Genomic DNA, 68,061 nt, shown 5'->3' with positions numbered 1-68,061 from the left:
TGCCAACTAGGCCATCTCTTTGGAGGGCAGTTTGGCAAGATCCATGCACTTCAGATGCAAGTCTCGCTCGACGCGGGCTTGTTTGCAGCAGCAAGATCAAAGGCCGTTTGGGTGTTGGTCACGAACAGGTGTGTCCCGGTCAGAACGAACTCACGGCCGTGCCCACTGCAGCGTTTACAGCAGCCAAGGCCTGGGAACACCCGGTGCCCATCCGCAGGGGAGTGGGTGAAAGAGCTGTGGGACATCCGCCCGTGGAATACCACGCAGCTGCGAAGATGGGTCCCTTCCCCGGACACAGCATGAGGGCCCTGGAGGGATGATGCTGAGCGAAGTGAGCCCGGCAGGGAAAGACGAACAGCACAGGATCTCACATGCGGAATCCAGGGAACAAAATAAAGTGATGAACAAAACAGGTCCAGAGACAGACTGAGGGATCTCAGAGGGAAGGGGGTGGGGCAGGACAGGTCAACCGAGGGGCATATGTGCATAGACGCGTAACCCACGGACACAGACAGGAGTGGGGTGAGGGCCTGGGGTGGGGCAGAGGCCGGCGGGAGGGGCAAAGGGAAAATGGGCCACACCTGTAACGCTCTCAATTAAAGGAGGGAGCAGGTGTGTGCACTGAGCCCTGCGTCCTTCACAGCGCCCCCTGTCGGCACAGGGGGGCGCGTCCGCCCGCGAGGCACGAACACCCAGCGCGCCCCCTGCTGGGGGGCAGGGGCTGGACGGGGGCTGAAGGGCGCCCTGCGCTCTCCGCCTTCGCAGAGGGACCCGCGGCAGGTCCCACGCTGCAGCCTGGCCCTGAAGGCGGGTCCCTCCCGCCCCCCGGCGGAGCTGGTGACCCACCTGCGACTCGGTCTCCTCCCGGGCCAGCAGCGCCCTCGGGGGGGGGCCGGGAGCCACGGTCAGGTTAACGGATCAGCGCCGTTGACGCAGGAACCCCCGGCCCGAAGGTGTAGACGCGACCTCCGCCGCCTTGACCTTGAGTCCCGGCCCAGCTGCGGGCTGTTTCACGCGCGGACTGGAGAGGGCGAGGCAAGCCCCTGAATGCCCCAAACACGCACGTTTTCCTGGGAAACGGGACGGTTCGCGGTTTCCAAGGGAGGCTTTGGGCCCTGGGCTCCGGGGAGCCTCGAGGGGAGCGGGGGCTAAACAAGGGGTTTGGTCAGTGACGAGAGAGGAAGGCGGGGAACCGGCGGGGACACGCTCACCCGCGGCTCGGCTCCGGCAGGTCCCGCCAGCAGCCGCGTGGGGGCGCCTTTGGGGGCTCCGGGCCCCGCCCATTGGCTGCCGCGGCGCGGGGCGGGGCGGGGCCGCCCGGGGAGCGCGGGGCAGCTGCTCCCGCACGTGCGCGGCCCCGGGTGAGCGCGGCCCTCCCCCGGCGGCCCTGCCGCAAGGTGCGCGGCGCGGGCCCCGCTGGCCGGGGTCTCACCCGCATCTGTTTATCTACGGTCGTCACTTTCTCCCCCCCCCTGGGGACCTTCCTTCATCGCTTTTCAGAGCGCGGGGGGCGGGAGGGAAACGTGATGGGAGAGAAACACGGACGCGAGGGCGACACGTCCATTGGTTGCCTCCTGCGCTCGCCCCGACGGGGCCGGGGATCGAACCTGCAGCTAAGGTACGTGCCCTTGGCCGGAATCGAACCCAGGACCCTGCAGTGCAAGGGCCGACGCCCTAACCACTGAGCCACACCAGCCAGGGCCATTACTGTTACTTTTTTTTTTTTCCTCCAAAATTTGACTTAACTTTATTTCCCCTACAGTTAATAATTTCTCGGCATTGAATTTTAAAGCAACAAAGTAAAATAAAATCCCCCAAATGACAAGGTATCAGAAATCCAGATTTAGTTACAATTTACTTGTGCAAATGTTCAGCCATTTTATTGGTCTGCAAAAGAACCATCATCTGGGTCAAAAATGAATTTCTATAAATCAAAGAATATTCTACACTCTGGAAAAGAAAGTCAGCAGTAACATTCGCACGGAATATTGTAAATGACACTTTTCTTCATAAAAGGTACATACTGTTCTGCACTTTTCCACCAAAAGCAGTGGTGTAAGTTATGCTTGTTTGTATAAAAAAAGTTATATCCTGTGGCAGGAAAAACACTTTCTTTCACTTTTACTAAACTGGAGAAGGTGTTCAAGTCTATATAAAGTTGCCTATAAGCTGGAAAGTGAACATACTCAATCTCCATTTATATTTTAGTGCATTTTTGACAACTGTCACATCTTTTAAGAAAACCCAAATAGCATCAAAGAGCGTTTCAGCAAATGCTTACGGGATTAAAACCATACGGAGCAGAAGACGAAATCATCGCGACAGACGAGACTGTTATAAAACGAGAGGACTCCAGGCAAAGTTTACAAATCCTTTGTCATTTTGAAGAGTCACAGACAGTGACCTTTGGACACCTGTCCACTTCAACGGTTCCTTCCTTCATCTTTTACAACATGTAAACGTAAGTGCTGAGATACAAACTCCATCCTAGTAACCTCAGTGCTGAATACAAACTCCATCCCAGTAACCTCAGTGCTGAATACAAACTCCATCCCAGAAAGCAACATTCTGCGCAGTTGCCATGATTTCCAAAGGATATAAATTCACCCCTTGAATGAACAACCTATGAGATCTGTTCTGTCAAGTTCCTGGTGAAAACAGCTGCCAACAGCAGCAATAATAGGTCAACATAAAAAACACACAAAACTATTTCAATCAAGTAGTTACTCAGAGGTTCATCTGTGAAACAGCAGCTTCCTCTTAGAGCAACAGAAAATGTGCATTTGATGAAACATTCTTTGCACTGGAGAAGCACGAAAATAAATATAACAAAGTATAATTATGTTTCTCACACCTCTTTCTCAGACCTGTACTAGTTTACTGGTTCGAGAAGCTTGTATCACATTTTGTCATTTGTAATTTATATATTGCTATTTGGGTAATTTAAAAAAACGCAGGTCTTGTAAAAGAATAAAAACATTGATAAGTATGCATGTGCCAGGGACCAAATTAGAGGGTTCTTGGGTGCAATCAGTCAAATTCTCAGATTTGAAGGATAATATGTACCAAAAATAAAATAAAATAAAATAAAATAAAATCTGCTGTTAAACATTTACAGCAGTGCTCTGTCTTGCTTCACCTTACAAGTTAAAAGCAGCTGTTCTCAATAAACCAATTTTATTTTTGAAATCAGGCCTTGCCAGGAAGCTCTGTGCATGAACCGGGAATAGGGATGGTCCTCTGTGCCCTCTGTTGCTGTGAAACATGACGTGAGCTAAAGGCGAAGACTGGTTCTCAGAAGGACAACTGCTTCGGGTGAGGAACCAGGACAGTCTTCGTGAAACAGTCTTCTTAGATGTTTTCTTGCCTTTCTTAAAAACGAGCTCACGTTTAATGCAGCCACGCTTCCTCTCCTAGTCGTCTTTGACTAATTCTTCTGTCTGGGGAAAATGTTGGTGACTGAGGTCTGTGGCCGAGTGTGTCCCTGGCCTCAGGCCCTTTCCCTCTCTGTGTCCTTAGGGCCAGGTTCTGATGTAAGGGCCTCCTCCAAGTGCTTGAATGTCACGTCCTTGTTTCCAATCCCAGCATCGCGTGTTCGACCAAAACCCGGGGTGCATGAAGATCCAGCTGCGTTCCCCCAGACCTGTAACGTGGCATTTTAGACGTAAGGCAGTTCAGTACAGCGGGGACCCTGCTTCGTCTACACGGAATTCCCCGTGTGGGGTGAGAGCGTCACTTTCCCGAGTGTCTCTTGGACGGTCCCCGTCAGCGATCCTGACCATCCGGAGAAACTTGTGGGTGTCATCACCCGAATAGCCCACGACCCCCCAAAGTCACGCCAACATCACCTGCTCCGACCCCTCGTGATTCCCACGCTGCTGCTTCACCTGAAGACACGGCTCCCCCGACGCGTGTGGCTGTCGCCCGGTGCGACTGTCCCCGAAGCGGTGCCGTCGGCCGACCCCCGCCCGGTGCCGCGGTCCCACCGGGACGTCGCTCGGGCGCCTCGCCTGTACTTTCCGCAGCCAGGGGCGGGCCCCTCGGACGGCACCGAGGCCTCCCGGGCCGTCGGGCGGTGAGGGCGGGACCGCGCGGGCGCAGTGGGCACGGCCGGTGCCCGCGGACAGGGCCCCAAACGGCGGTAACGTCGGCTCCACCCGGGGCAGCGCTTCTTACATGGGGCCCGGCCCCTTCAGGGTTTCCCGCTCGGCGCCCCGGTTCCCCACTTTCCCTGCGGGGGTCTCCCCTTGTCCCGTCGCCCCCGAGAGCGCTCAGGACCTTGGAGGCGGCGGCTGCGGGCGCCCGGAGCCCAGGTCACCGTCAGCCGGGGTCGCGGGCGAGCGGCCGGGACGCGCGTCGCCGAGACAGACAGACAGACGCTCGGTGCGTCGTCACTGATTTCGGGGGGGGGGGGCGTCGGCGATGGGCCGCCGACCGAGCCGCACCCCGCCTGGGCCGCGGCCGCAGTGAACCGAGCGCCGGGCCCGGGAGCGGCCGCGCCGCTGACTCTCACGCAGAACCGCGGGCGCGCGGGGCGGCCCAGGCCGGGTGCGGGTGCAGGCGGGGGACGCCCGGGCCGGGGGGCGGGGCGCCGGGGTCGCGGGGATGGGCGCCTTCGCCCCGCCCGCGGGTAGGACCTGCGCCCCTGGCGCGACCCGCGGGCGCCGGACGGGGGACCCGGGGCCCCCGCGCCGCCGCTGCGCCCCCCGGAGGCTCGGACTCCCCGTCTGCTCCTCGGTCTCGGCGCCGGCGTCGCTCATCACGGGGCGCGGGGGGCGAGGCTGGTAAACACCCCCCGAGGGGGCTCCCCGTGGGCAGGACGTGGGCCGGACGCGGACCTGGCGATGCCTCGTCCCCCGGGCCCGCCCCCCCGGGTCGCTTCCCTGTCATTGTCCACAAGGCCCCGGTCCCTGCACCGTGAGTCTGGTGTCAGGAGATGGATTTTCAGGCCCATCCTGCTCTCTCCTCCTTCCAGGGCCTGAAAGTTCCCTCCCTCCGACCCAGCTTGGTCTTCCTGGGACCAGCCCCATCCTGAAGCTTCCAGGCCCCTCAGCCAGGAGCCATCTCAGTAGCATCCCAGAGTCACCTGTCCCTCGGGAGACGCCCAGGGTTTAGGAGCAGGGTGCCAGGAACCGGGGCCAAGACCAGACCTTTCCTCTCATCCCCCAGGCCTCTGACCAGAGATCGGTGTGTGTGTCTGTCTGTCTGTCTGTCTCGCTCTCAGCCCTGGGAACCTGAAATCGGAATCTTGCTCTGAAATATCACCCTGGTAGGACACCAGGGGGAAAGAGCTAGACCACACCCAAGGTGGGAACATTAAAAAAAAGAAGGAATTGGTTTCACCCATTCTTGGGCCTGCTCACCAAGAGCCCCCTTGAGCCAATGGGCAGGGAGCGACTCACTGGCCAACCCTATGGCCCCATAGCCTGTTCCTTCCCAGTTCCAGCTGCCCCTGGTGAAGACCCAGCGGGAAGACCGGGGGCAGTGAGTCAGCAGGTCTTGCCCCTCAGTCCCCCTTTTATCCGTTTACCTGCTTTTTCACTCTAAGTCTTCGCTTCCTCCTCTCTGTCCCGTCTCCTTTCTTGACCATCCAGAGAGGGGTCCTCGTGTCCTTAATCATGGCCCTGGATTTTGACTTTTTATTTTTTATTTTTATTTTTTTAAATATATCTTTATTGATTTCAGAGAGAGGAAAGGAGAGGGAGAGGGATAGAAATATCAATGATGAGAGAGTCATTGATCAAGCCCGCAACCCGGGCCTGTGCCCTGACCTGGAATCGAACCCCGATCGCCTGGATCCCAGGTCGATGCTCAACCACTGAGCCACGCCCGGCCGGGCAGGGGAACAGTTTTCTAGGGCGGCTAGTGCTGGGCAGCTGAGACCACAGACATGTTCTGTCTCCCAGTCCTGGAGGCCGCAGGTCCAAGGCCAAGGTGCCGCAGGTTCCATTCCTCCGAGGGCTGTGCGCACCATCCTGTTCCACAGCGGGTGCCAGTGTTTCAGGTGTTGGCTCCGCAATGCCTTCTCCCTGCCTCTACTTTTTAAATATATAAGCTTTTCTTTAACCCTCCCGTGAGAATATGCAGAGAGAGAGGAACGGAGAGAGAGAGAGACATTGATGTGAGAGAGAAATATCGATTAGTGGCCTCCCATATGCGCCCCAAGCGGGGATCGACCCCCCAACCTAGGCATGTGTCCTGACTGGGATTCGGACCCACAGCCCTTTGGTGTGCGGGCTAAATGTACCGCATCTAACACTGGATGCTTTTTCATTAGGTGTCTCTGCCAGGCAGCATCAGAGTTGGGGGGAGACGTAATTCTTTGGGGGATTATTTCCGACTCACCCGGAGTTTTGTTCACAGACCCTTGTTCTCGGGACCGTTTCAATGAGAAGGTGAGAACACATGAGTCTGGCCTCAGGAGCCTCCTGCCCTCACCCCATCACCCCAAAACCAGCAAGATGCTCACAGTACAAGGACTTAGTTACCTCAGTCAGCTGACTTGTCTTATTTGTGTATTGAATTTATCGGGGTGACCTTGGCTGAGAAATTCATGCAGGTGTCAGGTGTGCGACTGCACAGTGGTGTCGTCTGCATAACGTGCTGTGTGTTCGCCACCCCAAGTCAGGGCTCCTTCCACCGCCATTGGCCCTCCTGCCCTCTCCTGCTCCCCCCACCCCTCTGCCCTCCGTGGATTTTTTTGGTGACTTGGAACTGCTCTGAACTGGACACAGGTTTCACACAGGCCTTGCTCCCGGTAATTCTCTCACTGAGGACTGATCTCCCTGAGGCTCCGGGCCCCAGCCCCACGCCAGGCCCCCACCGGGGTTCCAGTGCAGGAGAGGAGTCCCCACCCCTTGGGGCTGTAAAATAATGGGGGGGTGTCTGAGTGAGACCGAGGCTGCTGCAGGCCCAGGTGCTCCTCTTAAAGGGCCAGGGCACAGGCTGGGGCAGACCCCCCTCTGACCCCAGGCCAGGGCAGCAGCTTGAAAGGAGCCAGGGCCCCAGGGAGGGCTGAGGCCTCTGGCATCAGGTCAAGAGCTGGGCTGGGCTGGGGCCGCGGTCTCCAGGCAGAAGTGCCGGCTGAGGCCGGGTCCCTTTGCTGAGCCCTCCCCACAGCCAGCACCCAGGCTCCACCTGAGTCTCCAGCCACCTGGCTCCCAGTGTTTGCCCCACCCTAGGGATTCCCTGAGGCCCTGGCCACCCTAGGGATTCCCTGAGGCCCTGCCCCACCCAGGTTTTGGGCGAACCCTTGCTGATTCCATCCGTGTAAATTATTTTCACACAAATGCCCTGTATTGACTTATGCTGTGGACTTCCCTAAAATCTCTCCAACCAGCAGCATCTGGCCTCCCCATGCCCTCCACCTGCAGCTCCGTGGCCCCAGGCCCGGCACTCAGGGCAGGCAGCCTTGGTTCACAGGTTGGCCTCTCCCAGGCACCTCCACGTCAGGCACAAGTCACAGCCACCTGCAGGTCACTCTGTTGCTCGTGACAGGTGGCCCGGGTAGGGCACAGGTGGCAGCTGACCTTGGCCTGCACTTCCCAAGGGGTCCCAGAGGCAGTGGACCTGGGGGACAGCTTCAGACCACAGCAAAGCACGACCCAGACAATCCACAATGGACACACTCCAGGGGCAGACTCAGCAGGACCAGGGCCTCCAGGGTGGTCACAGCCAGGCCTCACAGCTCCTCAGCCTGGCTGGGGACAGTCCTCCATGGCTAACAAAAATCATTCCTCACCTTCAACGGGGGGTGCACACAGCCCACAGGGGTGCACCTGGAATGCCCAGGTTGGGGGACCAGGGAGGCCGCAGCGCTGGGCCCTCAGGACACTCGCTACATAAGGCCACTCTGCCGAGACCAGGGCGCAGCAGCTCTACCTACCCCACAGAAGCAAACACAGGGCAACGGCCAGAACCAGGAGACAAAGAAACAGGTCCAAGTGCAAGGAGAGCACCAACCTCCCAGAAAATAACTAAACGGATGGAGACCAGCAATCGCCCGGACGCAGAGGTCAGAACACTGGTTATAAAAATGCTCAGAGATCTGAGGGGAGAGAAGAGCTTTGTGTGAACTTCAGCAAAGAGACGGGAACATAGAACAGTGAGAAATGACCAACAGTCACTGGGACGGAGGATCCCTCACGGGGACCACGGGAGAGCAGCCACAGCGCAGGACCCAGCCAGCACGGGGAAGGCGAGGGAGCAGAGCACAGTCAGAGCCGCACAAAGGAAACAGGACCAAAAACAGCCACAGAACCCGGCGGCTCCGGGACGGCGCCAAGGGAACCGGCATTCGCATCCCCTGGGCGAGGGGCTGGGCGGGAGGAGAGAGCAGGGGAGTCACACCCAATGTGGCAAAGTAACGATGGGAAACTCCCCAACCTGGTCAGGGAAACGGACGCCCAGGGCCCGGGACTGCAGAGACCCAACGGAGGAACCGCAGAGGTGCACAGCAAGACCCGGCATCGCTGAAACGCAAAGGCCAAGACAGAGCATCTCAGAAGCACCGGGACAGACGCAGTTAGTTACCTACAAAGGGCTCCCGTAAGACTGTCAGCTGTCTCTCAACAGAAACTTTTCAGGCCAAAAGAGACTGGAAAGAAATATTCAAAGTGGTGAAAAGCCAGGACCTACGACCAAGGTTGCTCTACCCAGCAAGTCCATCATTTTTAAATGAAGAACAGAAAAGGGGCTTCCCACTCAAAAAAAGCTAAAGGAGTTCACCGCCACCCCCCCAAATTACTAGAAATGTCAAAGGGTCTTCTTTAAGATGAAAAATAAAAAATATGAACAATAAAACAGCAATAAACACGAATCTATCAAAATTACTTTATGCCCGGCCGGGCGTGGCTCAGCGGTTGAGCGTCACCCTGGGATCCAGGACGTTGGGGTTCGATTCCCGGTCAGGGCACAAGCCCGGATTTCAGGCTTCATCCCCAGTCCACAGTCTGCAGGAGGCAGCCGATCAATGACTCATCATTGATGTTTCCATCTCTCTCTCTCTCCCCCCCTCCCTTCCTCTATCTGAAATCAATAAAGATATATATTTAAAATAATTACTTTAAAAGGCACACATAGACTGATAGGAAAGGAAAAAGGTGTTTCATGAAAATGGAAACAAAAGACAAACAAGGAAATCTCGGGTAGCAATACTTATAGCAGACAACATAGACTTTCAAACAAAGACCGTACAACAGGAGACAGAGAAGGACCCAGCACTTCTGCTCCTGGGCACTTGTCTGAAGAAGCCCCAACACTAGTGGGAGAGACACAGGCACCCACGTGCTCACTGCGGCATCATCTTCAGGAGCAAGATATGGAGCCACCTAAGTGTCCATCAGTAGGCTCCTGGAATTAGAAGAAGTGCTGGGCTCTGGCCACTGTGGTCAGAGCTTTGGCCCCCTGGGAAGGGTTGAGGGTTGGAGTCCTGGCGAAGGACAAGTCCGTGGGCTGCAGGTTACCCCACCCCACCCCCACCCCCACCTCCTGGCTGGGACTCCTGGGGGAGGAACCAATTCAGGGGGCTCTCTCCCAGGGATGTGTCTCAGGCTCCTCTCTCTCTCCCCACCCCTCCCTCCACTCTCCCTAAAATCAGTGGAAAATACCCTGGGGTGTGGACTGTAAGAAAAAGAACTGGGAAGATGTGCTCTGGGATGTGACTCAGCCACACAGAGGGACAGACTCTTGCCGTCGGCAACCACCCGGATGGGCCCTAAGGGTGCTGTGCTGAGTGAAATAAGTCAGACACGGAAAGACCAATGCCAGGTGAGGTCACTTACATGTGGGTCTGAAAACAAAACAAAACCATCCCACCAGCAGAACAGAAACAGGACCATGGACGCAGAGAACATTTTGACAGTTGCCAGAGGGAGCAGGGCTGGGGGACGGGGCGAGAAAGGTGAAGGGATCCCGGAGCTCAAGCTGGTGGCTTCAGTGTAGGCACCAGGGTGTCCAGTGCAGCACAGGAACAGGGTCAATAACGTAACAACTGCGTGGGATGTCACCGGGCACTGGGCTCACCAGGGCCACCACTTTGTAAGTGACGTAAATGTCTAATCACAGGGCTGCACACCTGAAACCAACGTAATATTGCACATCAACTATAATTGAACAATAAAATATAGTTTTCAGGGGAGATATTTTTATATAGATCTTGAATTCATTATGCAGATGAATTAATTTCTTAACTGTCCTTAATAAAAATGAAGATAAAAAGTCATATGACGACCTGGGAAGTCCACAAAACCTCTTCTGCTACCTTCCAGAGGATTATGTGCCAGGAAACTGCTTTGTGGGAGCAGAGCCGGCCTCTTTTTTGGGGGATACCCTGTTTGCACAGAAACTGCCGTTACTGAGTTTAGGAGAATTGACGCCCACGTTCTCAACAATGAACCTGAGTTTCTACCTCAGGAAAAATGAACCGACAGTTAGCAAAAGACAGTCCAGGTTTCCTGATAAAATGTAAACTCTCAAGAGAAAACCAGGGTTTTGGAAAACTCGGGCCCCACCACGTGCTCTACACAGCACCCCAGTTCTGAATTTTTTCCAGTGGGTTCTGCGGTAATATTAACAGACGGGAGTGTTTGGTGACATGTATTAAATGCGTCCCCACAGGAAGATCCCCCAACTCAGAGAAACAACGCACCCCTTTCAATGCCCTCGTGAGCACCAGAGCCCCTCGCAGGACAGCCCGAGGCTTTCAACACAGCCGGGCAGGACACACTCAGTCCTGTGCCAGCTTTCACTGTGCAGAGCATTTCGGGACGTGCCACTCGTGTGGTTCCAGTGGACGATCAAAGACGAGTGTCAACAACGGTCCGAAAGGTTATGAAAATGCTCCTTCTCCATGGTCCCTGAAGCTGTGCATATTTATACCCCGCAACCCAATCAGGAGATTAAATGCACAGACAAATATGAACCCTGTGGACTTCTAGTGACGGGACCAGAGCCGAGACCCGCGAGGATGTGAAACGGGAGCAGGTCCCTTCCTGTCACCTCCGAGTTTATCGGGGAAACAGTCATTTTTCATGAAAACATGATTTCTGCTAACACGTCATAGGTTATTAATGTTCAAACTGAGCTAATAATTGTTCAGAATGTTTGATGCCTGTGTGGTCAGTGTAAGAGCTGTCACCCCATAAACAGCACTAATTTGGGGTCCCCCCTCATTTGTAAGAGGGGACAGAGGTGCTGAAACCAGAAGGTGGGGGAGTCGCTGAGAACACAGGCCCTGGGCCGGGACTCGGGGAGACGGGGTGACCAGCGCGCCCCCTGCGGGAGGGTCAGGACTCGGCCCCGGGCCCCCAGGCCTGGCTCTCAGGTCTCAGCCCGAGGGCGGAGTCTGGGGCGCGGGGCTCAGGGCTGGGGAGTCCCCAGCTCCCCGGTTTCACTTCCCTTCTCCCAACCTGTGTGGGGGCCTCCTGCCCGGATACTCATGACGCGCACACACTTCTCACTCCCATTGGCTGTGCGGTTCCTGGGCCCGCCAATCAGCGTCACCGCCCGTCATGGTTATAAGGTCCCGCGGACCCGCCCGGACTCAGATCTTCCCCGAACCCCGAGGATGCGCGTCATGAGGTCCCCACCCCTCCTCCTGCTGCTCGCGGGGGCCCTGGTCCTGACCCGCACCCGGGCCGGTGAGTGCGGGGTCGGAGGGCGCGGCCTGTGCGGGGAGGAGCGCGGGACCCGGAAGCGCGTGTCCACCGGCCCCCCGTCTCCCGTGTCCCCCCCAGGCCCCCACTCCCTGAGATATTTCCACACCGTCGTGTCCCGGCCCGGCCGCGGGGAGCCCCGCTTCCTCTCCGTGGGCTACGTGGACGACACGCAGTTCGTGCGGTTCGACAGCGACGCCGCGAATCCGAGGGTGGAGCCGCGGGCGCCGTGGATGGAGCAGCCGTGGGTGGAGCAGGAGGACCCGGGGTATTGGGACCGGAACACGCAGATCTGCAAGGAAACCGCACAGAGTTTCCGAGTGGACCTGAAGACCCTGCTCGGCTACTACAACCAGAGCGAGGACGGTGAGCCCCGCGGCCGCCCCGTCACCACCCCCATCCCCACGGACGGGCGGGGTCGCCCCGAGTGTCGGGGTCCGAGCTTCACCCCGAGGCTGCGGAACCGCCCTGCCCCCCACCCGGGAGGGGCCCGCGGGGACATTGACCGGGTTTCACTTTCAGTTGAGGTTCAGTCCCCGCGGGCGGGGCCGGGGCGGGTGACGCGGAGACAGGGCGAGTGGGCGGGGCTGACCCGGGGGCGGGGTCAGGGTCTCACACCCTCCAGAACATGTTCGGCTGTGACGTGGGACTCGACGGGCGCCTCCTCCGCGGGTACACTCAGTTCGCCTTGGACGGCGCCGACTACATCGCCCTGAACGAGGACCTGAGCTCCTGGACCCTGGCCCACGGGGCGGCTCAGATCTCCCGGGGCAAGTGGGAGGCCGCCTATGATGCGGAGGGATGGAGGAACTACCTGGAGGGCGAGTGCGTGGACTCACTGCGCCGTTACCTAGAGAAGGGGAAGGAGACCCTGCTGCGCACAGGTACAGGGCCCGCGGCGCCCTCCTCTCCCTCGGGTGGGGCTCCCGCGAGGAGACGGGAAATGGGGTCCGTGTCAGACACCCCTGCTTTAGGTGCAGGGATGGAGTCCCCGGGACTTTGAGGTCAGGGGCCAGAGAGCGACCCCCGCCCTCCTCTCAGGGACTGTTAGGGTGCAGTCTCCGGGGTGCAGGGGAGACCACCCCTGAAACAGGCGCTCAGAGGTTGCCATGGACCCTGGGGTGGCTCTGGGCCCCAGGGGGCCTTTCTCTGGGGCCTGTTCCCTGCCCCACACCCCCTGTCTGAGGTCTGAGCCCCGCTGCTCTGAGTCCTTGGCCTCCCCCCAGGTCAGGACCAGAAATGCCTTTTCTGCCCCCAGAGACCTGCCTCCCTCCCGCCCTGGGCTGTGCTGCTCTGACCCTGGAAGTTCCTAAGAGACCAATAGGTCATCCCCCTGCCTCTGTCCAGGCTGGTGTCTGGGTTGTGTCCCTTCCCCCACCCCAGTGTCCTGTCCCTTCTCAGGATGGTCACCTGAGCCCTGCTGGAGGGTCCCAGGATGGAAGCAAAGTTCCTGAATCTTCTCCCCCTTCCCTCAGTCCCTCCAAAGACACACGTGACCCGCCACCCCTTCTCTGAGCATGAGGTCACCCTGAGGTGCTGGGCCCTGGGCTTCTACCCTGCGGACATCAGCCTGATCTGGCAGCGAGACGGGCAGGACCAGACCCAGGACATGGAGTTTGTGGAGACCAGGCCCGCGGGGGACGGGACCTTCCAGAAGTGGGCATCCCTGGGGGTGCCCCCTGGAGAGGAGCAGAGATACACCTGTGTTGTGCAGCACGAGGGGCTGCCGGGGCCCCGGAACCTGAGATGGGGTGAGGAGGGGACGTGGGCACAGAGCCTCTTCCCAGGGAAGCAGGGGCCTCTGGGGGCTCCAGTGGGCTCAGGGCTGAGGCCTGGGGGTCAGGGCCTCACCCTCCCTTCCCCTCTCTTCCCAGAGCCTCCCTCTCAGACCCCCTTCATCATCATGGGCGCTGTTGTTGGCCTGGTTGTCCTCGGAGCTGTGGTGGCTGGAGCTGTGATGTGGGCGAGGAGGCGCTCAGGTGGGGAAGGGGGGGTGTGAGTTTCGTGTCCCCCTGGGGTGTCAATCCAAGGAGGCGTGTGTCCTGCTTCATTCATGGGAAGCACCATCCCCAGGCCTGAGATTGCCAGTGTGAGGTCTGTGTGCTGACTTCCTGTTTAGTGAGGCAGGTGTGACACTGAGGGACACATGTGTCACCTGATGGTCCTAGTGATGGGGACCCGGCCCCAGCAGTCCCAGGTCAGAGGGCAGGTCCCTGGTGAGAACAGACCTGCAGGAGGGAGGCGGGTCCAGTCCCTGCACATGCACTTTCCTCAGGTCTCCTGACCCTGCCCTGGGTCTCTACAGACACAGGGTTCTGGAAACTTCTCTGGGCCCAGGACTAGGCTCCTTTAGGACCTCATGGCCCTGCCCCCTCCCTGGTCTCTCACAGGATGTTTTCTTCCCGCAGGTGGGAAAGGAGGGAGCTACGCTCAGGCTGCCAGTGAGTATGGAGGGGGTGCCCCCTGAGACCCTGAGACAGTTCAGATGGGAGCCCATGGGGACCCCGCCACCCCATAGTCCCTCCTTTAGCCTCCTGTCCTGGGTCCCTGACCATGTCCTGCTGTGTCCACCCCAGGCAGTGACAGCTCCCAGGGCTCTGATGTGTCTCTCTCGGCTTCTAAAGGTGAGACCCTGAATGGGGAGGGTTTGGGGCAGAGGGGACGGGGCTGGGTTATGGGGACTCTGTGCACATTGTGAGCATGAAGTGGACCTTTGAGAATGTGACCAGTTAGAGCCACTGCCCTGAACTTGTTCCTGATGGTTTCCTTCCACAGCGTGAGGCAGCTGCCTGTGGGGCCTGAGTGATGGAAGATCTGTTCAGGCTCCCACTTGGTGACTCAAGAACCTCGGATTGGGAGGCTGTCCCGGCCCTGCCCCCAGGTACCCTCCCCACACTTCCCTGTCCAGCAGAGGCGGGGCTGCCCCCCCCCCTCGATTGCACTGATCTGCAGCTTCTTACTCCTGTATTGAAATGAGACCCCTCCTGGCCTGTGTGGCTCAGTGGTTGAATGTCTCATGTCCACCAGGAGGTGTCTGGTTGATTCCCAGTCGGGCTCATGCCCAGGGTGTTGGCTGGATCCCCAGTTGGGGGCGTGCAGGACGCAGCCAATCAATGTTTCTCTCTCATCGATGTTTCTGTCTCTCCCTGTCCCTTCCTCCATGAAATCTGTACAAACATTAAAGAAATCGAAGAAATAGGCTCTGGCTATGACTTTGTTTGTTGACTTCTCGCCATGAGGGCTGATGGGTGATTAGAGGAGAGGGTCCTAAAGTCTGAGAGGAAATACAGGGGAGCACCTAGGACTTCCCAGAAGCCCTGTGTGTGCTGTGCTGAGCCTGGGCAGGGGGACGGGAGAGGCTGTGAGGACCGAGTGAGGTCGGGGCCTGTGCCCAGTGGGCGCCCAGGGACTCATGGGCTTGGACGTGGTCACTGCCCGGCTGGGTCACCTCTCTGTGGCTTTGACCTTGTGCCTTCAGGGAACCTTGTCCCACCAGGACCCATGGTCACAGGGACTCACACATCCCAGGCCCTGTCACTCGTCCTCGTGAAGCTCATCTCCAGGACTCTGGACAGTGAGGCGGGAGGGGCCTGGTCAGCCTGGACTCAGGCCTGGGTCCCCCTCAGCCCCATCTTCTGGGTGTTTGTTGTTTCTCTTTTCTGTGGAGATTCCGCCTGTGACTGTGTGTGTGAGTTTTGGTCTCGCTCTCCTGGTGGCTCCCTCCCCTCTGACAGCAACAGGGTCACTTCCCTGTCATTGTCCACAAGGCCCCACGGTCCCTGCACCGTGAGTCTGGTGTCTGGAGATGGATTTTCAGGCCCATCCTGCTCTCTCCTCGTTCCAGGGCCTGAACGTTCCTCCCTCCGACCCAGCTTGGTCTTCCTGGGACCAGCCCCCATCCTGAAGCTTCCAGGCCCCTCAGCCAGGAGCCATCTCAGTAGCATCCCAGAGTCACCTGTCCCTCGGGAGACGCCCGGGTTCTGCTGCTCTGCGCGGCAGGGGCCGGTGGGCACGCGCTGGGCTCTGACCCGCGTGGGGTCCGCCCGACCCGAGGCTCCCGGCGCCTCCCTGTGCCCGGTGCCCTGAGGACGAGGATGCGCGGGGTCCCCCGGGTCCGAGCCGAGCGCGGGGTGCCCCGGGCGGGGCTGCTCGGCTCCATCCGGAGGCTCCGCTCGGCCCCGCTCGGCCCCGGGTCCCGGGCTCCAGACGCGGCGCAGGGTTCGGCGACGCCTCAGGCTTCTGCCGGGAGCTGGGAGCAGAGCCGCGCGGGCGGCCCGACGGTGCGGTCGGCACCTCGCGGAACAAGGACCTTCCCGCCTCCGCCGGCCTCGGGCGCTCCGGCGGCGCCGCCCCGCTGGTCCCGGGCGCCCGACGCTCCGACCCTGGGCGCGGACGCAGGACCCCCCGGAGCAGAGCCTCGGGGGGACCGGCCGCGAGGCCTCGGGAAGCACTGACCGGCCGCCTCTGAGCGCGCCCCGGACCAGCCCGCAAACGCGCGGGGCTCCCGCTGGTCCGGCCGACTTTCCCCGAGAACCTCAGGCGGGGACCGCGGGGACCCACAGCCGGGGTTTCTGTTTCTAACCCAGGGACTGTCCCCCACGATCTGCAGCACCCGCCGGGGCAGCAAGGCCGGCGCCTCGCGCCCCCGCCCCCGCCGCCCGTCCCCCAGGGTCCCCCCCCAGCTTCACCGAGACTTGGCCGCAGGGCGCGGGCTCCGCTCGCCCCGACGCCCTCAGGCGCCCCGGGATCCACGGGGGTCTCCCACGGCCCCCAGGTTCACCCGGGGAGCCCTTCAGCCTCGGCACCTGAGCCCTCCCGTCCCGTCGCGTCCCCGGGGCGTCTGCGCCCGAGCCAGGCCGTCCTGTCTCCTTGAGGATTTGTTTAGGGCTCGGCCCGCGGGCTCAGCGGCTGAGCCTCACCCAGGACCCAGGAGATCGGGGTTCGATTCCCCGTCGGGGTCCCCCCCGGCCTGCGGGAGGCAGCGGGTCACTGACTCCTCACTGACGTTTCTCCCTCGCCCTTCCTCTCTGAAGTCAGTAAGGACATATTTTTAAAAGTTTATTTAAGAGAGAAACATCGGTTGCTGTTCGCCTTGTCGGTGCGTCACTGGCGGGCTCCTGTCTGCGCCCCGCCCGGGCGTCAAGCCCACAGCCTGGCGTTACCGGGACCGCGCTCCCGCCCACGGGGTCCCCAGGGCTCGGCGCGCTTGAAAGGCCCCGTGCAACTCGCGTCACCACCGGCAGGGCGCGCTGTCCTCAGCCCGACGCTGGCTTCCTCGTCGCTTCAGGAAGGGGTGTCCCCTGGGTCGTTTGGGGAGCACATCACTGGCGGGGTCTCTGGCTTCGCCGGGCCCACCTCTGAGCGCGCTGACCCCAGCCAGGCCCCCGGGCCGCGGCGCCTCCCTCGGGGGTGGGGTCACCTTACGGAGGCCTCGCCATCGATGGGCTGCGGCTGTGAAACTGGAGAGGAGATTAGAGCAAAGTCCCCGCAGAGCGGCTTCCCCGGCCTTTCTCCGGGGCCCGCAGGGGGGTGGGGCTCACCTGAAACCACTGCAGAGTAATACTGAGTATTCACTGTACACAAAAAGTTAGAAATATATACATTTTAAAAAGCTGCCCGGCCAGAAGAAAACCTGACCGCTTTGTCCCCCTGAAAGCAGGAAATAAATCTTCATGTGACAGCCCAACCCTCTGAAAGAAGCTGAATGTCCTGGGGGGAGGAACCGAGCAGGGCAGCGGGCCCTCTCCCCTCCCCGACGTGTCTGCGCCTCCTTGGACGTGTCCCTTTCCACGCCGATGGCCAGCCTACGGGAGAATACACGGCACTCAGAACGTTTCCAAATTGCATTCCTGTACGAGTTTAATGAAATTCTCCAAAAGGTGAGGCCGACGGCCCCCCAGGCGACGTTAAAGTGACCTATCCGAAGAAGTCGGAGCTGGACTTGGCCCCGGGCGGGACCCTCCCCGAGTGGTCACCGCAGCTCAGTGACTAATTCCCGTCTCACCCGTGACCTTTACTGTCTCCCAGGGGCCCGTTGGGGGCCACGCCCGACGCCACTTTCCCCGAACTGAGCTGAGCGGTTCCAGACCCGGAACGGCCCACAGAACGTGTCCCGTTTCCCCACTTCCCATCAGGGGGAAATGTCCGGGGGCCACGGGTCAATCCACCGGCCCTGCCCTGGTGGCGCCCTCAGCACCCCGGTCCTGTATGATCTTGAGGACGTCCTGGGCCTGGTCCACCTGCGGGCCCTCCAGCCTGCTCGTCATGTCCGCTGCGGAACCCGGCTTCCTCTCCCTGTGGGTACAGAAGCGGGTTCTGTTTACTTATTTATGTTGCTAGTCTTCGCCTGAGGATATCTTTTCCACTGATTTTCTCAGAGAGAGCAGAAGGGAGGGAGGGGGAGAGCGAGAGAAACATCGATGCGAGAGAGACACTGGGTGGATTCCCTCCCACACACGCCCCAACCGGGGCCGGGAACTGAACCTGCAACCCAGGTACGTGCCCTTGACCAGGAATTGAACCTATGACCACCTGGTGTGCAGGGTGACGCTCTAACCAGGTTCTTGTCCATCCTGGAAGAGTAGGCGAAATCTCTAGGACAGAGATGCACCACCCGGGAGACCCCGCTGGCCTGTCCCACGGAGAGACCGAGACCCGTGGCGATGCTCTCAGGAGCTCGGGGTGGAGTCCAAGTGCCTCGGTTCCTCCGCTTAGCGGGCGTGGTAGGCAGCCCTCCAGTGACCCTAAGGTCCTTCCCCCCTGCACAGCTCGTATGTGGTCCTCTCCCGTGCTGACCCACAGACTAGGGCAGAAGTGATGCCAGGTCACCTTCGGGGTGCAGCAAGGAAGGACTGGCTCGGCTTGGGGCTCTCTCCCCCCCTCCCACTCTCTCTGAAAAGCAGCAGAGGAAGTATCTTGGGTGAGGATTTTTCAAAAAGGAGAGAAAATGAAGAAAAGAGACAATTTATAATCAGCCCAGAGGAGCCAGGCCCACGTTCCAACGACACACAAGCGGGGCCGCGGGTTTGCTGAGCCGGGGACAGGTGGTTCTAAAGCCCCAGGAAAGGAGAGGAGAGAGTGAGCAGCCCCCCGACGCCACCCGAGGGCCGGACCCGCGGGGACTTACAGAAGGACCCTCCTGCTCGCGTCCTCGGCTGGGAGGCCTGCGAGGTCTGGCGCAGGAGCTGCGTGGCGCCGAGCCCGATGCTGTTCCCGCTCAGGCCCAGGTGCCTCAGGCCCTGGTGTCTGAGGCACAGGGAGGCCAGAGCCTGGCGGCAGGCGCAGGTCAGCAGGCACCCTCCAGCCTGCAGGGCAGACGGGCCGCAGGGGTCATCAGGCCACGTCTGGAGCCCGGCCAGGACCGTGCCCATGCCCGGGCCCACCCGCCGGCGGGAACAGGTCGCTCCCCCCAAATACGTGTTGAGTACCTACCACGCGTGGGCTTCCCTTGCGATTTGGATCATTATTCAGAGTGGGCTGAGCACCTTCTAACCCTGAGATGGCCTGAGCCACGTATCTCATTCAGAAACAGCGCTTCCCTGGCCCGGCGGCTCAGGTGGTTGGAGGGTCCACCAGTGAACACACAAAGAAGTGAAGCAACGGATCAGTGTTTCTCTCTCAAATCGATAAATTAAAAAAAAAAAACTTAAAAAAAAATTGAGCGCTCATTCAGAAAATATTTACTCGGCGCCACCTGAGTTCTGGGCACCACACCGGGCGTGTTGACAACAGTGAGGCTGTCCCCACCGCCCGTTTCCCGGGCCTCATGGTTGACGGGGGGAGGGAGGAAACCAAATAAATATATTCTGTCCACCTTCAACAACACACAGCTACATATTTCTCCAGCAAATGGGTTTATCTGGGGACAATAAAGACTTGTCATTAGGCGGGTAAAGGAGAGGTGATGCGGATCCACAGCGGAACGTTACTCGGCCATCAAACGGATAAAACGTCACCATGTGCGACACCAGGGGTGGACCTCGAGGGTACTGTGCTGAGTGAAATAAGTCAGACAGCGAAAGACAACTGTCATATGATCTCACTTACGTGTGGAACCTAAAGAACAAAACAACCGAAGACACAAAACAGAAACAGACCCACAGACACAGAGAACAGACTGATGGCTGCCGGCGGGGAGACGGGTTTGGGGCCGAGTGAAGAAGTGAAGGGGTTAAGATGTACCAATTGGTAGGTACAGTCACAGAGAATATAGTTGATAATATTGAAATAACTGTGTATGGTGGATGCTGGAAATACCGGGAGGATCACTTTGTAAGTTATATAAACAGCTAACCACTACGCTGCACACCTGAAACTAATATAAAATGATATTCAGTGTCAACTGCAATTGGAAAAAAAATTAAATTATGCAAAAAAATGGAGTGTTTACATAAGCTGGTATTCGACTCGGCCCCAGCAAAGAGGTCCTGCCATTCGGGACAGCGTGGCGGGACCTTGAGGGCATGACACTAGGTGAGTCACCAGACCCAGAAAGACAAACTGCAAGAACTTGCATTTCTAACAACGTCCTGACGATGTTCCTCGTGTGAGGGCCACACTTTCTGAACCCCCCCAGCCCTCCACCCGAACGCAGGGAAAACCCAGCAACGGGCGAAGACCTCCCCACGTTCTGTCCTGGGAGAGCTTACACAGGCTGGTCCTGGTCTCACGGAGGAAGTGGGGTGGGGGGTCACTCACTCAAGAACCTGTAGTCCGGAGTCCGAGCCCTTCATGGCCTCACAGAGCAGGGTAAGCCCCTCACCCTTCAGGCTGCTAAAACCAAGGTCCAGGCTTCTCAGGCTTTTCCTCTGGACAAGAGCGTGGGCCATCTCCTGGCAGCAGCCGGAGGTCAGGGAGCAGTTTCTCAGGCTGCAGAGAAAACACAACCACAAACCCCGCGATGGGACGTCTTTCCTGCCTCGCTTTTGTGTGTGTGTCTAACAGCTTTGGTGAGATACAACCGACGCCCCACACAAGCCACCCACTTGAAGCGCACGAGCCTTGGTTTTCATCAACAGAATGAAAAGGGAGCCCACCGTAGGGAGAACATATTCGCCAAGGACGCATCTGATATACAGAGAACTCATACAACTCAACACCAGCAAGACAAACAACCCAATTTAAAAATGGGCAGAGGACCTGAATGGACGCTTCTCCAAAGAGCACATGCAGATGCCAAGGGACATATGAAAAGATGCTCAGTGTCGCTAATCATCAGAGATGCAAATGAAAAGCACAATGAGGTGTCTCCTCACACCCGTCAGCATGGCTCCATCAACAAGTCAACAAACGACACGTGCTGGGGAGGGTGTGGGGAAGGGGACCCTGGTGCACGGCTGGTGGGAACGCAGACGGGGGCAGCCGCTGTGGAAAACAGTGTGGAGGGTCCTCAAAAATTAAAAATGGAGCTGCCCTTTGACCCAGCGATTCCACTCCTAGGAATATATCCTAAGAAACCTGAACACTAATCAGGAAGAATGTCTGCACCCCATGATCATTACTCATGATCATTGGCCGGCTCTGGACACGTGATATAAAAGGACTCATAGACCACGTGGCCTCCGTGTCCGGCTTCTTCCACGGGCCGCACTATTTTCAAGATTCAGGCACACTGGAGCACTCATCAGCACTCTGTTCCTTTTCACGACTGAATAATATTCCACCTTCTTCGTCCACCCACCGGCTGATGGACACTGGGGTTGTTTCCAGGTTTGGGCTGTTATGACTAATACGGCCGGGAACAGCTGTGTGCAGGTTCTTGTACAGACGTAGGTTTTTGTTTCTCTTGCGAGTGTACCAAGGAGTGGAGCTGCTGGCTCCTACACGGTGCCTTTTGCCTTTTCAGGAGCCACCAGACCGTTTTCCAAAGCAGCTGCACCGTTTCCCGCTTCTTTTGGGGACAGTGTCCGTGGGTTGAGGGGGTGTTTCGTAACACGTCTGCATTTCTGGATTTATGAGCCAGCAATTTCCTTTATGGATTAAGACAGTCTGAGTTTACGGTCTGTTAATAATGATAATTAAATAATTATATTATTAATAAGAAAAGCCCCCTGACACCTGAGGGAGGTTGTTTAAAGAGTTCCTGCCCTCGCCCTGGCTGGCTTAGCTCAGTGTTTAGAGCGTCGGCCCACGGACTAAAGGGTCCTGGGTTCGAGTGTGGCCAAGGGTGCGTACCTCGGTTGCAGGCTGGATCCCGGCCCTGATTGGGGAGCGTGGGGGGGCAATGAATTGATGTGTCTCTCTCACATCGATGTTTCTCTCTCTCTCCCTCCCACTCTCTCTGAGAAGCAACAGAGAAATATCCTCGGGGGAGGGTTAAAAAAAAAAAAATTCCTGCCCTGGCCAGTGTGGCTCAGTTGGTTGGCACATATCCCCGGGCACAGAGAGGTGGCTGGTCCAAGTCCGGGTCAGGGCGCATGGGCCCCAGTCCGGGCGCCTGCAGGTGGGCTGGGTCCCCGCAGGGGGCTATTGCCGTCTTGTGGACCAGCCTCCACGCCCGTGGCCGAGAGGGGGGCCCTGGGACTCACACCCGCCGCTGCAGGGGGCACCTCGCTCGGGGCCAGGCTCCCCAGAGCTCTTTTGCCACTCGGTCCCCCCGGGTGCTGCCGGCCAGGCTCAGGTGCGTCAGCCTCTTGTTAGTCCTGAGGAGGTGGACAAGGCTTCGGTAGGAGAGCAGCGTGAAGGCGCAGTCCTCCAGCCTGTGGACGGACGCGCACAGACTTTTCAAAAATCTCTCTTTTTAAACCCCTTTGCCCTCCTCTTGGGGGTTTCATTTGGATAAATCGAGTCATTTTTACTTAACGGCTCTTCGTTAAGTCATTTCTCGAAGCTACATGCTATCACGTTTATCGTAGTCTGTCATCATTACTGTATTTTATTACTTAAGACGGTATAGGTTAATATTCATAGTATTGATACGAAATAGCAATATCATTCTTTTTAACAAGCGCTCAGTGTGGGATCTTTATATCTTTTTTATCACCATTTATCCCCCCACTCCCCCCCGCCCCTCCCCGGCAATCGCCACACTGACCTGCGTCCATGAGATTCTTGTTTTATTTCTTGCCCAACCCCGCCAGCCCCAGCGCCCGCCCCCGCAGCTGTCAGCCGCTCTCTGTCTGTGAGTCTGTCTACTCGGCCTGTTGGCTCAGCTTGCTCAGTGGATCCCACACCGGCGTGAGGTCACGGGGTCCCCGCTTTCCCTGCACCACGCTCCCCGGGCCCCTCCGTGCTGGGCTCAGGGTCAGGCGCTGACAGCCGAGCAGCAGTCCCTGCGGACGCACCCGCAGCTTCACACCCGCGTGCCCTCTCCCGCCTCTGCTCGTCTTCACTGACCCGTCTCTGTGGTTGTTGCGACCACAGGCCTCAGTCTGCCCCGTGGCACGCGCGTTCCCCATCGCTGCCTCTGTGCCATCCCTGCGCTCATGGTACCGAGCCAGCAGCGGCAAGAAACACACTCCCCAGCCTCTCCCGCTGGCCCACAGGAAACAGGCCCGCGGTCCCCCGGGCGCTCTTCCACAGCATCGCCGTCCGCAGGTGGCCGTTACTTTGCAGATCCTTGGCTCATTCAAACCCACTTCCAGGGCTGACCGAGCAGTTTTCCAGCCTGGGGCACCACACAGAACGCCAGCCTCAGCACCCCGGGGAAACAGCGCCCGCAGAACCACACGCACCTTGGGAAACCTGTCGGTCTCGGCGGCCCGACCAGTGATCGGTGGAAAGCGTGCACGCTTGGAGGTCACCGGCTGCTCTCACGGGGAGCCCGGGCGCCGTTCAGCCCTCGCATTTCGGCTGCTTTTTTTATTTTTATTTTTTTAAATATGTCTTTATTGATTTCAGAGAGAGGAAGGGAGAGGGAGCGAGATGGAAACATCAGTGATGCGTCATTGATCGGCTGCCTCCTGCGTGCCCCCTGCTGGGGATCCACCCGCATCCCGGGCCTGCGCCCCGACCTGAGCCAAACCGGCCGCCTTTGGTGAACCGGGCGTCTCTCCAGCCCACTGGGCCGCCCGGCCAGGGCGCTGTAGGAGGTAACCACGTGCAGTGATGGATGTTAATGGAACTTACTGTGTGCCCTTTGGGGCGGCACGGATGGGCCTAGAGGGCTTCCTGCTCAGCGAGGCGAGTCAGACAGAGCGGCCCCGGGTCCCGGACGCTCACCTCAGTTTGCGCAGTCTGCAGTGCGGATGTTTCAGCGCCAAGGAGAGGGCCCGTGTGGCGTCAGGCTCCATCACGCTGTCGGTCACGGCCGGGGACTCCAGCCCCTCGTGCAGCGTGAACACCGAGCAGAGCTCTTCCCACCAGCGGAAACGCCGGCTGATGCCGTCTGGTCTGTGTGCAGAACGGGATCCCCAGCCGGAGGTTACACAGGAGAAAACCCCGGGCTGGCCGTCCCCACCCTGGTCACGATCGCAGGCCCCTTGATGAGCCTAGTAAGACTCCCCCATAAAAAAAAAGCCCAGGAGAGCCATCATGAGGTTTCTCGCTCATTACAGGGAGACCACGGCCTCAGGCGAGGACGCCTGCGATTTCCCGGGGAGACCACGGCCTCAGGCGAGGACGCCTGCGATTTCCCGGGGAGACCACGGCCTCAGGCGAGGACGCCTGCGTTTTCCCGGGGAGACCACGGCCGCCCCGACCCCTGGCCCTACACGCCCAGGACAGGTGGGCAAGGCCCCCGGGTAAGGTAGACGGGGAGCGAGGGAGGGTTCAGAGCGCTCACACGTCCTTGGTGACGGTCAAGGTCACGGTCAGCTCCACCTCCCGCAAGTGTGGACAGTGGGTGAGGCAGAGGGCGGACACCTGCAGTCCCCGTCCCTGCCGATGACCAGAGCGGCCCTGTGGCGCCCCGGCAGCAGCTGCCGCAGGAAGGCCTCCTCCCGGGTCTCGAGCAGGCAGAAGGGCTGCGGGACCCGGGGTGCGCGGTGGGCGGCCTGCGGCCCTGCCACGGGGCCCCCAGTTTGGGCAACTCCTCCTTATTCCCCGAGGACAGCTTGTGCCCGAGCCACCGCTCCACGGCCTTGGCGCAGGTCTCCTTGAACAGGCCGAAGAGGAAGAGCGCCACGTGCGCCAGGGGGCCCCCCTCTTCCCGGGCTCGGCCGCCAGGCGCAGCAGCCGGGCCCTGTCCAGCACCTGGAAGCCGGGGACCCTCTGCGGGAGGTGGACGGTGTACACCAGGGCGGCGAAAAACTCCTGGGAGCTCAGGAGGGTGAAGGCGTACAGGTCCTCGTGCCCCCGACCCTGCGGAGAATATTCTCGCCCAGGAGAGCGGCCGCAGCCGCCCCGTCCAGCTTGGTCAGCTCGAGGTCCGTCTTCCCAAACACCCACCGCTCCTTCCACATCCCTCTCGCCGCCAGGTAACACAGGCCGGCAGGTATCTAGGGTGACGGTTGCCGTGAAGCCGTCCGAAGGCCAGGTACAGGTGCTGGACGAAGACGGCCGTGGCGTTGGGGTGGGCGTGGGGGAGGGGGCCCCCTCCCCATCTGGCGTTTCAGGCACGAGCACACCAGCCAGCAGACCACAGGCGCTTGGCGCATGGGGAAGAGGACCGTGGTCCCCGCGGCGTCGCTCAAGGCTTCCTCCGCCTCCCCTGGCTGCTGAAGTGCCTCCTGAAGCACTGCGCTCTCTCGGAGGCGCTGAACCCCGTGACCGTCACGACGGACGGACGCCTCAGGACGGACTGGAGGACCCTCCGGGAAGAGAACCGCAGGAGGATCAGCAGCGAGGCCTCGGGGAGCATTTTGCCGCTCAGCAGACTGGCCAGGAGGACAGGCGCCAGCAGCTTCTGGCTCGTCCTCGCTCAGATCCCCGGTCGCAGCCTGAGGTTCAGCGCCAGCTCCTGGAAGCCGTCAAGGACGAGCAGTAGCTGTTCGGGCTGGGACATCACCTGGGAGACGAGACCCCGAAGCCTGGGCGACCGGCTGACACCGTTCACAGAGGCTCTGCGGCTGGGCCCAGGCCACCCCGACTTGGACGCGGAAAGCGCACCAGACCTGGTGGGGGGAGAACTTCTTTCCTGCCCACTCCGACATCAGCTTGTGGGCCAGGGTGGTTTTCCCCACCCCGGCGGCCCCCTGGAGGACGACCGTCTTGGGCGGTCGGCCAGGGGGTCTCCTGGGAAGAAACAGGCAGTGTAGGAGCCGCTGGTGCCGGGGGAGGTCTCGGTGGAAGAAGCCTGCTTGGTTCCCGGGCCACGTGGTCCTGTCCACCACGGCGGAATAGTGGCCCCTCACGGGCAGTCGGTAGTCCCGCACGTCATCTAGGTGAGCGGGGCGGGAGGGACAGAGCCAGCTCCGTCAGTGCACCGTGAGGCCGAACGGAGCAACAAGACCAGCCTTGGGGCCGACAGCAAGCCCCACGACATGTTTCCGTAGAAGGCCCGCTTCTCCCGAGGGCGGGCTCAGTTGAGAACCGTGAGTGGGCCGGGCGGGGGGGGGCTCAGCGGTTGAGCCTCGACCTAGGACCCAGGAGATTGCGGTTCGATTCCCGGTCAGGGCATGTGCTGGGGCTGTGGGCTCCGTCCCCCGCAGGGGGCGTGCGGGAGGCAGCCGGTCGACGTTTCGCTCTCTCCCTCTCCCTTCCTCTCGCTGAAATCAATAAAATATATATATATATATGAAGAGACGCCGAATCACAACCCACCCCGCCTTAGGAACCGAGCTTCTCTGCCCAGCCCATCGCCCGCTCACCTCCAGGGCTGGTCACCACCCCGGCACCTCCCAGATTCTTCTTCCTCCGAGTCCACTTGTGCTCCTCCTGGGCCCAGCTCCTCCGGCTCCACGTTGGGCAGCACGTCTGGAAGAGACGAGGAACGAGGCTGTGCCGTGGGAACGGGGAGACGGGCACCAGGAGAGCTGCGTGGGCTCCTCCAGGGCGGCAGCTCAGGGAGGAGGCCGTTGCCTGGACTCCACCAGGATGCCAGGGGGGAAACGCTGCTGTTTCCTGATGGGCTGAGAGGTGCCCGGGGACTCGGCAGCTCATCGCCCGGGCCGGGCCTGCGGCTCAGCTGGGGGAGCAGAGCCTCCTGCGCCGAGGCCGCCGGCTACTTCCCAGGCTCCTTCCCAGCAGGGGGCGTGGGAGGCAGCCCAGCAGTGCCTCTCTCATCGGCGTTTCTCCCCCTCTCTCGCTCAAAATAAAGTGTGGTCTGCCCAGGGGGTGTGTGTGTGTGTGTGTGAAGTTTGGCTTTCTGTACTTTGAAGACGTGTTATGGACGGAGAAGTTTACGATTTCAATCCTGCCCCTGGGACTGACCCCCTGTTTCATGATAAAATGACCCTTTTTAGCCTTAAATATTAGGCTGCTGACCTCACGGTAGCTCCAGCAGCTCTCTTGTGTTTTGTGACTTCATAGCGTCTTTTTCTACCGTTTTCCAACTTCTCGGTTTCTTTGTCTCTTTGTGTTCATCTCTCATTATTATTATTTTTGGTTAATCCTCACTTGAGGATGTTTTTCCATTGATTTTGAGAGAGAGTGGAAGAAGTGGGGGGGTAGAGAGAGAGAGAAAGATCGATGTGAGAGAGACACATCAATTGGTTGCCTCCCCCATGCACCCCAACCAGGGCTGGGGATCGAACCTGCAACCCAGGTACGTGCCCTTGATCGGGCATCGAACCCGAGACCCTTTGGTGAGCAAGCCGACGCTCTAACCGCTGAGCCACGTGGGCCAGGGAAGGGTTTTTTTCCTTTAAATATGCTAATAGGCCCTGCAGGGCGTGGCTCAGCAGTTAAGCTTAGAACTAGGATCCAGGCGATCAGGGTTCGATTCCCGGTCAGGGCACATGCCCGGGTTGTGGGCTGCAGCCAATCAATGACTCTCATCATTGGTGTTTCTATCTCTCTCTCTCCCTCTTCTTTCCTCTCTCTGAAATCAATAAAGATATATTTTAAATTTAAATAAATAAATAAATAAATAAATAAATGAGCTAATAGGATAGACTTGGCCTTTTGGGGCCAGAGGCGCCCTCTCACTCCACTATCTGCCGGCTTGTTCAGGTGGCCAGCACGGGCGTCCAGGAAAGCGCTTGGCTCTTCAGCACCCAAGCCTATCACCACATGGCACCCAGACTATCACCCACCTTGTAGCTCCCTCTGCACCCGGAGGCACAGTTGGGTCCAGTCCATCTTTGCGAAGATGCCGTGGGCCACATCCCAAGCGAGCCGGCCGGGGAAGCGCTCGGTCAAGAGGTGGGCCACCTCCCCCCACCTGGCTGCCTTCACCTGGTCCCAGGTGATCCGGGCGGAGCCGGGTCTGGGGGTCTCAGCCACTAAGACCTGCTTGAACCTCTCTAGCTCCTGCTGGCTGAGGTAGAGCAAGTACAGCATGACCCCGTTCTTGAACGGCGCGGTCGAGGACAAGGGTTCCAAGGACGAGGCGGAGCAGGAGGAGGAGCCCGAGTCCATGCTCAGTCGCTTATCTTCCCTCCAGTCCCAGGGCCTCAGGCCCCCTGGTACAAACAGCCATCGGGAGAGAGCAGACGAGGCCTGTGGGGACGAGAAATCATGAGAAATGAATGCCCACCACCAACAAACTCACAGACACCACGTGCTGGGAGGGCCGGAGAAAGGGGAGCCCCGGTGGCCTGCTGGCGGGGTGCAGCCTGGCGCGGCCACCGTGGGAAACAGTATGAAGGGTCCTCAAAAAACTAAAAATGGAGCTGCCTTCTGACCCAGTGATCCCACCTCTAGGAATGTATCCTGAGAATCCCGAAACACTAATCACAAAGAATATATGCAGCCCTGTGTTCATAGCAGCCCAATTTACAACAGCTAAGATCTGGAAAGAGCCCGAGTGCCCATCTGCAGATGAGTGGGTAAAGCAGCTGTGGGACATTCGGCCTGTGGAATACTACGCAGCTGTGAAAAGGAAGGATCCCTTACTCTTTGGGGCAGTGTGGATGGACCTGGAGAGGATTATGCTGAGCGAAATAAGCCAGGCAGAGAAAGACTAGTATCCCATGATCTCACTCATATGTGGAATCTAATAAACCAAATAAACTGATGAACAAAATATTCCTCGAAACATGGAGCCGACTGACAGAGGTCGGGGGGGGGGGGCAGGGAACTGCGTGAAAGGAGGTGAAGGGATGAGCCAAAGGACAGACACGCACAGCCCGTGGGCACACACAACAGTGTGGTGACGGCCGGAGCGCGGGGGAGGTTGGGTGGAGGTGGGAATGGGCAGGAAATTGGGGAACGGTTGTAATAATCTCAACAATAAAAGTAAAATAAAAAAGAGGAAGGAACTCCTGCCGTTTGCAACATACATTAAGTCATCCCTTTGTACACCCAGAAAACCATGTTGCTCAACCTAAACAGGTATGATTTTTATTTGTCCGTCGTGGCTCTGTGAACATGAAAAAATTATTTAAAGTTTAATTTTTCAAATTTTTTATTTTTAGAGGAAGGAAGGGGGGTGGGGAGAGAGAGAGTGAGCTTGTCGGATGCCCAAGCTCGTAAGCCACGCGGCTGAACTAAGACTTTCCTTTTCTTTTTATTTTTTAAAGTATGTTTTTATTTATTTCAGAGAGGAAGAGGGGGAGAGAGAGAGAAACATCAGCGATGAGAGACTGACCGGCTGCCTCCTGCGCCCCGACTGGGGGTCTGGCTGGGCATCGAACCACCGCCTCTCGGGCCACAGGCTACGCTCAGCGACTGAGCCCCGCGGGCGTGACAATTGTCACCAGCGGAACAGGCTGGTCCTTGAAAAGGTGACCTTCTAGCCTTTGCGTGTTTGACATGGGTTAATTGGACACTTGGTGAGCTCAAGGATCTTTTACTGTAACTGTTGGAAAGGAGGGAAAAACCCAAAGAAACAATAATACCCCCGCTGAGCCCTGAAGGGAATCGGGCTTCCCGGCTCCTTCCTGCTAAAAACACCTCCCAGAGCAGGAGGAAGAGGCGCTGGGCCGGCCCTGCCCGACCCTGATATAGGGCCGGGGCCTCCCGTCGGCTGGGGCTGGGGCGGGTCCCGCAGGTGCCGCGGGTCTGGGAGGGAGGCGGGTCCCGCAGGTGCCGCGGGTCTGGGAGGGAGGCGGGTCCCGCAGGTGCTGCGGGTCTGGGAGGGAGGCGGGTCCCGCAGGTGCTGCGGGTCTGGGAGGGAGGCGGGTCCCGCAGGTGCTGCGGGTCTGGGAGGGAGGCGGGTCCCGCAGGTGCTGCGGGTCTGGGAGGGAGGCGGGTCCCGCAGGTGCTGCGGGTCTGGGAGGGAGGCGGGTCCCGCAGGTGCTGCGGGTCTGGGAGGGAGGCGGGTCCCGCAGGTGCTGCGGGTCTGGGAAGGGAGGCGGGTCCCGAAGGTGCTGCGGGTCTGGGAAGGGAGGCGGGTCCCGCAGGTGCTGCGGGTCTGGGAAGCAAAGCCCGCGCTGCCTTTTAGATCCGGGAGGTGGCGGGTCTGCAGAGCTCCCCGGCTCCTAGCTCCCCCAATGCTCGCTTTCCACTTGGAAGCATCGAGAGCAACCCCCGCCTCGTCTTCCTCCCCTGTCCCATCTCCCCCACTTGCAGGCTCACTCTACTGAGCAAAAGGGGGGCCTCCGGGTCACCAGGACCCAACGTGGGGCCCAAAGCAACAGGCCCTGTGAAAGGGAGAGGAGAGATGGAGCGTGTGGGACACACACGCACACGCACACGCAATCCTAGTAGCTGTTCCTGTTTGGGGGGTTATGCAAGATGCAAACAGGGACCCAGACTTTCCCTGCTCCTTCCCGACTCTTTATTTCTTTTTATCTTTTCAGTTCTCAGCCGAGGATATATTGTCCTTGCTTTTCGGAGAGTGGAAGGGAGGGAGGGAGGGAGAGAACATCCATGTGAGGGACACACCAACTGGTTGCCTCCCGCGCTCACCCCGAGCCTGCGACCGAGGTGGGTGGGCTCGGACAGAATCGAACCAGGGGCCCTTCAGCCTGGGGGCGCCCCGCTGACCCCTGAGAAACCGGCCAGGGCTCCAGTCCTTTAACTAACTAATGACTGAGAGAAGGAACCCAGTCCTGTGTCTCCCATCGAAGCCACGGCTCAGCATCGACACATCCAGGGATCCCGGTGACCAGAGAACACAAGTCTCTTGAGCAGTGAGAGTGGACTGTACTTACTGCTGCAGATTAGTGAATCCCAGGTGACACACGACCTTGTACTAGTTTCAGGTGTGCAGCAGAGTGACCGGACAACCGTGCACGTCATGAAGTGACCCCTGGATCGTCCCAGTGCCCACCGACAGACACCACACGTAGTGATGACACTGTTACGGACCAGATTCCTTGGAAAGCGGCACGGAGGCTCCTCAAAAAAAAAAAAAAAAAATTAAAAATAGAACTATCTTACGACCCAGAGATTCCACTTCTGGGTACTTATCTGAGGCAATCCAAAACGCTGATTCGAAAAGACGTGTGCATTCTGTCTAATTCTTAGGCCTTTCTCCGATGGCTCCCTGGTTGCCCCTTTCAAACGGCTTGTTTCAATTAGAAACTGCCGATGCCACTGGCGGGCCCTGCGCTGGACACAGTGGGGCCCTCAGGCCAGGCTCCTGGCTCCGGGTCCCGACTTGGGTGGGGAAGCTGTCAGGTCTCCCATGAAATGGCTTCACGGGGCGTTTCCCGGAGCTGCGAGAGGACAGGCCCACTTCACTGGGATTTTATCTTATTGATTTATGACTTTTTCAAAGCCAATTTATAAAATAAGCTTTAAAATACCACCCCTCCCCCCCAAAAAAAAGGTTGAGCAACATAAACGAGTGAACATTTACATCCACTGTGCTTGTCACACTCAGATTTCTCCGGGAGCCTCGGTGGCCGCCGGGGTGCCCGGGAACAGCGCCCCCTCCGTGCTGGTCTTTGGGACCCGAAAAGGGTCTCCCCAGCCCGCTGAGCCCTTGATAAAGAACTCGCCCCGACCCGGCCGTCTCCCCGGGGTCTCCGCTCTCCGACCTTGGTTGTGGGCTGCCCTCCAGCTGGTCTTCAGTGGGTTGCTCAGGAAGGTTTTCTGCGTTTTAGGTGAAAGTCCAGTTGGTCCTGGGAGAGGGTCAGCGCGGCTTCCGCTCAGTCCACCGCCATCTTCGAATTTCTTTCTTCTGTGTCGGTTTATTTTTGAATCTGCTTTTCAGTGGCAGTTTCCGCGCAGCGTTGCTCCTCCGCTCGCAGCCTCCTCCAGCGCTCGCTGCTCTGGGCGGCTCCCCGGTGCCCGGGAGGTGCTCCCCCCGTGGCCTGTGGCTGGGGGGAGGGCTCCCTTTACCCCGGGGTGGAGCGGTTTGTCTTTTTAGTATGTTTTTTATTGACTTCTAGAGAGGGGAGGGCGAGGAGGAGAGAGAAACATGGATTGCTTGCTTTCCGTACGCACACCGACTGGGGATTGAACCCAAAGCCTGACCGGGAATCGAACTGGTGACCCTTGGGTGCACAGGAGGATGCCCGGCCTCTGGGCCACACCAGCCAGGATGGGATCGTGTGTTTTTAATTAGAAACCTGTCTCTGCCCCTCCCGACTAGCGATGATTTACACCTGGAGGGGAAGAGGCCAGAGGTGACACCCCCCAGCTGGGTCTTGGTGGCTCCGCGCCCCATCGGAGCTATTCTGGGCCTCTCCCGAGGTGCCCGGCGAGAGGAGAGCCGCCAGCCAGGCTGCCCACAGACAGGCCTGGGGGGCCGAGGTACCCGAGGGCCAGTCACAGGCCCGGGAGGGGTGCAGCTGGCTTCTCCGGGTTCCCCACATTAGAAGTCTGACTGGTAAGTGAGGTCTCCTTTCTCATCTGCTCCAAACCTTTCCCAAACGTGGTGTCCCTCCCCTTCTCAGCCCTGCTGGCATTTCCTTTTATTTCTTTTTAAATCCTCACCCAAGAATGTTTTTATTGACTTTCAGAGAGAGGAAGGGGGGTAGAGAGAGAGAAACATGGATGTGAGAGACACACAGGGGCTGGTTGCCTCCCGCACATGCTGCCACCAGGGCCCAGGATGGAGCCTGCAACCGAGGTCCTGCCCTTGTCGGAATCCACCCCTCAGACCTTCAGCCTGGGGGCCGACACTAACCACTGACCCAAACTGCCCAGGGCCCTTCTGGCTTTTGACTCCCTGCCGTCTCGTCTGTGTCTCTGTCAGTCTCTGGTGTATGTAGTGAGTCTGCCAAAGGGGTTTCAAAGTATTGAAACCACGGACTCTCGCACTAGCAACATGAGAGGGGATGAGTCCAAGTTCCTGCTGACAGCTGATTGTCTCCTTCGTAATTTCCCCAGCCTGGGAGCTGAGCAGCAATGTCACATTATGGCTTAATTTTAATTTCCCCTCTGAAACTGCTGGGCAACTTTCATGAATGAATGGGCCACGAAACATCCTCAATAGGACGATGACTGGACTCCTGGTCATGACTGAGGGGGACCCAGTGATGTGCCAGCATCTCTAACTGTTGTGACACTTTTGCTATTGACGGATCTCTGGTCAGAGGCCTGGGGGATGAGAGGAAAGGTCTGGTCTTGGCCCCGGTTCCTGGCACCCAGCTCCTAAAACCTGGGCATCTCCTGAGGGACAGGTGACTCTGGGATGCTACTGAGATGGCTCCTGGCTGAGGGACCTGGAAGCTTCAGGATGGGGCTGGTCCCAGGAAGACCAAGCTGGTCAGAGGGAGGGAACTTTCAGGCCCTGGAAGGAGGAGAGAGCAGGATGGGCCTGAAAATCCATCTCCAGACACCAGACTCACGGTGCAGGGACCGAGGGGCCTTGTGGACAATGACAGGGAAGCGACCCTGTTGCTGTCAGAGGGGAGGGAGCCACCAGGAGAGCGAGACCAAAACTCACACAAACAGTCACAGGCGGAATCTCCACAGAAAAGAGAAACAACAAACACCCAGAAGATGGGGCTGAGGGGGGCCCAGGCCTGAGTCCAGGCTGACCAGGCCCCTCCCGCCTCACTGTCCAGGGTCCTGGAGATGAGCTTCACGAGGATGAGTGACAGGGCCTGGGGATGTGAGTCCCTGTGACCACGGGTCCTGGTGGGACAAGGTTCCCTGAAGGCACAAGGTCAAAGCAGCAGAGAGGTGACCCAGCCGGGCAGTGACCACGACAAAGGCCACGAGGCCCTGGGCGCCCACTGGGCACAGGCCCCGACCTCACTCGGTCCTCACAGCCTCTCCCGTCCCCCTGCCCAGGCTCAGCACAGCACACACAGGGCTTCTGGAAAGTCCTAGGTGCTCCCCTGTATTTCCTCTCAGACTTTAGGATCCTCTCCTCTAATTACCCATCAGCCCTCATGGCAAGAAGTCAACAAACAAAGTCATAGCCAGAGCCTATTTCTTCGATTTCTTTAATGTTTGTACAGATTTCATGGAGGAAGGGACAGGGAGAGACAGAAACATCGATGAGAGAGAAACATTGATTGGCTGCCTCCTGCACGCCCCCAACTGGGGATCCAGCCAACACCCTGGGCATGAGCCCGACTGGGAATCAACCAGAGACCTCCTGGTGGACGGGAGACATTCAACCACTGAGCCACACAGGCCGGGAGGGGTCTCATTTCAATACAGGAGTAAGAAGCTGCAGATCAGTGCAATCGAAGGGGGGGGGGGCAGCCCCGCCTCTGCTGGACAGGGAAGTGTGGGGAGGGGACCTGGGGGCAGGGCCGGGACAGCCTCCCAATCTGAGGTTCCTGAGTCACCAAGTGGGAGGCTGAACAGATCTTCCATCACTCAGGCCCCACAGGCAGCTGCCTCACGCTGTGGAAGGAAACCATCAGGAACAAGTTCAGGGCAGGGGCTGTAACTGGTCACATTCTCAAAGGTCCACTTCATGCTCACAATGTGCACAGAGTCCCCATAACCCAGTCCCGTCCCCTCTGCCCCAAACCCTCCCCATTCAGGGTCTCACCTTTAGAAGCCGAGAGAGACACATCAGAGCCCTGGGAGCTGTCACTGCCTGGGGTGGACACAGCAGGACATGGTCAGGGACCCAGGACAGGAGGCTAAAGGAGGGACTATGGGGTGGCGGGGTTCCCATGGGCTCCCATCTGCACTGTCCCAGGGTCTCAGGGGGCACCCCCTCCATACTCACTGGCAGCCTGAGCGTAGCTCCCTCCTTTCCCACCTGCAGGAAGGAAACATCCTGTGAGAGACCAGGGAGGGGGCAGGGCCATGAGGTCCTAAAGGAGCCTAGTCCTGGGCCCAGAGAAGTTCCCAGAACCCTGTGTCTGTACAGACCCAGGGCAGGGTCAGGAGACCTGAGGAAAGTGCATGTGCAGGGACTGGACCCGCCTCCCTCCTACAGGTCTGTCCTCAGCAGGGACCTGCCCTCTGACCTGGGACTGCTGGGGCCGGGTCCCCATCACTAGACCCATCCGGTGACCCATGTGTCCCTCAGTGTCACACCTGCCTCACTAAACAGGAAGTCAGCACACAGACCTCACACTGGCAATCCCAGGCCTGGGGACGGTGCTTCCCTTGAATGGAGCAGGACACACGTCTCCCTGGGATGACACCCCAGGGGGACACGAAACTCACACCCCCCCTTCCCCACCTGAGCGCCTCCTCGCCCACATCACAGCTCCAGCCACCACAGCTCCGAGGACAACCAGGCCAACCACAGCGCCCATGATGATGAAGGGGGTCTGAGAGGGAGGCTCTGGGAAGAGAGGGGAAGGGAGGGTGAGGCCCCCACCCCCGGGCCTCAGCCCAGAGCCCACTGGAGCCCCCAGAGGCACCTGCTTCCCTGGGAAGAGGCTCTGTGCCCACGTCCCCTCCTCACCCCATCTCAGGCTCTGGGGCTCCAGCAGCCCCTCGTGCTGCACAACACAGGTGTATCTCTGCTCCTCTCCAGGGGGCACCCCCAGGGACGCCCACTTCTGGAAGGTCCCGTCCCCCGAGGGCCTGGTCTCCACAAACTCCATGTCCTGGGTCTGGTCCTGCCCGTCACGCTGCCAGGTCAGGCTGATGTCCGCAGGGTAGAAGCCCAGGGCCCAGCACCTCAGGGTGACCTCATGCTCAGAGATGGGGTGGCGGGTCACGTGTGTCTTTGGAGGGTCTGAGGGAAGGGGGAGAAGATTCAGGAACTTTGCTTCCACCTTGGGACCCTCCAGCAGGGCTCAGGTGACCATCCTGAGAAGGGACAGGACACTGGGGTGGGGGAAGGGACACAACCCAGACACCAGCCTGGACAGAGGCAGGGGGATGACCTATTGGTCTCTTAGGAACTTCCAGGGTCAGAGCAGCACAGCCCAGGGCGGGAGGGAGGCAGGTCTCTGGGGGCAGAAAAGGCATTTCTGGTCCTGACCTGGGGGGAGGCCAAGGACTCAGAGCAGCGGGGCTCAGACCTCAGACAGGGGGTGTGGGGCAGGGAACAGGCCCGAGAGAAAGGCCTCCTGGGGCCCAGAGCCACCCCAGGGTCATGGGAACCGCTGAGCGCTTGTTTCAGGGGTGGTCTCCCCTGCACCCCCGGAGACTGCACCCTAACTGTCCCTGAGAGGAGGGCGGGGGTCCCTCTCTGGCCCCTGACCTCAAAGTCCCGGGGACTCCATCCCTGCACCTAAAGCAGGGGTGTCTGACACGGACCCCATTTCCCGTCTCCTCGCGGGAGCCCCACCCGAGGGAGAGGAGGGCGCCGGGGGCCCTGTACCTGTGCGCAGCAGGGTCTCCTTCCCCTTCTCCAGGTAACGGCGCAGCCACTCCACGCACCGGCCCTCCAGGTAGTTCCTGACTCTCTTGGCCACACTGGCCGCCTCCCACTTGTGCCAGGTGATCTGAGCCGCCGTGTCGGCCGCGGTCCAGGAGCGCAGGTCCTCGTTCAGGGCGAGGTAGTCGGCGCCGTCGTAGGCGTGCTGATCATACCCGCGGAGGAGGCGCCCGTCGGGTCGCAGGTCACAGCCGTACATCCTCTGGATGGTGTGAGACCCTGACCCCGCCCCCGGGTCAGCCCCGCCCACTCACCCCGCCCCGGGTCACCCGCCCCCGCCCCGCCCGCGGGGACTGAACCTCAACTGAAAGTGAAACCGGGTCAAAGTCCCCGCGGGCCCCTCCCGGGTGGGGGGCAGGGCGGTTCCGCAGACTCGGGGTGAAGCTCGGACCCCGACACTCGGGGCGACCCGGCCCGTCCGTGGGGATGGGGGTGGTGACGGGGCGGCCGCGGGGCTCACCGTCCTCGCTCTGGTTGTAGTAGCCGAGCAGGGTCTTCAGGTTCACTCGGAAAGTCTGTGCGGATCCCTTCATGTTCCGCGTCTCACGGTCCCAATACCCCGGGTCCTCCTGCTCCACCCACGGCTGCTCCATCCACGGCTCCCGCGGCTCCATCCTCGGATTCGCGGCGTCGCTGTCGAACCGCACGAACTGCGTGTCGTCCACGTAGCCCACGGAGAGGAAGCGGGGCTCCCCGCGGCCGGGCCGGGACACGACGGTGTAGAAATACCTCAGGGAGTGGGGGCCTGGGGGGGACACGGGAGACGGGGGGCCGGTGGACACGCGCTTCCGGGTCCCGCGCTCCTCCCGCACAGGCCGCGCCCTCCGACCCCGCACTCACCGGCCCGGGTGCGGGTCAGGACCAGGGCCCCCGCGAGCAGCAGGAGGAGGGGTGGGGACCTCATGACGCGCATCCTCGGGGTTCCGGGGACGATCTGAGTCCGGGAGGGTCCGCGGGACCTTATAACCGGGACGGGCGGTGACCGTGATTGGCTGGTCCAGGAACCGCACAGCCAATGGGAGTGAGCAGTGTGTGCGCGTCATGAGTATCCGGGCAGGAGGCCCCCACACAGGTTGGGAGAAGGGAAGTGAAACCGGGGAGCTGGGGACGCCCCAGCCCTGAGCCCCGCGCCCCAGACTCCGCCCTCGGGCTGAGACCTGAGAGCCAGGCCTGGGGGCCCGGGGCCGAGTCCTGACCCTCCCGCAGGGGGCGCGCTGGTCACCCCGTCGCCCCGAGTCCCGGCCCAGGGGCTGTGTTCTCAGCGACTCCCCCACGTTCTGGGTTCAGCACCTCTGTCCCGTCTTACAAATGAGGGGGGACCCCAGGGTACTGCTGTTTATGGGGGTGACAACTGTCACACTGGCCACACAGGCATCAAACAGTCTGAACAATTATTAACTCAGTTTGAACATTAATAACCTATGACGTGTTAGCAGAAATCATGTTTTCATGAAAAATGACTGTTTCCCAGATAAACGCGGAGGTGACAGGAAGGGACCTGCTCCCGTTTCACATCCTTGTGGGTCTCGGCTCTGGTCCCGTCACTAGAAGTCCACAGGGTTCATATTTGTCTGTGCATTTAATCTCCTAATTGGGTTGCGGGGTATAAATATACACAGCTTCAGGGAAATATGTAGGAGGAGCATTTTCATAAGCTTTCGGATCGTTGTTGACACTCGTCTTTGATCGTCCACTGGAACCACACGAGTGGCACGTCCTGAAATGCTCTGCACAGTGAAAGCTGGCACAGGACTGAGTGTGTCCTGCCCGGCTGTGTTGAAAGCCTCGGGCCGTCCTGCGAGGGGCTCTGGTGCTCACGAGGGCATTGAAAGGGGTGCGTTGTTTCTCTGAGTTGGGGGGTCTTCCTGTGGGGACGCATTTAATACATGTCACCAAACACTCCCGTCTGTTAATATTACCGCAGATCCCACTAGAAAAGTCTCAGAAGTGGGGCGCTGTGTAGAGCACGTGGTGGGGCCCGAGTTTTCCAAAACCCTGGTTTTCTCTTGAGAGTTTACATTTTATCAGGAAACCTGGACTGTCTTTTGCCAACTGTGGGTTCATTTTTCCTGAGGTAGAAGCTCAGGTTCATTGTTGAGAACGTGGGCGTCAATTCTCCAAATCTCAGTAACGGCAGTTTCTGTGCAAACAGGGTATCCCCCAAAAAGAGGCCGGCTCCGCCCCCACAAAGCAGTTTCCTGGCACATAATCCTCTGGAAGGTAGCAGAAGAGGTTTTGTGGACTTCCCAGGTCGTCATATGAGATTTTTTTCTTCATTTTCATTTAGGACCATTAAGAAATTAATCCATCTGTATAATGAATTCAAGATCTATATAAAAACATCTCCCCTGAAAACTGTATTTTATTGCTCAATGGTAGTTGATGTGCAATATTACGTTGGTTTCAGGTGCCCAGCCCTGTGATTAGACATTTACGTCACTTACAAAGTGGTGGCCCTGGTGAGCCCAGTGCCCGGTGACCTCCCATGCAGCTGTTACGTTATTGACCCTGTTCCTGTGCTGCACTGGACACCCTGGTGCCTACACTGAAGCCACCAGCTTGAGCTCCGGGATCCCTTCACCTTTCTCGCCCCGTCCCCCAGCCCTGCTCCCTCTGGCAACTGTCAAAATGTTCTCTGCGTCCATGGGCCTGTTTCTGTTCTGCTGGTGGGATGGTTTGGTTTTGTTTTCAGACCCACATGTAAGTGACGTCACCTGGCATTGGTCTTTCCGTGTCTGACTTATTTCACTCAGCACAGCACCCTTAGGGCCCATCCGGGTGGTTGCCGACGGCAAGAGTCTGTCCCTCTGTGTGGCTGAGTCACATCCCAGAGCACATCTTCCCAGTTCTTTTTCTTACAGTCCACACCCCAGGGTATTTTCCACAGATTTTAGAGAGAGTGGCAGGGAGGGGTGGGGAGAGAGAGAGGAGCCTGAGACACATCCCTGGGGGAGAGCCCCCTGAATTGGTTCCTCCCCCAGGAGTCCCAGCCAGGAGGTGAGGGTCTGGGGGGTAACCTGCAGCCCAGGGACTTGTCCTTGGCCAGGACTCCAACCCTCAACCCTTCCCAGGGGGGCCGAAGCTCTGACCACAGTGGCCAGAGCCCAGCACTTCTTCTAACTCCAGGCGCCTACTGATGGACACTTAGGTGGCTCCATATCTTGCTCCTGAAGATGATGCCGCAGTGAGCACGTAGGTGCCTGTGTCTCTCCCACTAGTGTTGGGGCTTCTTCAGACAAGTGCCCAGGAGCAGAATTGCTGGGTCCTTCTCTGTCTCCTGTTGTACGGTCTTTGTTTGAAAGTCTATGTTGTCTGCTATAAGTATTGCTACCCGAGATTTCCTTGTTTGTCTTTTGTTTCCATTTTCATGAAACACCTTTTTCCTTTCCTATCAGTCTATGTGTGTCTTTTAAAGTAATTTTTAAAAAATATATCTTTATTGATTTCAGATAGAGGAAGGGAGAGAGAGAGAGATGGAAACATCAATGATGAGTCATTGATTGGCTGCCTCCTGCAGGCCGACTGGGGTTGGAGCCCTCAAACCGGGCTTGTGCCCTGACCGGGAATTGAACCCCAACGTCCTGGATCCCAGGTCGAAGCTCAATGGCTGAGCCACGCCCGGCCGGGCATAAAGTAATTTTGATAGATTCCTGTTTATTGCTGTTTTATTGTTTGTATTTTTTATTTTTCGCGTTAAAGAAGACCCTTTGACATTCCTAGTACTTTGGGGGGTGGCGGTGAACTCCTTTAGCTTTTCTTGAGTGGGAAGCTCCTTGTCTGTTCTTCAATTAAAAATGATGGACTTGCTGGGTAGAGCAACCTTGGTCGTAGGTCCTGGCTTTTCACCACTTTGAATATTTCTTTCCAGTCTCTTTTGGCCTGAAAAGTTTCTGTTGAGAGACAGCTGACAGTCTTACGGGAGCCCTTTGTAGGTAACTAACTGCGTCTGTCCCGGTGCTTCTGAGATGCTCTGTCTTTGGCCTTTGCGTTCCAGCGATGCCGGGTCTTGCTGTGCACCTCTGCGGTTCCTCCGTTGGGTCTCTGCAGTCCCGGGCCCTGGGCGTCCGTTTCCCTGACCAGGTTGGGGAGTTTCCCATCGTTACTTTGCCACGTTGGGTGTGACTCCCCTGCTCTCTCCTCCCCGCCCAGCCCCTCGCCCAGGTGATGCGATGCCGGTTCCCTTGGCGCCGTCCCGAGGCGCCGGGTTCTGTGGCTGTTTTCGGTCCTGTTTCCTTTGTGCCGCTCTGACTGTGCTCTGCTCCCTCGCCTTCCCCGTGCTGGCTGGGTCCTGCGCTGTGGCTGCTCTCCCGTGGTCCCCGTGAGGGATCCTCCGTCCCAGTTACTGTTGTTCATTTCTCACTGTTCTATGTTCCCGTCTCTTTGCTGAAGTTCACACAAAGCTCTTCTCTCCCCTTAGGCCTCTGAGCATTTTTATAACCAGTGTTCTGACCTCTGCGTCCGGGCGATTGCTGGTCTCCATCCGTTTAGTTATTTTCTGGGAGGTTGGTGCTCTCCTTGCACTTGGACCTGTTTCTTTGTCTCCTGGTTCTGGCCGTTGCCCTGTGTTTGCTTCTGTGGGGTAGGTAGAGCTGCTGCGCCCTGGTCTCGGCAGAGTGGCCTTATGTAGCGAGTGTCCTGAGGGCCCAGCGCTGCGGCCTCCCTGGTCCCCCAACCTGGGCATTCCAGGTGCACCCCTGTGGGCTGTGTGCACCCCCCGTTGAAGCTGAGGAATGATTTTTGTTAGCCATGGAGGACGGTCCCCAGCCAGGCTGAGGAGCTGTGAGGCCTGGCTGTGACCACCCTGCAGGCCCTGGTCCTGCGGAGTCTGCCCCTGGAGTGTGTCCATTGTGGGTTGTCTGGGTCGTGCTTTGCTGTGGTCTGAAGCTGTCCCCCAGGTCCACTGCCTCTGGGGCCCCTTGGGAAGTGCAGGCCAAGGCCAGCCGCCACCTGTGCCCTACCCGGGCCACCTGTCACGAGCAACAGAGTGACCTGCAGGTGGCTGTGACTTGTGCCTGACGTGGAGGTGCCTGGGAGAGGCCAACCTGTGAACCAAGGCTGCCTGCCCTGAGTGCCGGGCCTGGGGCCACGGAGCTGCAGGTGGAGGGCATGGGGAGGCCAGATGCTGCTGGTTGGACAGATTTTAGGAAAGTCCACAGCCTGAGTCAATATAGGCCGTTTGTGTGAAAATAATCTACACGGATGGAAACAGCAAGGGTTGGCCCAAAACCTGGGTGGGGCAGGGCCTCAAGGAATCCTTAGGGTGGGCCAGGGCCTCAGGGAATCCCTAGGGTGGGCAGGGCTTCAGGGAATCCCTAGGGTGGTCCAGGGCCTCAGGGAATCCCTAGGGTGGGCAGGGCCTCAGGGAATCCCTAGGGTGGTCCAGGGCCTCAGGGAATCCCTAGGGTGGGCAGGGCCTCAGGGAATCCCTAGGGTGGGCCAGGGCCTCAGGGAATCCCTAGGGTGGGCCAGGGCCTCAGGGAATCCCTAGGGTGGGCCAGGGCCTCAGGGAATCCCTAGGGTGGCCAGGGCCTCAGGGAGGCAGGGCCTCAGGGAATCCCTAGGGTGGGCAGGGCCTCAGGGAATCCCTAGGGTGGGCAGGGCCTCAGGGAATCCCTAGGGTGGGGCAAACAGTGGGAGCCAGGTGGCTGGAGACTCAGGTGGAGCCTGGGTGCTGGCTGTGGGGAGGGCTCAGCAAAGGGACCCGGCCTCAGCCGGCACTTCTGCCTGGAGACCGCGGCCCCAGCCCAGCCCAGCTCTTGACCTGCTGCCAGAGGCGTCAGCCCTCCCTGGGGCCCTGGCTCCTTTCAAGCTGCTGCCCAGGCCTGGGGCTCAGAGGGGGGTCTGCCCCAGCCTGTGCCCTGGCCCTTTAAGAGGAGCACCTGGGCCTGCAGCAGCCTCGGTCTCACTCAGACACCCCCCCATTATTTTACAGCCCCAAGGGGTGGGGACTCCTCTCCTGCACTGGAACCCCGGTGGGGGCCTGGCGTGGGGCTGGGGCCCGGAGCCTCAGGGAGATCAGTCCTCAGTGAGAGAATTACCGGGAGCAAGGCCTGTGTGAAACCTGTGTCCAGTTCAGAGCAGTTCCAAGTCACCAAAAAAATCCACGGAGGGCAGAGGGGTGGGGGAGCAGGAGAGGGCAGGAGGGCCAATGGCGGTGGAAGGAGCCCTGACTTGGGGTGGTGAACACACAGGACGTTAGGCAGACGACACCACTGTGCAGTCGCACACCTGACACCTGCATGAATTTCTCAGCCAAGGTCACCCCGATAAATTCAATACACAAATAAGACAAGTCAGCTGACTGAGGTAACTAAGTCCTTGTACTGTGAGCATCTTGCTGGTTTTGGGGTGATGGGGTGAGGGCAGGAGGCTCCTGAGGCCAGACTCATGTGTTCTCAGCTTCTCATTGAAACGGTCCCGAGAACAAGGGCCTGTGAACAAAACTCCGGGTGAGTCAGAAATAATCCCCCAAAGAATTACCTCTCCCCCCAACTCTGATGCTGCCTGGCAGAGACACCTAATGAAAAAGCATCCAGTGTTAGATGCGGTACATTTAGCCCGCACTCCAAAGGGCTGTGGGTCCGAATCCCAGTCAGGACACTTGCCTAGGTTGGGGGGTCGATCCCCGCTTGGGGCGCATATGGGAGGCCACTAATCGATATTTCTCTCTCACATCAATGTCTCTCTCTCTCTCCCTTCCTCTCTCTCTGCATATTCTCACGGGAGGGTTAAAGAAAAGCTTATATATTTAAAAAGTAGAGGCAGGGAGAAGGCATTGCGGAGCCAACACCTGAAACACTGGCGCCCGCTGTGGAACAGGATGGTGCGCACAGCCCTCGGAGGAAAGGAACCTGCGGCACCTTGGCCTTGGACCTGCGGCCTCCAGGACTGGGAGACAGAACATGTCTGTGGTCTCAGCCGCCCAGCCCTAGCCGCCCTAGAAAACTGTTCGCGTGGGTCCATCTCAGGTTAGGCGGAGATAATCAGCAACCTACAGACAAGGGGAAAGTAGTGGAGATAAAGTTTTGAACTGAATATTTACTTTTTACATTTTTTTTCTTTCTTCATGTTTCAGTTGCGGCTGCCGTTGAACATTATTTTGTTAGTTTCAGGTGAACAGCATAGTGGTTGGACATTGATTGAGCTGAATAGTTAATGCTACATGTCAAAGTGAGCAGAATGCAGCTAAAGCAGGGAGAGAATCTAATTTAAAACAACACGCAGCTCATCCCTAAGGTCCATGTCCTCCCATCCCCGTGACTCCTTTCGCGCATTAATGTCCTTCTGTGTATCCAGGTCCCCCCACCCTTCTCACGGGCTACAGGCTGAGCTGAACTTACAAGCACAACAGTTCATCTGGTCCACGGGTTAGAGGCGGAAAGAGCCAGCTAAGTGGAGGCCGACCGGCCTGACCGAGCGAGGGGTAGAGCCATGGTCCTTTTATTTTTTTATTCTCACCTGTGGATATTTATTGATTCTTTTTATTTATTTTTTAGAGAGAGAGGAAGGAAACGGGGGGGGGAGCAAAACACCCATGTGAGAGAGACACATGGTTCGGTTGCCTCCCGTACGTACCCAACCGGGATGGAACCCGCGATCTAAGCACGTGCCCTGACCAGAAAGCAAACCCACAGCCTTTTGGTGCACAAAACGATGCTCCAACCAACTGACCCACTCGGCCAGGGCTATTTTTTTAAAAAATTTTTAAATTGATTTGAGAGAGAGAGAGAGAGATTTGCTGTTCCACTTCTTTATGCTTTCATTGGGTGATTCTTCTACGTGCCCTGGCCCGGGATCGAACCCACAACCTTGGCTGACTGGGACGATACTCTAACCCATCCAGCTGCCCAGCCAGGGCCGAGCCTCGGCACTTGGATAGAGCATCCCAAGACCGGGAGGGTGAACACCATCATGGCAATAGTCTTTCAACTGAAATTTAACATGTTAAAAAGCCAAAATCAGGGCCATGATTAAGGACATGAGGACTCCTCTCTGGATGGTCAAGAAAGGAGGCGGGACAGAGGGGAGGAAGGGAAGACTTAGAGTGACAAAGCAGGTAAACGGGTAAAAGGGGGACTGAGGGGCAAGACCTGCTGACTCACGGCCCCGGGTCTTCCCGCTGGGTCTTCCCGGGGGGCAGCTGGAACTGGGAAGGAACAGGCTATGGGGCCATAGGGTTGGCCAGTGAGTTGCTCCCTGCCCATTGGCTCAAGGGGGCTCTTGGTGACCAAGCCCAAGAATGGGTGAAACCAATTCCTTCTTTTTTTTAATGTTCCCACCTTGGGTGTGGTCTAGCTCTTTCCCCCTGGTGTCCTACCAGGGTGATATTTCAGAGCAAGATTCCGATTTCCGGTTCCCAGGGCTCAGAGACACACACACACACACACACACACACACACACACACACACACGGAGAGAGAGACAGACAGGGAGACAGAGGGACAGAGAGACTTCCATCTTTTTCTCCACTGATTTCTTCATTCATTGGGTGATTCTTGTACGTGCCCTGACCGGGGATGGAACCTGCAACCTTGGTGGATCTGGACGACGCTCTAAGCAGCTGAGCTACCGGCCAGGGCAGGCCAGTTAGCTCTGCAGGCCCCAGGTGGCTGGGTTTGGGGCTGGGGGTGCATCCCATCAGCTCTCTCCTGGGTGCGGCCTGGATCTCCTGACCGCAGTCACCCCCCCTTTGAAAGGCTCCCAGCCAGGCCCCGGTGTAGACCCAGGAGAGTATTCCTCTGGCTCGAGTGATGGTATCGATGGTCATCTGAAGTTCATTTCCTCTGGCACAGCCCAAATCTATGGTCTGGGGGTGCTCGGCCGGAATCCCCAAGAGCTTTGGCATCACCGCTGGGCTGTGGCCCATCTTGTAACCAGCAGAGCCCCGGGAGGAGGGAGGGGCGGGAGGAAGGCGGGGCCCCCAGCCCTGGAGCAGCAGGGCTTCCCCTCCAGCCCTCAGCCAGCAAAAGACAGAAAGGAGGTCAGAGGACCCCTGGCTTTTCCCCTCTGCTTCCCGCTGGGCTCGCGTGGCTGTGTCAGGGCTGGTGAGGTCCCCTCCTTGCCGATTGGCTCCCTTTGATTTTAAATCCTTTCCTCTATATTGTCACAGAAGGTCTCCCGCTTTCCTTCCTTCTTTTCTTTCTGTTTCTCCTTGACTCTCTCTCCCCCTTCCCCTGCTCCCCTCCCTAAAATCAATCAAAAATAAATAAATAAAAAGTCCGTGGGCTTTACTCCTGCAAAGTCCTCCAAAGTCAGCCTCTAGCTTGCGGCGGCCGCTGCCCCCGGGACAAGACTTCGGGTATCTGCTCACCAAGGAGGATTCTCTTCCTCTGGAAGTTCACTGATTTCGGTTGATTTTTAAGCCCGTCGTTCTAAAGTAGCTTCCCATGGTATTTATTTCATCTTTTATTGACTCTACTGGGGTAACACTGGTTAACAAATTATACAGGTTTCGGGTGCACAGTTGTACAACACATGGCCTGTGCGGCGCATCGTGTCTGGTCACCCCCAGACAGGCCTCCGTCCATCACCATCTGCCCCCTTACCTCCCTCCACCTTCCCCCACTGCTCCCCCTGCTGTGGCCACACTGCTGCCCCCGACCCTCAGTTATTTCTCTGTTTCTTGCTGCTCCGCCCCAGCCCCCCGCCCAGCCCCCCGCCCATCAGCCTGCTCCCTGCCATGAGTCTGCCTATTCCGCCTGTTGGTTTATTCTGTTCGATGGATTCCACGTGAGTGAGGACATGCGGTGCTTTCTCTGGCTTATTTCCCTCAGCACAGTGCTCTCCGGGCCGTCACCAAGGGGGGAGCCTTCGTTCCTTACACCCAGGAGTGTCCCACGGGGTGGGCACAGCGCAGCCGGCCGGCCACTCGCCCGCCCCGGGCACCTGGGCCGCCTCCCGCTCTCGGCTGCTGTGCAGGACCCTGCGCTGACCCAAGGGGTGCGGACGTGCTTTTCTAAAACCTGGCCTTTCTTTATTAGTATTATAACCTTATGTATTCTCAGAAGAAATGGGGCATCGCCTGTGATAAAAACGTGAAGCTTAGTCTACCAATCACTGCAGGTACCTGAGGTGACTCATCACAGGATCCGGAGACGAAGGTGTAATGAGCGGTCGGTAGTCGAGGCACAAGAGGTACCTGCTGTGAGCCAGACGCTGCGAGGAAACCGCCTCTGGCCTCAGGGATCATGGCCGCCGAGGAAATACACACACACACTGTAGACGCTCTTGTCTGGGGGAATCCACAGTCATCACGATACTATTGACTGTATTCCCGCAGCTCTCCCCTCCATCCCCACGGCTGATTTCATAGCTGGGGATCTGTACTTCTTCACTTCTTCTCTTTACCACCCAGGCCCCAGCTCCCCCCCTCTGGAGACCATAAGAATGTTCTAGGGCCTACGAGTCTCTTTTGTTGGTTTGTCTTTGAAATTATACGTATGAGTGAGATCATACAGTGTCTGTCTCTCTCTGTCTGACTTATTCACTCAGCGTAATACCCTCTGGGCCCATCCACGCTGTCACAAGGGTAAGGCTGTGTTCCTTTTCGTGGCCGAGTAATACTCCAGGACAGAGCCGACCACTGCTTCTTACCCATTCGCGGTAGTGGAGATCCGTCATTGCGTCTCCCTGATGGATGCTGGTAAGGAGAGATAACGGGTGAAGTTGTTTTTCAAGTGTGTGTGCTTTTCCTGTGCGTGTGTGTATCTTGAACTGTCACCCAGGTTCCGCATTTCTCTGCCCTGGACACACTGCCTTAGGTGACAAAGAAACACACGATTCTCATAAAGGAACATTCCTACTCCCGGGACGGATGCCGTCCTAACCATGTGCACAACGAATTCTGTACAGAAACGGTCACAGAAACTCTCCACAGACTGGAAGCTGCCCTTCATTTTACGAGCACTGAGTCATCACAGGTCCTGCATGTGCTCCTGGGGGGACCAGAAGCAGCTGGGGAAACGATGGCGATAAGAGGGGCACTGTCCCATGGGCAGGGGCGAGACCTGCAGGACGCTGTCCCCTACGCTGTTCACACCACTTCTCACCAAGTCAACCAGGTGGCGACAGAGGCTCGGTGGCGCTGATCTCCCAGGACAGGCCCGGTGCCAGCCTCCCCCTGCGGACATCCTGTCAGGTCCCCAGAGGCCCTGTCCATTCTCGGGGACGTGGGCCACCCGGAGATGGACCTGCATATGGACGAGCCTGCTGGGTAGTGACTGCAGGCAGCAGGGGCCGGTGCCGGTCCCCTGGCCAGTTTGCTGTCGGGAAAGACGGCTCCAGGCTGCCCCTTCCTTGTCTCATCCGGGCCACACGGCGGGACGGCCACGTGGGCGCTCAGGAAGATGACGGACACGCTCTCGATCCTGCCGATCTTCTAGGAAAAGAGGCCGAACAGCCAGGGGTTGTTCCCGACCCTGAGGACGGAGACGCCCGGCTGCGCCCCCGGGTCAGTCCCGGGAGAAAGGAGGCCCGGGGTCAGCTGCAAGCTGGGGCCTGAGGGCCTCTCAGCCGGTCCTGGGGCTGCCGGGCGGCCTGGGCGTCCACGCTCTTCCCACGAGGCCACAGGGCAGACCCAGGACCAAATCAGCCCCGGACCCTGAGACCCTCCCTCCGCCCGTCCTGCCCACAACCTGCTGGGCATGGATCCCGACCGCGGCTGGGCCCCGGGAACCTCAGTCAGGTTTCCCCTCAGTGCTGTCTGCTGACTGGGCGGAGTCCAGCGCTCTCTCTATAAAATTCCCACACTGTCCACAGAGAAATAAAAAGATCACGTGAAGTAATAAAAGGTCAAGACACACTGGAGAAAAGTCTGTTTGGGGGGACAGTGAGGAGTCAGCATAGAATTGCACACCCATGGTCCTGCCACCCTGGTGGAGGCAGAGTGGCCCAAGGGACCCTCGGAGCCCCTGGAAAGCGGCCCTCAGGTCCCACTCCTTCCCCGGGTTACGGGCTTGGTCCTCTCCAGTAGGGGGCGCGCAGGAGGCAGCCGATCAATGACTCTGTCTCGTCAGTGATGTTTCTCTCCCCCTCCCTTCCTCTCTCTGAAATCAATAAAAACATTAAAAAAGAGAGAGAGAGAGATGAGAGACCGCAGGGAAAGAAATGACGGTTGCGTTGCTCCCCCCGGCGTTCCCGAGGTGCCCGTCGCCTCCGCGGGAGGGTTGAGGCAGGGACACAAAGCCTTCGCTCACAGCCTCTGACAGGGCTTCAGGCAGCAGGAAGCAACCGGGAGGTGCGGGTCCCGATCTCCAGGCCAGCGTCCGGGAGGCGGCTCCGAGTCTGCTTGGCCAGGGCCTCCTCCCGCATCTCATACAAGCGCTGAAGAAACGGCAGGGGACCGTGGCGGACATGGGAGCCCTCTGCCCAATTCAGCAACCGGCCCGCGACCCCGGGAGCCGTCCTACAGTGCAAATCACCTTCCACGTGCCTCGCGAGGTCTCTGCTCAGAAGACCGAAAGCGCAAAGAGCCGTCTGATGCCGGCAGGAGTTGGCGGTCGGAAGCACCCTCAGCTCCTGAAGCGTCGGGATGCCCCCGACGGCCCCGTCCTTCCCTGCAGCACGTAGAACACGGCCCCAGAAGCATCTGGAAGCTCTGGTGAGCGAAGGGGACACAGTCCTCGCAGTCAACGGCTTCCCCAAGAATATTCAGCTTCAGGAGACCATGAGTCAGAGGTGCCCGCAGCCGCCCGGGGCCCACGACGTCCTCTCTTGCACACGTGAAGCTGGAAGACCACAGCCCGGCCGCGGCCAGGGAGCAGGGGGCCCGCTGCGCCAGCCCCCTCTGCGTCGGCCAGCTCAGCTCTGCCGCCTCCAACACGCTGACGAAGGCGGCGGCGACCACACTGGCGGCGGGTGGGCGCTCAGCTGGAAGCGGGGCACCTGGCCATCTGTCGCTTCAGGCCAAACACGGCCCAGCAGCCGAGGGGCGCGGAGCAGAGCTTCGCTCTTCCTGACCCACTGCGGGATTTGATTGGCTTCCTTTCGGTCCCTGAGGTACCTGAAGAAATACCCCTCCTGGTCTCCCTCGGTGACCCCGGGATCCCCGTAAACCACGACCCAATAACAATCGTTTAAGGCCCTGTCTGTGACGGTCCTGGGTCGTGACCAGGAAGGTAGCCGTGGGAACCAGTTCCTTCTTCGGCAGGTAGAGTAGGATTCTGGCCGCCGGGAGCTGCTGGTACCAGTCTGTACAGGGCGGGCCGCCCACATCGCAGGGCACAGTCATCTCCTCCAAGCCATCGGTGACGAACAGGAGCCTCTTGGATGACCCACGAAGTGTGCGACGGGGCCTGAGAGGCAGGCCCGTCCTGGGAAAGCAGGCCAGCCAAGGCGGTGTCGTCCAGGCCTCGGACACCGTGAAGCTGATGTGAGGACGTGGGAGATGTGCTGGAAGAGCAGGCCCCCTGCCCGGTGCATCAGAGCCTTGTGGCCAGGGGGGTCTTCCCAACCACGCCATGCCCTGCAGGACCACCGTCTGGGGCTGGGCTCCCGCCTGGCTCCTTGGGGTACAGCAGGCGCCTCAGCTCTTGGTGCTCCTGCTCTGAGACGTTTCCGAGGTTCCTGTGGTCTTCCGGCCGCGGGACAGCGCTCCGCAGGGCCAGCAGCCGGGCCTCACCCTCTCGGGAGGTTCCTCTGTGGGCTGAGAGACAGAAGCGAGTCAAAGCCCAACAGTGCCCAGAAGCCATTTCGGCATCAGGACATTTCAGCCCTGGTGGCTGTGGCTCAATTGGTTGAGCATCGATGGTCCAGGCACCTAGAGGATGCCCGCCGGGGGCACACGCCCGGTCCCAGGCTCCATCCCCAGCAGGGGCGTGAAGGAAGCAGCTGATGGATGTTTCTCTCTCGTCACTGATGTTTCTTTCCCTCTCTCTCTAAAATCAATAAAAACATGTTAAAAAATAATGACGTTGCCTTGAACAAGACAAAGAATCTCTGCCTTCAAGGGTCTCGCTTTTGGGAGGTAGCAGGTGGAGCAAAAGTGAAATAGTTTTGTGATCTCTGCACAAGTAAAGATCATGTTTGAAAACCCTTTTCTAATGAATTCCTAGTAAACAAGCAGAGGCAGCCCATCCCCAGACCCTGTAACAATCCCCTAAGCAGCTGTGAGATGTGTGAGCAGCAGGTCCTCAGCCAGGTCTGTCAGATGGTCCATGAATTAGGCACCACCTGACTGGAGAATGCGACCTGTTATACAACAATTGTTTTTAAATGATGACTTTTAAAATCTATTAATTCACTCAAAAGACATTACAAGATACCTATTCTGGAACTTTTTCTAATGTGAGAAATAGAAAATAACTTAATATATGTGTTTTTATCAAACCAAAACATTAATTCAAATAAATGATATTATTCGATTATGACTGGGACTAGAAAAACAACAGTAAAATATGTACAAAAAAACTATATGTCACAAATGCAGGTGAAAGTAGATCCTCTTACAAAGAATATTTACAGAGACTTTTTCTAACGCTGCAGATGAAACGCACAGAACAGCCGCGCTGGCCGCAGCTCCGCGCCTTGGGGTTCGCCCCGAGCGCCCGCTTCTCTGCCCCGCAGGGCCGGGGGCGAGGTTCAGGGTCAGCGCCCCGAGGTGGCGGCGCGGGGGAGGGAGGGGCCACTGGGGGGTGAACTTGACTGTCCCCTTCCCCCGCAGCCCTGCTGACCGAGCGCCAGGCCGGGCGGAGTGCGGGCTCACGGGCCAGGGGCGCAGAGGTCTTGAAATGGAGTCGAGGGAACCGGGGACCCCGAAAACGGAAACGCAGGGCGACCGGAGAAGCGTTTGAGAAGCTCCTTCCAGACCCGCTGGTCCTGCTTCTGGAGCATCTGTGGGAGCAGAAGCCCCTGAGCCCTAGGACTCTGCAGAGCCTCGGAAGGCCATGCCACCTCCCCCAGCAGGGCGCAGAGGTTCCCGTGGGTGGGGTGAGCTCATTGTTAAGCACAAATACACAAAAGCGCACAAAAAACGGGGGGAAGCTCCTTCAGGGGTCGGGCCCTGGGCATCCACCTCCCCGGGAGCTGGTGGGGAGCGAGGGCACCGGGCAGCACAGCTCGCCCGGGCTGCTTCGAGCTGACCAAGGAGCAGATGGATCGATGCTGAGCCCAGGTGGTGGCCGAGCTGTTGTTTTAAAGGGTAGTTTCCTGTCACTCCTGCCCCATTGTTTGTCCCTCAGGAGCCGAATGACTAACTGTGAGCCCAGAGCACCTGCGGCGTCAGGCCTCTGTGGGCACCGGGGGCACAGCTGGCCATCCAGGCAGCACAGCTCTCCTTGGCGGAGAAATAAAAGTTAAAAAAAAGAAACACATAGAACAAAAGTGAAGGAAAAAGAATCCAAATACAAGGCGAAATGAGCTTTGGGAGAATGTTTCCTTGTAACTGGGGACCAGCCCCTGTAGTATTACCCAGGATAAAGGACATAAGAGACCATGAAAAAGTGGGAACTTCTTTATTTGGAGCTACATTTGCCACCACCATGGTGTAAGAGTAGTAGGATATTGGATGAAGCCGCCTGACATGTTGGGGCAGTAGAAAAAAAAAGATGAATTGGTATCACAAAATTTATACGGAAATTTATTCCATAAGCACATCCCCATGGTAAAGTAAGAATGAACATCAACTCTTAGTTCACATAATACACAAAAACTCATTCCAAATGCATCATAGATCTAAATGTAAAAGCTACAACTATAAAATTTCTGGGAAAAAATATCAGATAAATTCTTTGCCATTTAGTGTAAGAAAAGATTTCTTTAGAAATAAGCAAAATATTTTAACAGACACTTTACAAAAAAAAAAAAAAATCATGGGTGGTCAATAATCACATGATAAGATGCTCAGCAAATAACTAGGTTAAACATGATGGCCCACCTACACGATGGGATACAGCTCTACAACGAAAAGAAAGTGAACAGCTGATACATGCGGCACCGTGGATGAATCTAAAAATAATGTTCCTCTGTGAACTGAAATAGACATTAAAAGGTGTATATTACATGATTCCACTTATATAAAATTCCAGAAAATTGAAACATATAGTGACAAGGGGCAGATCTCCGCTTGTCTGCAGCCAGGGGCAGGTGAAGGGATGGGCCACAAAGGTGCATAAGGAATCTTCCTGGCATGTTGGATTTGGTCTTTTTCTTAATTGTGGTAATGATTCCACAAGTATATTATTGCTCAGAATTCACAGAATCATATACTTTCAGCCCGGCCGGGCGTGGCTCAGCGGCTGAGCATTGACCTAGGATCCAGGAGATCGAAGTTCGATTCCCAGTCAGGGCACATGCCCGGGGCTGGGGGCTCGGTCCCCAGTCGGGGTGTGCAGGAGGCAGCCGATCCATGACTCTCATCATTGGCGTTTCTATCTTTTGCTCCCTCTCCCTTCCTCTCCCTGAAATCAATAAGGATATATTTTAAAAAAATGAATCATACACTTTCAGTGGATTATATGTACAAATTGTAACAAGAATTAGATAAAACAAATATATAAAAGGGTTTTGAACAAAGATGTGCATTGTGCTACAATTTTAAATAGAAAAAATTAAAACATGGTTAATTTTCAATAGGAGTTTAGTCCAGTTGCCTAAAACAGTTCCACTAAAACCAGAACTTGTTCCTCATGTTCAAAGAGGCATTATCATAACTAAAGTTTATTAGACTGCCAAAATATCTTGGCCCAAGACATCAGACTGCGTCTTTATGTTTTTAGAATTTGGTTTTGTAAATATTTAGAACAATTACATCAACCTTCCTTTTTTTATTATTGACATTAACCATCTACTGCTGTGTATTCCTTCTCTGATGAACCGCATGTCCAGATACATGGCTTTTGGTTGATTCATTCTGAGCATTACAACCTGGTGGAGTCCACAGAGCTGGGACACAAGTACACCTGGGGCACAGTCACGCTCTGTCATCCTCTAGCTATTTTACCTTCGACAGGCTACTTACTCTCGCTGTGAAATGAGGCACTAAGAATTCTTATTTCAGAGAGATGTTGTGGAGAATTATTGAGACATGCCAATGATGCTCAGTAATTGTTCTTCTAACTTTCAATTATTACCAACTACTGCTCCTGTTTAGCTATTTCAGTTTACAGGTGAGAAAACTGAGATCTAGAAAAGTTAATAGGCTGATCCAAGGTCATAGATTGTTGAGTTTAAAGCCTGGTTTACAATGGTTTATTCTAATTACAGTTACTTTGCTCTACAACATGTTGACAGACTAGCTGAATTCACCATTCCATCAATTGTTTAATCAAACTAATGAATTAAGACATATAATTAACTCATGGATCATTTTCATTCAGATCAAAAACACTCAGCCCCATAATTTAGAACAATGCCTTACTGCTTCTCCACAGGCCAGAAATACTCCACTGTTGAGTCTTGTGCAGAGCGATGTTCTTTACTCTATAGAAACATGAGAAGGTGAAAATCTCACTGACCCCCACTCTACACTCAGAAACCGCTCTTGCCCTGCAGTGAGAAAAGGGTTTCCAGGTAATCATTTGGGAAAATTCACAGGACTCACCTTGTCGTTTTTTTAAAGCGTCACAGATTTATACTGCATTTTGCCCAATGTCAGAGAACAATTATTTCATGTACTTCTTTTTGAAACACCTTTAGAGTTTGTGTTTGCATAAAGGAAAGAGGGGGTAATCCAGTTCATTACTTTGTTGTGCATAAAAAGGAAAGTGACTGTTTTATTTTTATTCTGATTATTTTTTAATTATTTTATTAGCATACCATTAGGTAATTTTAGTTGGAAACTTTCCACAAGGTATATTAAAATGTTGGATGGGTTTTTCCACTGCACGCATTTCATGCACTAGGGTTTTAACATTCGGCCGTGATCAAGAGGGTGGTTCATACTTGCCCTTTGCGCACATGAGTTCCCTCTGAGCTTGAACCACCAGCTCTAAATATACTTGACTCTAGGAAGCAACTAAGAGTCGTTTAGTTTTTTATCGACTTGAGAAGTGCAGTTTAAATAAGTTTTTGATGTTCTAAGCTGATTCATCGTATTCAGCAACAATTAATTACATTTTGTGTTCTGAAGTTTCCCTTTGTTAATATGTGCCAGGCTCTCTTATAATTAAATGTATTTATGAAGTTTTACATCTGATCACCTTCTGTAGATGACTCTACACAGGGAGCCGAGCTCTCCGTCTGGGAGGGGAGCCGCGGGGCGGGAGGGAGCCCGCGTGCGGACCCCAGGCGCCGTCGGGGCGGCTCCTCTGCGGGGGGGGGGGGGGGGGCAGCGCTGCTGCGGGGGGCGCTGCTCCGGCTCATCCTAAGCGGCGGGGCGCTGTGCTTCAGGCGGCTGGCCCCGGGTCCGAGCCCCCCCGCCCGGAGGACGAGCCGCCCTCACCCGCAGCGGAGAAATCCCGCAACTTCTTGAGAAATGCCCCCCAGGCCCCGGGAAAGAAAACCTTCGGGGATTTGCCCCCCCCGGAAATTCTGTTGGGGGGCCTCCTGGGCTGCAGGCTGACTCGCGGGGAAGGGGGACCCCGTTCCTCCAGCGGGTGTGGGCCGGGCCGGGCGGGCGCTGGGTCCCCTGGGCCCGTCTCCCCGCAGCAGGGAGGGTGAGGGAGGGAAAGACACTCACCTTCCTGCAGACGGAAAGTTAAAAAGCTGGGCCGCGATACCCATATCTGACAAACAGACTCCACATGAAGGCCACAGCGAGAGAAAACAAGGTCCCTACATAGGAAAGGAACGGATCCAACAAGGGGCATAGCCCTGTAAGCTCATGTGCACCCCAGACAGGAGCACCCCAATATAAAAAGAACTTCTGCGGACGTTCACGGAGACACCGGCAGCCATACAGCCACAGGAGGGACTTCACCGTCCCACCCACCTCTCTAGGGAGATCTCCCGGAGAAAAAATCAGCAAGGGAACAGGGACTCTAAGTGACACACTAGGTTAGACGCATTTAATCAACATTTACAGGACATTGCGCCCCAAAGCCGCAGAAGAAACACTCTTCTCAAGGGCACACAGGACATTCTCAAAGACGGACACATGCTAGGATACAAAACAAGTCGCCACAAGTCCAAGAAGATTTAAATCACATCAAGCACCTTCTTGAGTACAGTGCCAGTGGGAATGCAGACTGGTGCGGCCACGGTGGAAAGCAGTGTGCAGTTTCCTCAGAAAATTAAATCTGGAACTGCCAGTCAACCCAGCGAGCCCACTGCTAGGGATATATCCTAAGAAACCCAAACACCCTGTATTCATAGCAGCACAATTTACAATAGGTAAGATCTGTGCCCGTCAGTAGATGAATACATTAAAAAACTGTAGTACATTTTCCCCGTGGAATACTACACAGCTATAAAAAAGGATCTCTCACCTTTGCAGTCAGCATGGAGGGACCTGGAGAGTATCATGCTAAGTGAAATAAGCCAGTCAGAGACAGGCAAGTACCAGAGGATCTCACTCAGCTATGAATCGAATGAACAGAACAAACCAATGAACAAAATAGATCCTGAGAAGCACAGAACAGGCTGACAAACCTCAGAGGGAAGGTGCAGGTGAGGGGTGGGGAGCGATGCACCTAAGAATTTATATGCATATAAGCATAACCTGTGGGCGCAGGCAATAGTGTGCTGAGGGTGTGGAAAGGGGGGATGGTGCTCGGTAGAGGGGACCAATGGGGGGAAAGGGGCATCTGTAATACTTTCAAAAATAAAGATGAATTAAAAAATAACAACAAAAAAACCACACCACAGAACCTAAAAGTATATCCCAAAGACAAAAAGAACTACAAAGAAATCCTAAATTGAATCCAGTTACTTTAGTGTTAGTAAAACAATATTTGTATTGTTATTTTGAAAAGATTAGATATACATATATTGTATGTTAAAGCAAATAAGTATGTTGATGTTATTAGGATCTCAGGTTTTCAGGGTAAAAATATACAAATATACAAATATTTTTCCCCCAAACATTTTTATAATTTATATATTTTTCAAGATGTTAAGCAAAAATTCTATAATCTTCCATTGATTTGAAAACATCAGTATGAATTCATGATATATTTTTCCCTTTCTATGAAAATATGTTTCCTAGTCTGTCCACTAAAAAGACCTGAAAGAAATGATGCCTGGTGGCAATGGGCTTTCCTACTCACTATCACCTAGATGGTGGTCTCTAAACACTATTTCCCAATAAAAGTAGCTAGACTTCCTTGCCCAGGTCTAGTACAGGACACTTACAAAATGCCCCTTAAGTATCTTGTCATGCCAGAAAGAAAGGACCTATCAGAATACTAGGGCCGAAAAAAAAGATCATTATCCACAGGGGTTCCCACTCCCTAAAGATGGGACAATTTAAACATGACTACAGTGGATTGAATCACATATAACCCATGTGTTATAAATCTATACAATTCCATGAGTTCATAAAGATGCTTAACAACAGGTAAAACTATAAACATTTGGAAGTAGCTCTTCTGAAAACTGGTGATGAAAGGGAAAGTATCAGGCACTAATTCTGCTTTCCTCATAAAATCTGTACTTCAGAGGAATAATTGGATGAGAAGGGAAAAGTCTTTATAGAAGAACTCCAGCTAATCAGAGCTAAAGCAATAATAAAAATGGAAAACTCATCATGTTTCAAGCCTTAATAAGATAATGCATCCAAGCAATGAATCAAGGGATGCCAAAACCCTTCCGTGAAAGGTGGATCAGGCTCATTCTGTCAACCTTTTGATTTTTGTGTATGTTTAAATGTTTCCATAATAAATGTTTCATCTTTAGGTTCCTTGTAGGAAATCTTTTGTTTCTGTCTAAACCTGTGCTGCTCACACTTCAAGGTGCCTGAGGATCGTGGGGCGGGACTGGAGGTCCTGTGTTTCTAATAAGCTCCAGATGGTGATGCGTTTCCTGGGCTGTGGACCGTGCTTTGGGCCTCAAGGATCTGAACCAGTGATGTAGTCGGTGGACAAGATATGATCTCATATCCAATGACAGGAATAAGAAATAGAAATACATTATAGCTGTTTACTCATTCCACCCACTTAGGGCACAGCATTGAAAAAAAATCTACCACACTGAGCACGTTGACCCGGCCCCTCAACCGCCGCTGTTGGACGGGGGCCGTGGGAGCCCCTGGCCGCCATCGGCCTGCGTCTGGGATGATGCGCAGCCGGTCACGGCCCGGGGGCGGCCACGTGCTGCGGGAACAGTGCGCGGTAAAGGCGGCCGAGAGCTAGGGCCGGGCGGGATGTATTTGTGGGCTTTGTTGGCACAGGGTCTGTTGGAACATGCGAGTAGACAATATGTAAAGAAAAGGAAGGGGTTGTGTTCCAATAGAGCTTTATTCACTGCAATTCAAATTCCATATAATTTTCACATATCACAAAATATTATTCTTCCTTTGATCTTCTACCAGCATCTTAAAAATACAAAAAATGTTCTTAGTTCACAGGTTGTACAGAAACAGCAGGTTAGATTTCAGCCATAGTTTGCCAACCACTGGCTTAAAAGATGGAAAGACAATTACTCTTATTTTTGGGTTGTTGCTTTCTTACTGCTACTATCTATTTTTTCAACCCACTAAAAAGTGCATATTCCTAAAAAGTAGACCCCCAGCTCATGCTTTCTCAGAGCGCAGGGATCTTCTCAGGGGTGTTTTTAATCTCTCTCTGAGGGTGAATTCCAATACAAATCGGTATCTTCACACCAACATCTTTCAGCAACATTACCAGGTCTTAGCTCCCACAGAGAAGGTCATTACAACCAGGCACTGCAGTTCACGCTAAGGTATTCATTGGAGTGTTACTTAGAATAAATTTTAAAAACCAAACAAACAGTTAAATAGAAATTATGGAATTATGTGATTCTATCAGGTCACCACTAAGTGGAAAAATACTGGTAGAAGGATAGAATTTACAATGTGATCACGTTTTACGCATTTATGAAACAAGTGTGATTTGTAATATTTAACATCAATCTAAATACACTCACAGATTTACTGAAAGATTAGAAATATATTTAACCCCGAGGTACCAAAGGAGTTTTAGAATAGACTCTATTTTTATAACGTATCCTAAACGTCAGGCTACAGTTTGAAGCTGTGTATCATGTTCTTCAGTATTAGAGTTCTGCTCAATCTAAGTTTTGGGTACAGCAAAAAGTTGAAGTGTGGCTCAGTTATGTTCCCCTGAGTTGCAAGAGAGCTTTAGCATATCAAGGATAAAGCGCTTCCACTCTTAAGGACAATCAGATCACGAACGGAACGAGCCTTCTGTTGATAAACAGAAATCCCAGGAATATAATCTACATCCTAAAGTCAAATTCATTCACAGAAAACCACTTGTACATACAGTGTAAGCTGCTGCTGTAATGAGAAGCAAGCACTTCTCAAAGTCCATAAACTTTCATTCACCACTTTCTAATATCTTTCCTATTGTACACCAAACATTATATAATATTTCTATCATAAGTCCTTCCCTATTAATAAGTGGGTCCTTCTGGGGCTCTCTTGGACCTTTCCTTCTGCAGAAAGAATTAGACTTTGCTCTAGGCTCTGAAATGGGACGGAATGGTCTATTAATTGAATGATCTCAATGTCCATTCTGAACTCAGAGACACTCCCTATCCCAAAATTGTGTAGAACCATATTTCCCAATGTAGCCTCCCTGAGTTTCTGCAGTGAGATCAAATAACAATGTCAAGATACAAAAATTAAATATTCCAAATTAAATTTTATAAAATATTTTCCAAAGTATGTAAATATGTAGTGATGTTCCAAAATTAAAATAACTTCTCTCATTAATTTCCTAGTGACATCATTAAAGGATTATAATCTTAAAAAATTAAAATCCAAAATCTTTCTGTTGAAGTCCAAAAGAGCGAAAGTGTAAAGAAGTCCTGATGTCCTTGCGCATTACTAATCCAAAGAAATTAAAGTCCCGAATCCCACCTTAAAGGCCGGGGTCATCCTTTGCAGCGCCTCCTGCCCGACTTCAGTGAGATGAGCCCCGGGTCTGCGTTCCCTCGGCAGCTGCGGCCTTTCCGCGGAGGCGAGCCCAGGACATCGAAACCCTGTGTGTTCACCGCGGAGCCGCTCGGGAGCCTCCCTCGCAGGGACTCAAAGCATAAAAAATTTACACAGCAATCGTTTCCCACGCCTACACATTTTAGAAAACAAAGCAGTCCCCAGCTTCCGTTCCAGTTATCACACATGCAGTCACGGTCCAAAACCCAGGACTTAGTATCGTCAAAGACCATGCTAGAAACTCAGAAGGATCTAAAAAAGGAATAATGGTCCCAACTTCACCCACATGCTGGTCAGCCCGTGATGCTCGCTGGGGCCCAGGGTCATGGGAGACAAGTGCTGTCCATCCACCCGGCAGAATAGTGTCAGTCAGTCTAGTCAGAAATGAGGAACGCTGCACGGGACAAAGTGGGGGAACTTTGACATCACGCTAAGTGAAAGATGCCAACCACAAGAGGCTGCACAGTGACTGATCCCATTTCTAGGCAATGTCAAGAACGGGCAAATCCACAGGGAAAAATGAAAGCGGATTTGTCGTGACCAGTAGACCGGGGAGGGGAGAGCTGGGACTCAGGGCTTTATGAACAGGGTTTCCTTTTGGTGTGATGGAAATACTCTGGAATTAGGGAGTGGTGATGGTTTGACAACATGGTTGATGGACTAAAAATCACTGACTTGTACACTTTCAAACAGTGAATGTTACGTTACACCCCAGTTTTTAAAAAGCAATTGGGAGAAACCTCCCATAGCGGTTAAGTCTGACCGCGTGGGATTTACTCTGCAGCCAAGATGGAACAGGGACTGTAATTCACTCGCACACCCGGTTGTCATCTAAGAAATTCCTGCCTTTGTCTTTAAAGTGCGCGGAGGCCGCAGGCCCGGGTCGGCCTCACTGAGTCTCCCCGCAGCCGTCCCAGTCTCAGCTTTGACCTCGCGCTGCGGGCCCGCGTCCTGGGCCTTCACGCTGCGGGGCGCTGGGCTCCCCTCGGGACGCGGCCTCCACGCTGTCCCCGAGCCGGTGCTGGCCCCGGGCCACAGGGTCCCTCCACTTGCTGTGACGTCCTCAGGCAGGGAGCCTCGTCCCCGGGAAGGCTGTCCCGCCCGCGGGTGCCCACGGCCGTCCCAGCTGGAGCACTGCAGCCAGTTCTGGGAGGAAATCGCCCTGCGAAGTGGCCCCGGCGGCCTCCGTGTCGTCCCGCCGCAGGGTGGCCCCCGGGCCCAGGCCTGGTGCCCGCGCTCCAGGGGGACGGCCCAGGACACGCTCAGGGGCCTCTGCCCTGCCCTCCAGCAGCCCCGCGCCCTCTGCGGGCCTGAGGACTTTCTTCTTCTTTCCCATTGACCTTTGCTTGAGACCTTTTCCTAATATATTCCTTTGGATTTTATTTTATGCAGTTTTCCACAGTGAGATGTGTGGGGACAGCAAGCTCTGCCCCCACCAAAAGCACCTGCTATTGAAACAGATTTTATCCACAACTAAATTTCCCGGATTAGATACCCCCCCAGAAGAGATCATCCCATCAGACCAACATCGGTAAGAAAATCAATAACCCAGCCAATACACTCTTTCCTTTCCCTCCCTCCCTTATAGTTCATCTTTTCGGTGTCTTCCCTCCCATCTTAACCATAATCTCTTGAACCCGTTTTCCCAGGTCACAGCATACAATGAACGGTCTCCTTAGAGTCACTCATTTTTTTAGGTTTAACACTCATCTAACCTGACTTCCCCTTTCAAACCTGCCCTGAGATTCTGCACCCCATTCATCCATGTCCCAGCATGTATCAGTACTTCACAGATGTTTCCTTTTAATACTTATCTAACGCCTCTGGGGAGTTTGTGGATGATAACTCTTTCATTGGGTATAGAATTTTTTATTTTTTGTTAATTCTCACCTGAGGGTATTTTTCCCATTTACGTTTAGACAGAGTGGAAGGGAGGGAAGGAGGGAGGGTGAGAGAGAAACACTGATGTGAGCGAGAGACATCGATTGCTTGCCTCCCACACTCGCCCGACTGGGGCCAGGGGTGGAACCTGCATCCAGATCTGTGCCTTGACCAAGAATCAAACCCTTTGGTGCACAGGCCAATGCTCTAACCACTGACACTCACCGGCCAGGGCTAACACTATTCTTTTAGTAAAAGTATCTTTTCACTAAAAATTGACACAGCACACATATAGAAATGCTGTACACGAAACAGTGTATCATTAATCTTATAACAGCAAGGAAAAATGACTGATATTTTTTATGGCCCAAATGATATATTTATTTTTTAAATGGAACAAATGTTAGGCCAGTGTACTTCAATACAACTGCTAATAATAAATACGTGCGTGGACCACACACACAGTGGACTAATGGGCTGTAACCAGCCTGATGTTGACCTGGACCCAGCTCCGACACGGAAAGGAAAGTCTGGACACTGGCTTTACTTTTAGCTCCACCGAAACCCCAGCTCCACTTCTCTGGCTGCACTAAGGGAGATGGGGCTTTGGAAACCCAGGGGTGTAATTCCGTGGAAATAAAGCTTCTTACCAAACCTCATCCTCCCGTGGGGGCCTCCAGAAATGCTTCTTCCAGCAGTACCCCAAGACCACACTTCCACCGATAACAATTTGTTACAGAGCCAGAGAAAACTAACACACTAACAAAGGACACCTACTTTTAAAAACCCACTTTCTACATAATCATAGAGAGATATTCTGTTTTTCCTTTGCAATTTTGACAAGAAGTGGATACCAACTCTCCTCCCACCCTTTTTTGAAACCCTGCTTGCATAAGAAAAATAATATTCTAGGCATTGGAAAAGAAGCAACAAAACTATCACAATTTATAGATTACATGTCTGTTCATGTAGAAGATCCAAAAGAATCTGCAGATAAAATAGTCAAGTAAGAAAAAATGAGAGTTTTGCAAAATACTGAATCCAAGCTCAAAATGCAACATAACACTTTTATTTCTAAAAGCTGGCAAGAAAAAGAAAATTGATTTTTTAAATGACATTTATACTAGAATCAAAAGTATTAAATAATTGAGAATATATCTAAAAAATATATGCAAGATCTCTATGGAAAATATTTTTAAACATTGAGAGTTAATCAGACAAACTATTAAATAGTTTGGAAAACTCAATATTATAAATGTCTTTTCTCCACAATTTATTTACAGATACAATGCAATTCCAATCAGAATCCTTGCCGTATATTTGTAGTGCTTGACAAGTTGTTTATAAAAGGTTTTTGGAGCCCTGTCCTGCTTCTTTCTCTTCCAAACATTTTGGTTGAAAGGCGTGGGGACAGAGGCAGGGAGGTGCCGTGGCCCAGAGCGAGGTGCGGGGGCCCGGATGGAACGAGGAGGGTGTGAGTCCGGGAGGGTCCCCTGCCCAGCGTTGGAGCTGGAGCCAGAGCGCCCCGAAAGGCGGGCGACATGGCAGGAGGGGTCAGACAGCAAGGCCAGGGGGCACCCCGCAGGCAGGACAGCCCAGCCTGGCCTTCAGAGCCGACAGGGTAAGTCATCTGCAGAGGAGGTGGCCCGGCACGGGGTGAGGAAGGATGGGGTGAAGAGGGCACATGCCTGGAAGGGCCGGCAGTGCAGACAACCCAGTGTGGGGGTCACGATCCAGGTGGGAGGGGGGGACACGTGCGCAGGGGCGGGCGACAGAGCTGGTTACCAACAGGAAGCCTGACCCGATAACCAGATACTGCGGATGGGGCCCGCTTACTGCCAGGAAAGGGACTAAGAATGGAAAGGAAACAACTAGAACGAACCCTGTGGGGTTAGACTGGTGAGAACTCCTGCTTTTCAATATATTTCCAGAGAGCTGCAGAGAATGTGCGCGGATGTACGTGTCCATCTGCACACACACGGTCCCTGCTGCTCTGCGGGACCCGCGAGCAAGGACAGCCCGGGAGCGACGCCACCCCCACAGCCAGCGCCGGGCCTTGGTTTCTAAACGTCCTCGCCCCTAAGGGGGGTCGGGGCTTTTATGGAAAAGGCTGATTCTAGGGCTGGGCAGGAAACCGCAGGGCGAGCCTGGAACATCCTGTTGCCCAGAGAGCAAGGAAGAGCTCAGGGGAAAATGGGGACAGGTCAGAAAGACAGGAGGGCACCCCGAAAGGCCACCACGGGCCCAATCGGGGGAATTAAGCACCAAAACAGTCAGCTTTCCCTTCTCCCTCGTGCCCACTTGTCTTTACCTGTCTCGGTGCAGGAGGGATGGCGGAATGAGGGCCCCAGCGCCTGGCAGACAACATGGCACCGGCTGATTCCAGCAGGAATCATCGCGGGCGCTGTACCAGCTGCGAGAGATTCAGAGGAGGGGCCGGGTAATGGCACCGCTCAGAGGCCCCCGCACAAGGGATCTGTGACATGCAAAACATCAATCGGAACTTCACTGTGGGCAAGCCTGGCGGACGCTTCTTCACCGCAGGCTCCAGGCCAACAGCGCCAGGCCTGGAGCCGAGCGTGTGCCCCAGGTCGCTGTGCTGGAAGATCCGCGTCGCTGGGGGCGCGCCCGCCCGACGGCATAACCTGAGCTGCGTGAGGGACTCCACGCGGCCCCGAACGGGAGTCCGCGGAATAACTGCCTGCACTCTTCAAACGGAAAGTCATGAAAAGCAAGGAAGCCCGAAGACTGTCCCAGATGAAGGAGACTAAAGAAACGGGACACTGGGCACAACACAGCGTCATGGATGTTCTTTGACTATAAGGGATATTACCGAGACAATAGGAAAATCTAAATGATATCCAAGATTAAGTGTTAATACTGAACCAATTTTAATTCCCCCATTTTGATAATTATACCGCAGTTAGGTAAGATAATTCCGTTTTCATAGGAAATGCACACTAAAGAACTGAGGAGTAAAGAGGCATGTTTGTAACTTTCAGATTTTATATATATGTGTGTGTGTGTGTATGTGTCATACCTACATTTATATTTATCTAGGAAGAGAGGAGGGAGGAAGGGTAAAGCAAATGTAGTAAAATGTTAGCATTTGGGGGATGGTACCCAGGAATTCTCCCTACTATTCTTGCAGCTGTTTTGTAAGTCTGAAACTGCCAATACAGAGTTTTCTAAAAGAAAAATAAATTCAGAAAAATTATTTTAACAAATTGTCACCCATTGAATAAAATAAGCCATGAGCCTATATTGATAAATGAGCCAATCAGAAGTGTCGGGAAGAGACCGTTGAGGAGGGAACATTACAGAGGAGAAACCAAGCCGGTACCACCCTCCCGGACCCACACGAACATCGCCAAGGATGGTAGAGCAACAGCGTAGGGCCCACCACAGGACACAGTTGGAGGAGTGTAGGACGACTTCTGTGGTGCTCGGGCTAAAAATGCATAACCGAAATCTCATCATAAGGAAACATCAGAAAATCCACCCGAAGGACAGTCTACGGTACGGAGCTCACTCTTCAAAAGACTCAAGGTCACGAAAGTCAAGGGAAGACGAAGGGCCTGCTCCAGACTGAAGGAGACGAACACACACTACAGCTAAATGCAACCCAGGGATCTGAACAGGATCCTTCTGCTCTAACAGACACTACAGACAAGTGGCAAAAATGGAAAAGAATATGAGGATGAAATAATCGAATGTATTCGTGTTAATTCCTGACTGTGAGGGTGGTCTGGTAGCAAGTGGGAGGTACTGACTGGTAGGAAAGAAACACTAAAGGAATCGGGCTGTTGGCATAATGTCAGCAATTTACTCTCAAAGGGTTCAGGGGAAAAGAGTTCTTTGTACTAAAACTTGGAGCTTTCTCTAACTTTAACACTATTTCTAAAAAATAAATCAATAGAAAAGGGAAGAAGCCTTAGGCAAACTTTATTTCCCCACAAGGGAAGACCTATGAATCAGGGTCTAAAATGACATGCGATGAGCCTAATGGCAATATAACTAACAATTGTAATACATCCCAACACTGATGGCAGCCACGGCAGCAGATATAGAAGTGATGTCTGTCTAAATCTTTAGGGTCAAATATAGTGATAAAATTGGAATAGATAAAAAAGCTATCAATTAACACCACTAAAGTGTGAAGGACATTTTGGTGGTTTGGGGGTGGTTTAAACCGCTGGTATTTGGGCAGTTCCAGTATGTAAACCTCCATAGTGCTGGCTTTCACTTAGAAAACATGCTTGAAACTTAGATGCCAAGAAACATAGTTTAAAATACTATAAATTTTCAGCACACACATGATCCAGAAATATTTTTCTTTAATAAAGACCTCACATGTTATGCGTTTAATGGAAAACAATTATTGAAATGTTATGTAAACAGTCCAGTAAATAAATTTTTAATATTTGCTTCAGATCATATAATTTTTCTTCAAAATCTGTGCATCTTCCCGTGACGCTTTCACAAGTAGATCTTGATGTGAAGTTCACTGAGCAACGGATCCGACAGGATAAGCTCTAAAGGATTCAGATTCCGATGCAGCAGCACCTGGAAAGAAAAGGGAAACTATATTCTTTATCTACACCGCCACTAAGTGTAAGTGTTAAGAAGAATGAAAACATCTGTACGTGACGACAGTGCACAGCACAAGGTTGCTGTGGCCTGTGGTCTGCCCGCGATGCACACGGGGTGAAGGGCCACTGTGGACACAGCCGCCCTGTGCTGGCTGCCGGAGCGGAGGGGTGGGGGCGCAGGGGGGCCTTCACATACGGTGACGGGGGAAGGTATGACTCTGAGTGGGGCACACAGAGCAATAGGCAGATCTTGTGGCAGAAACCCAGCCCTGACACCTGTGTGTTCATAGTAACCAGCGTCACCCCAATAAGTTTAATAAGTGTTATATATAAAACCAAAGCAAAACTAAACTAAACACAACAGAATTGCTATCACGGCAAAGTAGCAGGCGCCTGGCTGCCTTGAGGCTCATTCATTGTCTCAGCAGCACACAGTCAGGGGCTCGGCCGGCGCTGGGGTCAGGGGGCAGCTGCTCAGGCCGGCCCTGGACAGTCACCCGCCGGAAGCTGGACGGCCGGGTGAGCCTGGCGGGTGTAAAACAGGCCCCGGGCCCACCGAAGGCACGTTCCAGCTGTGCGTCAGTGTGGCTGGCCTCGGGGGGCGGGATGTGTAAGCTGACACCCGAAGGACACGGGAAACCTGTGCCAGAAAGAGAAGGGCGGCGGGGCCGAGACTGGGGGTGCGGGGGCTCCTGCGGGGCCGAATCGCCCGTTTGCCAGACGCTGAGCAGAGGGGCGGAGGGGGGAAGTGGCGCCGAGAGACAAGTCGGAGCTGTTTGGCCAAAACAGTGGACTTGGTGTTTTTCCTCCACGCAAAGGAACCTGGAGATGTCCCTGAGGGTAGAGGGAAGTGACTGACAGTCAGCGGCGCAGATCTAACCGTCGCCCGGGGGGCAGCCGGGAGAACCAGCTGCTGCACTGGGTCCTGGTCCCTGGGGAGCCTGAGACGTGGGTGACGCCCAGGTTTCTGGCACAGTTCCAGCCGACATCCATCAGCATCGGAGGAAAGGCCGGGGGTGGCCAGAAGGGAGAGACGCGCGGCCGGCTGGGGGCTCAGCTGTGGGACTGTCCCTCGCAGCTAAAGGTTGCGGGTTCGATTCCCATCAGGGCACACACCTAGGTGTCCGGTTTGCTCTCGGGTGGGGGCAGGAACGGGAGGTAATCAATCGATGTTTACCTCTCACATCGATGCTTCTCTCTCTATCTCGCTCTCTCCCTCCCTCCCTCCCTCTCTAAAATCAGTAAAAACATCTCCTCGGGGGAGGACTGAAAAGAGAGAGAGACGCACGGACTGTTGAGGTCCCTAAAAGCTACGGGACGCGACGAGCAGATGCAGAATAAGCGGATCTTCCTCACGCTGCGCTTGCACTGTTCACTCGCTTTGGACAAGAAAACACGCGGTGCAGTCAGCGCCTGTCACCCGGACATGGAAAGCGCCCTTCCCCACTCACAGTGTGTTTCAGAAATCAGTGCTGTTTCAATTTCATTAGCAAATTTTGGCAACATACCTTCTTTTAGTTTTCCAGTTAGATTTTTCAAGCTCCTGCTGCATCTGCAGGAAGTCAAATATATTTATACGATTTCCGTTTAATAAGAGACATTATCATAGGAATGAGAAAGAGCTTATGAAATGCGTCCTTTAAATAATGCTTTCAGAGACTAGACCTAACTTGGGGATTGCGTAAACAGAAAAATAATCACATAAATAAAATGGGGAAGAGATGCAAACTGTCCTGGACTAACATTTGATAGACAAGTTCATTTACTAACATAATTTTCCAAAGTTATACTCCTTAGTTAGCTTCCATCCCTACTAATCTCATGAACCTGGCTTGATAAAAATTATGCTTGAGAAACTAATTATGAGGTAAATTTATTTTCTCTGATTTTGTGTCTTGACTTACTCGAGTCGTTGACGTGACAGTGACTTTGTCCATTGGTTTTCTCTCTGGTGGAGTTGGTCATATTTTTCGAATTTGGAAAGTTCAGATTCCAGCTCTTTCATTATGAGTTCTAACTCCCTTATTAACGAAGCTTTGGTATTCTCTCCTAACTGCTGTAGATTTTCTCGAGGTAATGATTGCATCTGAAGCAAATAAGAAAGATACATTTTTTAAAAAGCATAATTTGAATAATTATATTTGTTTCCTTTCATTTTGAGTCAATAATTCACAGAGCAGCTTTTAACATGAAAGTAAGCTGGTTTGAAATATTAGGTTAACTAAATTAAATCTAAATTATAAAAAGAAAGTTAAATCTTTCTTTTTTATTTAAATTTTATATTGTTAACACTACTGT

General features: G+C 55.4%; 3 protein-coding genes across 4 annotated transcripts; 1 reads left to right on the top strand and 2 right to left on the bottom strand.

Moving 5' to 3' along the window:
* The first annotated feature begins 11,274 nt into the window (after window positions 1–11,274).
* LOC308547414 (BOLA class I histocompatibility antigen, alpha chain BL3-7-like) lies at window positions 11,275–14,853 on the top strand. Its single transcript, XM_081117723.1, has 8 exons — window positions 11,275–11,639; window positions 11,736–12,020; window positions 12,263–12,538; window positions 13,130–13,405; window positions 13,529–13,633; window positions 14,063–14,095; window positions 14,231–14,278; window positions 14,430–14,853. The coding sequence occupies exons 1-8, from the start codon at window positions 11,438–11,440 to the stop codon at window positions 14,432–14,434; spliced, it is 1,230 nt and encodes a 409-aa protein (XP_080973849.1). The 5' UTR covers window positions 11,275–11,437; the 3' UTR covers window positions 14,435–14,853.
* A 2,959-nt stretch (window positions 14,854–17,812) lies between these two features.
* On the bottom strand, window positions 17,813–28,052 carry NLRP8 (NLR family pyrin domain containing 8; the record flags this gene model as incomplete). Its single annotated transcript, XM_081118996.1, is given in 12 exon segments — window positions 17,813–17,948; window positions 20,352–20,522; window positions 22,181–22,351; window positions 23,814–23,984; window positions 24,566–24,785; window positions 24,874–25,020; window positions 25,023–25,120; window positions 25,122–25,461; window positions 25,464–25,555; window positions 25,557–25,911; window positions 26,358–26,447; window positions 27,728–28,052. Coding segments are annotated over 12 exon segments (2,316 nt in total).
* A 5,853-nt stretch (window positions 28,053–33,905) lies between these two features.
* Window positions 33,906–37,217, bottom strand: LOC308548231 (saoe class I histocompatibility antigen, A alpha chain-like). 2 transcript variants are annotated; one of them, XM_081119424.1, is made up of 8 exons: window positions 37,120–37,217; window positions 36,740–37,024; window positions 36,223–36,498; window positions 35,356–35,631; window positions 35,128–35,232; window positions 34,666–34,716; window positions 34,483–34,530; window positions 33,906–34,331 (listed from the first exon to the last, which is right to left on the bottom strand). In XM_081119424.1, exons 1-8 carry the CDS (start codon window positions 37,190–37,192, stop codon window positions 34,327–34,329), a joined length of 1,119 nt encoding a protein of 372 aa, XP_080975550.1. In that variant the 5' UTR covers window positions 37,193–37,217; the 3' UTR covers window positions 33,906–34,326. The 2 variants fall into 2 exon arrangements, with proteins under 2 accessions (XP_080975550.1, XP_080975551.1); XM_081119425.1 differs by having other exon boundaries at window positions 34,666–34,698.
* Between the last annotated feature and the right edge of the window lie 30,844 nt (window positions 37,218–68,061).

This window comes from Miniopterus schreibersii, assembly GCF_964146895.1.
Source record: "Miniopterus schreibersii genome assembly, chromosome: 18".
In the NCBI taxonomy this organism is placed as follows: Eukaryota; Metazoa; Chordata; class Mammalia; order Chiroptera; family Miniopteridae; genus Miniopterus; species Miniopterus schreibersii.
The sequence above is the reverse complement of the archived record's forward strand: the minus strand, read 5'-3'. Positions and strand labels throughout refer to the sequence as shown.

Bases quoted from the DNA above. Each gene is read 5' to 3' on its own strand.
- LOC308547414 (XM_081117723.1), top strand. From the start codon at position 11,438: ATGACGCGCACACACTTCTCACTCCCATTGGCTGTGCGGTTCCTGGGC. The intron at 12,539-13,129 runs GTACAGGGCCCG...CCCTTCCCTCAG, and splicing joins GGAGACCCTGCTGCGCACAG to TCCCTCCAAAGACACACGTG. The intron at 13,634-14,062 runs GTGGGGAAGGGG...TTCTTCCCGCAG, and splicing joins GTGGGCGAGGAGGCGCTCAG to GTGGGAAAGGAGGGAGCTAC.
- LOC308548231 (XM_081119424.1), bottom strand. From the start codon at position 37,192: ATGCGCGTCATGAGGTCCCCACCCCTCCTCCTGCTGCTCGCGGGGGCC. The intron at 36,499-36,739 runs GTGAGCCCCGCG...GGGCGGGGTCAG, and splicing joins CTACAACCAGAGCGAGGACG to GGTCTCACACCATCCAGAGG. The intron at 34,717-35,127 runs GTGGGGAAGGGG...GGTCTCTCACAG, and splicing joins GTGGGCGAGGAGGCGCTCAG to GATGTTTCCTTCCTGCAGGT.